This window comes from Neltuma alba, unplaced genomic scaffold (assembly GCF_004799145.2).
Source record: "Neltuma alba isolate B1F8T4 unplaced genomic scaffold, ASM479914v2 tig00013372_pilon, whole genome shotgun sequence".
NCBI lineage: Eukaryota > Viridiplantae > Streptophyta > Magnoliopsida > Fabales > Fabaceae > Neltuma > Neltuma alba.
The window spans coordinates 393761-447171 of NW_021637635.1; the positions used below are offsets into that span (position 1 = coordinate 393761).

A 53411-nucleotide genomic window follows, 5' to 3' on the forward strand; every position below is an offset into this window, starting at 1 on the left:
GTCTTTGTTGTTAACCAGATGTTTTCTCCGAAGGAAAAAAAAAAAAATCGTGTCAGCTATGGCTTCCACACACACACACACAGAGGTGTTCCTCTGAAAAGAGGCCTCTTAATTATACGATAGCATACACCATTATTTGCTAGTCCAAAACTGAGCTATTTGTCTCTACAATAATGGAGGAAATTGGTAAGCATCGCATAACTTCACAAATAATGACCCACATTTCCTCACTAGTGAAACTAGATTCTCTAGGTTATAAATGCATACCCTAGCAATACGTTGCTCTAAAGAAATTCTACGCTTCTCGATTCTCACCTTGGCATTACATTGCTCTTTAGAAATTTTGTGTTTCTCTGCTCATAAGACGGAGTGGTTTTCGCCTGGAAAATTGTATCTTTTAAGATCATTGGCAAATGGGATATCATCAATACTATCATAGAATATTCTACTCAACTCATCATCACCGGATATATGTGGTTGTCGATCCTTTGTGTCTTCCCCATCAGTTTCATCTCCAAATATATTCAAATTCTTTTCCACTAATTCCCTGAAAATTGAAGAACGGAGAAGAAGGCCAAGAGCAGTAGGTGAAGATGACTTGTTGCTTGAGATAAAAGCAGTTTCCTTCTCAAGGACCTCTTGCTTTCGTGAAGACTTCAGGTAATCTGAGTTGCAAAAATTGCCGTCAAGGACCAAGGTCTTGGACTCCTTTACTGAAGTATAATTAGATGGAGATGCCATTGTCTGAAACTCTGGTACGATCTGTGATTCAAGTGTTGGCTCTGTGATATTTCCTCTAGCAGGTCTTAACATTGTTATGTAATTGCTCAAATCAAAGTTGGTTACAGCATGAATCCCCCTGTACTCAATGGCCGCAATGTCATAAGCACGAGCAGCTTCCTCCTGGGTGCCTAATGGGAAACACGCATGGCTTTGATGAGCTCAAAAAGTTTATGCATGAGATCGGATAAGCTGTTCTGGACTTATTTAGTGTACTCTTGTAGTCCTATGATGGGTTGTAAAGATAAAACTTACTGTAAGTGCCAAGGTAGAGATATTTGTTTCCAAAAACCCTCCCTATCCTTGCTTCCCATCTACCATTCTGGTGGTGCCTGCAACAATTTCACTCTGTAACTGTGAATCATCTCCAACAATGACAGTTCACAAGTCATTACACATTCATCAGGATTATCACCTTGCAACACCCCTATATTTTGATATGCCTCTTGAAAAGCCGCTACTCTTCCTGTCAAAGAAAACCCAGTTACTCACTGTGGCAGCGCTCTTAAAACCTACCTTGTGATTTCTAGTTTACTTTTTGTAAGTACTGAATACTATTAACAGTGATGAAGCCTGAAAATACTTTTCCTGGATAATAGGGGAGATACCCTACTAGGATAAGAAATCCAACCTTCTTAAAGTGGCCAAATACTCCTCTTTTGTCATAGTCTGCATTATCTCTATCTCTTTCATGTAATCTGATATCTGTTGGAATGAGATGATCAGCATCCAAGCAAAGGTGAAGATCATTCTTTTCATTGTGATAAATCATAATTATGCCATACCGGAAAGTTGGTGAAAGTTGAAGTTCCCCAGTATTTCAGTGCAGCTAAATCGTATGCTCTGGCTGCAGATTCTTCTTCATCGTAAGCTCCTGCAAACATTGAAAGTTATTTGATCATCTCATGAATATTAACGGAGGGATTAGATCAGTCTTGACTCTACAGTGAAGGTCATTCCGTACTTACCAAGGTAAACTGCTAGTTCCGATCCACGTTCCCGCAGAATGAAATAGATGAAACATGGGTATATTAGAAAGGAAGAACAAATGAACGAGGAAAAGTATGCAATAAAGCAAAAATTCTTGTCAATTTGATAAGACATGAAAAAAATGAAGAACTCTACCTTGCTTCCCTTTCTTCTTCTGTGTTACATTCCAAGAGAGTTTGTCCCACAGGTGAGCCTCATACCGACCAGTCCATTTGTGTCTGTTGAGATGCAGTTTGAAAGAGATTAGCAAATTGACCAGAACAGTCGAAGACCCTGGAACTTAATGTTTATTTGAAATTATAAAGAAAACTCCTTCTTATCACCTGCTAACACCTCGAAATCTTGAACTTCTCTTAGCTGTATGGGTGGTCGAATTTTGATCAACTTGCTCTCTCTTCTGACTTAGATCATCATCACAGTTCAGTGCAGCTGCTCCATGCTCTCTTCTTCGTCTCTTGACAGTGCGAGTTCCTTGGAAATCACATCCTTCCATGAACATCCTCCTCCTTCCTATGCTCTCTTCACCATTTGTTATCATTTCCATTGTTCGTATCATGACGTCCTCCTGCAGGTCTCTTGGTACACTCTTTTCCTCCTGTAATTGCTTGCCTTGGTGAGAGATGTTTGTAAGGTATGTGTTCTTTTTATAATGTTAACTTCTTTTGTCTCTGTTATGTTTTTGTTTCTACTGTTATGAACATGGCTGAAGTTATCACAAGGGGGACGATAATAACAGGGAAACTTGTCTACAATTCATTTTGTCCTGTTTGCCAGCCTTATACCCGAATTACGGACATTTTAAATTCACTCCACACTGTTGGTTGTAATCTTAAATAATTACGATTTTCGACATATATATAATAACAACTAGAGATGTCTAGTTACAACTGTCCAAAGCCAACCTTTAAGTGATAACGATAAAAAGAAAAAACATGAATTTATCTTACTAGTATCATGTGGAGTTAATTGATGTATTCACCGGCAATTGTACAGATCGATGCCAAATGTAAAGGAAGTCAGGATATTATCCTGCAAGATATGTCGCAAATCAAAGTTAACCAACGCTGTGTTTTTCTTGAGGCAATGATTACTTCAATGATAGTAATAATAGCTGAGAAATTAGTTTTAAGCCAAGCCTTCATCATTTTCTTCAATTATCACTCATAAGATATGTGCTAAAGGTAGGACGATATGATGAACCAGACTGTGTATAGCCAAGTTGATAAGCCAAGATGGCTCTCCTCCATGAGAGTTAAATTTTACCGTCTGGTTGTTGCGAGCTTAACCCATTAATATGAATGTTTCGTGGCGATCTTCTCAGAATGAGCAAATATGATATATTGTTGTTATTGTTACGTGTATGTGGAAGAAATTCTGAAAGTGACTTTTTGGCTGATCCATGCTGACAAACTTTGTGTACTTACACAGAACTTGCAGGAACACACCCCCCCCCCCCCAAAAAAAAAAAGAAAGAAAAAGAAACAATGCTTGCTCAGGAGGTAAGCCTTCTTTTGGTCAGGACAAGCAACAAAAGGTTTGATATGTATGATTATAGCTATTGGATTCATCACCTTCTATATTCCACTGTTTGTCTTCTCTTGGCATTGAATTGAATTGGATTATATTCTATTAGTCGGACTTCCCACTTACGATTTGCTTCCTCTGTACTTTAATCAACGGTGCTTACGATGGAATGTAATAATCACTTCACTCGTCTTATATCACTTGACAGCTAAAAAGCTTGACATTTTAATATTAGTTGTGGACCTGAGAGAACCAAAAGAGCTTGGAAGACGATGAAGACCTTTGGCCTTTGGGGATTGAACAGAAAGAAATATTTTATACAACTAAAACAGATAATTTGAATGGTCCTAAATATGTAAACCTGGTTATATTGACTCAATGGTTCAAGAGTATCGAGGACGAATACAAGAAACTGTGACAGCCCATTATCCTAGATGAGCTACTTGCCTGTTTCCCGCACATGTTTTGTGCCCGAGGTTAGATCAAAACGATGGCCTTCGTTGATTCAAGTTCACAAAGGACATTCTTCTCTTTCTCCTCATTGGACAGAAATAGGACGTTGGAATTAATTGGATCTTTAAAGATAGCGGTAATTTTTGAAAATTTTACGAACATGAATAATGTTTAACTAATTTTCCTGACTTGTATGAAGTAGCACAAGAAGAAACATCCGGGCACGAAACTGTTTCCCTCTTTCCAGGGGTGAATCCAAAATTTTATAAGGAGGGGGGTTGTAATTAACAATTATATATAGAATGAAGTCCACATAAATCTTAAGGGGCTCGAAAATATATAACACATATATGTAATACGAAGAAAACTTGAAGGTTTGAAGGGTCAGTTTCCCTCTCTCTCAACCATTGCGCCTTTCCCATCCTTTATTCTTTCATATCACCTCCATGTTCTTGAGGACGCTGAGTGGAGAGAAGTGATTAACAGGTGAGACTAATTTTCACTTGTCCTTGAGCCGCTTCATCTATTTTGTAGTTCTAAACTCAACTGCCCAGGCCAGAGCCATCATGGCCTGCTATTGCTTCTCTAAGCCGAAGTAGTTGGATTAGATTATTTAGTTTTGCATGGACAGGTGGATGATAGTTTTATTTTTTCGGTCTGAGGGTGATAGTTTGATTTATACCAGAACACACTACTAACTCATCACTTCATGTTTTTAACAGTGCTAGTTTTGGTAGAAGAAATAGGAATATAATAATTGCAAGGCAAATATATATTTGATGATTTAACTTTATATAAGATTTTAGTTTGATCTCTTAAGTTTAAAATGTATATTTTTAGTTTTTTAATTCTAAAATTATTAGTTTTTAAATAGTGATTTTTGGGGGTAATAATTATAGTTATTTTTAAAAATTCAACTTAATATGTCAATATTAAAAATATTTTATCAATATTTAATATTTTAATATTATTATTTTTTATTAATGATTTTAAGATAAAATTAAGAATATATTTTTTAAAGTTAAAGAAAGGAATAAAAAGCTTTTACAACGTTAAATGATTAAAAATTAAAAATATACTTTAACCTAATTGTAAACATGTTCAAAGGTCAAGTACGCTGGTTAAAAAAAAAAAACGAAAGGTCAAGTACTAATTATAAATATGTTATGGGGAGGGAATTAAATTAAAAGAATTTAAAGTACATGGACTAATTCAGAAATTGAGGACTTTTTTTTCTGGTAAAAAAAAAAAAAAGAAGAAGAAAGATTGGCGGTTCGCGCCTCGACCCTATATGCGCATTGCGCATCGTTTTGCACATATAAATTCTCCCGCGGAAAACCGGGTCTTGCCCCCAAGCTCAGAGTTTAGCACACTTTCTCAGCCATGACGGACGGTCATCTCTTTAACAACATCGCTCTCGGCGGCCGTGGAGGCACCGTAAGTTCTCTTACTCTGCCCTCATCACTTATCGGTTATTCAGTCTATCGTCTTTAGCTGGAATTTCTCTTCACTTATTTATCTATTTTTACATGGGTTTTGGTTAAGCTGTTGTTTTTTTTTTTTATGCGTTTTTGTTTGGAAACCCTAATATACTTTCGGCTCAATGAACCCTAGAATCTCTTCCCCAATTTTTTTCTGGGGGTTCGATTTTGAGCGCAAAATTCAGTGTTTAAAACTTGTCATCTCGTTGATTTTCTAAAAACCCTAGTAATGTATTTGTCGAATTCGATGAAAATTTGGTGAATTGATATAAAATAATTGTTTTGTTATCTGACGAACTAAAAGTGAAAACAGCCGATAGTAACGTCAAGTCATGGCTCTGTGGGTGTCGTTTTCTTTTTTTTAAAACCCTAGAAGGTTACCCCTCGTTGATAAATTCTGAAGGGGAATGGGGAGGAAATGACGAATGGGTGAGACAAGCCATTTCTCTTTTTTTTTTTTTTTTGGGGTTGGTTTTTTGCCCGACCCCCCTCTGGAATCGAACGGAAGTGGTTGCTTGATTTAATATGGTGTTCTCTTCAACTTATTTATCGTCGACGAGTCTGAGCAGTAGGGCCCCATACATGGGTGGCATCTGCTGGTTCATGTAAAATTTTGCTCTATTGTGCCTGAAATTAAATTTCGAACACTCTTTTTCGTTGTCTTTTTTTTAAGGGAAGCAACAAAGAAAATTTCCCCTAAATTTATTAATAGATAACTGAAAGTACATATGGTAATTCTTTTGATATGTTGGGGTTGCAGAATCCAGGGCAGATGAAAATTTTTTCTGGAGGGATTTTATGGAAAAGACAAGGCGGCGGTAAAGCAATTGAGGTTGATAAAGCTGACATAATGGGAGTGACTTGGATGAAGGTCCCAAGAAGCAATCAGCTTGGTGTTCGAATCAAAGATGGTTTATTCTACAAGTTCACTGGGTTTCGTGACCAGGTTGCTCTCTTCACCTTACAGATTTGTGCTTTTATTATTTGTTTGTTTGATCCAAATATATAAACGCCTCATTCTTCTGCCTAATGAATGTTTATAGTTGCAACTGTCTTTGAAACATTGATCAAGCTACGTACCGTGTTGATATCTGTATTTATCAAATGTTTTCTCCCCTACATGACTAAAATTGGAATGTTTGCATATGCTAACTTCCATTCTTGTTCTTCTTTAATAATTATTTGTAGGATGTGGCAAGTTTAACCAGCTTTTTTCAAAATACATGTGGGATTACGCCAGAGGAAAAGCAGCTCTCTGTTAGTGGGCGTAACTGGGGAGAAGTTGATCTAAATGGTATGTGATAGTTACATATGCAGTTCATGTGCTGTGATTGATATTCTCCAGAGCATGTACTGTGCATTTATCGGACAACTATTTGTCAAATCTTAAATGCAATGCAAGGCTGCCTGAACTTTATATTTTGGCCCATCTTGTGTGATTTAAATGGAAGCATGCATGACTCTGACATGTTTTATGAGCCGTCCTCTCCTTCCATTTATTTGTGGAAATGTGATGCATATTTGGTTTATTGGATTTTGTGTTTAATGTGGAGTCCTTTGAGAAGGATTAGAGGAAGATTGAAGAGAGGGCTCAATGAAGTTATTGAGTGAGATCTTTTGGTTAACAATCAACCAAAAATTTGGTCATTGACAATGGCACAGGGCAATCCATGTAGCCAATCCCACTTGGTGGGATGAGGTTTTGTTGTTGTTGTATTTAATGTGGAGAAAGTGCTATAAACTCATTTGACATTAATTTTATTACTAGTTTCTTGTGATCTAAGTTCCACCACCTAAAATTTATTAATGCATGTGGTGGAAGCTTTACGGGACAACTGTTTTATGTTTTTGCTTTTTTTTTTTTAAATTTTTGGTATCGTGCAAAGTGAAAACTTATCTTATGCTTGGGTCCTGCCTAGTACGAAGAGAAAGGAAAGGAATCTTGTGGGAAGGAAAACTTTCGTTATTTCATATTTAGAATTTCTCCTTCAAACAAATGCTGCTTTTGTCAATTGCTGGGGCTTTTATTGCTGAATTGAGTTGACTACTGTGTGTTTCTTAACCTCCGTCTCCTTTTTAGGAAATATGTTGGCGTTCATGGTTGGCTCAAAGCAAGCTTTTGAGGTATCTTTGGCAGATGTCTCTCAAACACAGCTTGGAGGGAAAAATGATGTGACCTTGGAGTTTCATGTGGATGATACAACTGGAGCTAATGAGGTTTTTATATACCTATTGAAGAATCGTAGTTTACATTGACTTGCAGCAACTTACAAGCTTCCTTTATGAACCAAGCTTAGCATTGAACTATATTGTGGTTTATACATTGTATTATGCTTTGCACTTTAGATGTCTAACACCAGTTTTGTCATGGTTTCAGAAAGATTCTTTGATGGAGATAAGTTTTCACATACCTAATTCCAACACTCAATTTGTTGGTGACGAAAATCGTCCTCCTGCTCAGGTAAGCTTGTTTATTGAATATTAATGATAAATATGTCCTGTGAAAATCATCATAAACATCTTGGTTAACTGTCCAATTTTTAATCAGGTTTTCCGTGATAAAATCATGTCTATGGCAGACGTTGGTGCGGGAGGTGAAGATGCTGTTGTTACATTTGAGGGTATTGCTATTCTAACACCAAGGTAATGCCTTGAAATGCATAAGATGTTTGAAGATGCATGACATAACCATTAATGTATTTCTGGCTGCTTAATATCTTGTATGATGCTTGCATTCATACCCTTGCTTTTAGGAAAAAGAATTATTAATGGTATTTGTTAATAGAAGAATGACCTTTTATGTAGGGGGCGGTACAGTGTTGAATTACATCTGTCATTCTTGCGGCTTCAAGGGCAGGCTAATGATTTCAAAATCCAGTACAGCAGCGTGGTTCGCCTATTTTTACTTCCCAAGGTTTCTTTACTTATCCATTTTCTTCTTACTATGACTGTTGTATCACATCCAGAGAGAGGGGGAGCAGGAGGAGTAGAGGCTGATGCTTCAGGATCTTAATTTTCCTCTTTCCCCCTCTTTATTAGTTTAATAATGGTGAACAAGTCTCATGTCTACTCTCTATGTGTACCTGCAGTCAAATCAGCCGCATACCTTTGTCATTATTAGTCTTGATCCTCCTATTCGTAAAGGACAGACTCTGTACCCACACATTGTGATGCAGGTATTTTTGTTGCTTGCTTGTTGATATTGCTGGGTAATAGGTTAGAGTTCAATTATGCACCTAACATCTTGTCCTCATACTTTTACAGTTTGAAACTGATTATGTAGTTCAAAGCACTTTGTCAATGGGTGAAGATCTTTACAACAGCAAGTACAAGGACAAATTGGAGCTTTCATACAAGGTAATTACCTTTTGCCATTCCTCTTTGCCTTTAAAATTTTCAGTACAAGGAACAATGTTCCTCAACATCCCTGGGGTATACGGGATGATGAAAGTGTTTTGTTAATACAATTAGTGTGGTTTGGACATGGTAGTCGAGCCATTTTATTGATACAAGGGAGGCTTGTCTCATGCGCCTTGCATTTATTGGGTTTTGTTTGATTTAGATTCGCATCAGTTCCACCCTAGACTTATGTTAATTAGAACGAGTATTTTAAGCATATGAAAACTGTGAAACCGTTGAACTTTTGGACATGCGCACTTGATCTTTTGTTAATTTGTTAATGCATGGCTGCTAGCCAGCCTGCAAGATCTCTTTGGATTTTAAGGTAAACCTCGTAATCTGATAGTGGGCTGATGACTTGATTGCTTCTAAATAGTGTGGCTGTGTTTTTTAATATTTTATATTGATCTGAATTTTCAAATTGCCTAAATCATTTTTTGGTGAATAATTGCTAAAAGTAATTAATTTTGGAAGTGTTTGATCTCACCAAAATTGGCCGGGAATTTCCTTCTCTCATCCTTCTCTTTCTGTTTGTTTTCACTGGGGGATTGTTTCTTGTACCTTTACTATTATACACGCACAGCCTTAATTGCTTCGGCACCCTGCATATGTGATGCTATAATTGATGTTTGATTTCCAAATCAATTTTAAGGGTCTCATCCATGAAGTTTTCACGACGATATTGCGGGGATTGTCTGGTGCCAAAGTTACCAAGCCAGGAAAATTCAGGAGCTGTCAAGATGGTTATGCAGTGAAATCGTCTTTGAAAGCTGAAGATGGAATTTTGTATCCCCTTGAGAAGAGTTTCTTCTTTCTGCCTAAACCACCTACCCTCATTCTTCATGAAGAGGTAAAATCAGTTGTTTTACAGATGATCAGTATGGCTATTGGTTGACTTTCATGAGATTATAAAATTGAAGCTGATCATTTGATTTTGTTCCCTCTACTAGATTGACTATGTGGAATTTGAGAGGCATACTGCTGGGGGTTCAAATATGCATTACTTTGACCTTCTTATCAGACTAAAAACTGAGCAAGAACATCTATTTCGTAATATTCAGAGAAATGAATACCATAATCTTTTTGACTTCATCAGGTAAATTTTAGTCTTCCACATCGTGTGGTAGAGAGTAATAAATAAGTTTGTTTTCAGTCTTGGCCTGTCAATACAGCTCGAAGGGCCTGATTTATTCTTTTACTCAAAAATGCAGTTCAAAGGGCTTGAAAATTATGAACCTCGGAGGTGTCCAAGCCACTGATGGTGTTGCTGCTGTTCTCCAAGAAGATGATGATGATGCTGTTGATCCTCATCTTGAACGCATAAGAAATGCAGCTGGTGGTGATGAGAGTGATGAAGAGGTTTGTCCCCTAGTTAATCATTAGTATTTAGTCAATTTACTTCTTATTCTCTGTAATTATGGAAACACCAAATGGTTACTGGTATCTGAAAATGTTTGGGCACCTCAAAGAATATTATTTGTCTTGAAAGTCTATTTGGCACTTCATTCAGCGTGCGTCCATATTCCCTATATTTTATCCTCTTATTCTGTTTTGGTCTTGGTTTGCTTCTATATACAACATCTTATACAGTGATGAATACAGGATGAGGATTTTGTTGCTGATGAGGATGATGGTGGTTCTACAACCGATGATTCTGGAGAAGACGAGTCTGATGCAAGTGAAGGTGGTGGAAAAGAGGTAAAAGATCTGTTTTTATCGGCCTTCCTGGTCTTCTGATAGCCCTTTTTTAGAAGTTACTGATGTGTCTGGCTCCTCAATGCCTATTTTCAGAAGCCGGCCAAAAAGGAATCAAAGAAGGAACTGTCTTCTAAGGCATCTACTTCTAAGAAGAAATCTAAAGATGGGGATGAAGATGGAAAGAAGAAAAAACAGAAGAAGAAAAAGGATCCTAATGCACCGAAGAGGGCATTGTCTGGTTTCATGTTCTTCTCCCAAATGGAGAGAGAGGTGCGTTCTTTATGCATGCATGACCATGGCAGTAGTCGTTTTCTTTCTTTGGATTTGGGAGGTTGTTGGTGGGGGTTGCGGTGCTTCACAATCATGTAGTGCCTAGCCTTCTGGGTTTATGGCTTTTGAATGGTTCTAGTTGTCGTTGATTTTTTATTTTCATATTGATATCTATGACATTGATATATTGATAGTACTATTGCTACTGTAGGCTTATGTTGAACTAAAATATAATGGGGGACAAGGGAACAATAGGGGTGGGGGTAATGTTCTTAGGTCGGGTTCGTGGAGATATTCCTTCTAGGACTCTGTATACTCTTCAGATCATCTGGCAACCTGTCACTGTTTTGATATGTGGGGATTCTTCATGGTCTTGACTATAACAATAAACGACGTATTTTCTAAATTTGTGAGAATATGTTTTGGCAGATATGGAAGTTTATAAATTCATGTGTAATGAATGGCTTCTATATATGGGTGGTCATTGAGCTCTTTCACAGAATTTATGCTCTTCTTTTTCCCCCACAGAATCTGAAGAAGAGTAATCCTGGAATTTCATTTACGGATGTGGGAAGAGTACTTGGTGAGAAGTGGAAGAAGATGTCAGGTACGGTTGATTGCCAGTCAATTATATTCCATGAGCTTCCAACGGCGGCATCACATCTGATAATAATGATCTACTACCTTTGTTCTTTCTTTTAATTTTTTGGCTGAATTTTGCAGCGGAGGAAAAGGAACCATATGAAGCAAAAGCTCGTGCAGATAAAAAACGTTACAAGGATGAGATCAGTGGGTACAAGAATCCGCAGCCTATGAACGTAGACTCGGGAAATGAATCTGATAGTGCTTGATGTGACTGTAAATGTAATTTGAGATCCTGTCAGCTCCTGTTGGACAGCTTTTACTTATTAGCGAAACGCATGCCCTAGGCGTTTCAGTTCAGTTTGTAGCGATCATTTGTATTCTTAAGATCCTATCCTCTGCGCCGCACGGCAATCTCGACCATCTATTTTTTGGTTGGTGGGGGCACCCAAGGCCAGCAAATTCAATGCGGGAAAAGAAGAAAAATCAAATTTTGTTTTCCTACCCGATGGATCCTAGTGACTTGGTGGATCCGACGGCCTGAAGGTCTGAATATGGAGCCCAACAAGGAATTGTAGATGGAATGATGGGGGAGATTTATCGGTCCATGAATTAAATTCATGACTAGTGACTTATGGCAGCCTTTTCAGGAATGAGATTTGTCCTGGTGATGGCAAGGCTGCGTCTTGTGGACGTTTTGTATCTACCATGACGAGAGATTTAACCTAAAATCAGTTTATAAACTAATTTATTTAATTTATAAATTGGTATATAATTTAGTGGTGCATATAAATATTAAAATTAATTTATGAAGTTTTTAAAATCTACTTGAGCAGCTCTTATTGATAACGGGAGGGGCATAAAACAAATGTTTACTTTATATAAAGAAGTTTACTTCGTAATTACAAAATTCATTAAAATGTGGTTCATGAGGTCTGAGGTACATGATTCTGATCCTATGAGCTTTTACCTGATATTGGTAATATGGATTAGCCGGAGAAATGAGGTTTTCTTTTCGATACCCCCGCTTCTGATATGGAGTGATTTGCAAGTTCGTGGTGATTCTTTATTTAAGGCGAAAACGAGTTAATAATCAATAATTAACCGATCCTTACAAATTAGGAAAATCAGTTTAATTAATTATTTACCGTTAATATATCAAAATCTTCCTTTAATTCAATCTATTATCTTGCCATGAAAAATGTATAATACGTAGGGGTAGTTAAAAAAAAAAAAAAAGAAGCAGTGCGGACTGGATTCTTATAAAAAAATTCGAAGATCAGCTTTTGAACTAGCTCTTTGAAAGAGCAGTAATTTTTCACACGATCATCAGGCTCAATGTCTAAAAACCCCATGCGCGAGAGATCCAAGGAATTGCAGGTGGTAAATCCATTCTTGCAGACATAAGGAGATGGACAAAAAGCCATCATGCTAAAATCCCGAGTTGTCAAATTAAGGAGAGCAAACCAATCAACGCATCTATTACGTTCTCTATCAGTGGGCTTAAGGATTTAGCTACTCAAAAGTTACAACTCAGCAGCTGTTATTGCAACAGAAATTGCTGCCTCTTCGGTCTTCCCTCTTCATAGTCTCCTAACGCCTTGAGATCCTGTAATCTTCACTTAATCTTTCTTTTATTGTGTAAATAACCTCCCTATCAAAGTTATTTGCATAGATATAAAAATTAAAGGTTATTGCAGAGAAAGCAGGAAGTTAATTAGCGAAATATTTATTTATTAAAATTATATTTTATCATACTACTAGTAATAATTTTAACTTGCTATAGTTAAACGAATTATAATTACAAATTCACACTGAAGTTTAATTATAATTTAGTAGTAATAGTAGTAGTAATAAGAGTAATGTTTTGCTAATAATCATTTATTCATGAGATAAAATTTGCAATTATTTATTAGTTTTGTGCATTATACTCCCGCCCAGGACTGCTTGCTTCCCTCCCCACGCAACAAGAACTATAACCCGTTATTGAAGTTTCAGCCCCCGTCCTCAAGTCTCTGTCGTCGACTACTGCCGTAAGCAAAGCTTGTTTTGCCTCAGGTGACCTCTCTTGCCATTCACTGCCGTTGTTCCTATTTGCTGATGACAAATGTGGGGATTTGCCACTGTTGATGTCGATAGTGACTTTAGGAATCGCCTGAATGTTGGTGTACTCTATCGTTTGCACCATTCTCGTTTCGGGAGAGATGAGTTGCCTTCTCATATAGCCGTTCTCCTATATTCTGCTATCCCTTGTTACCTTTAATCCATTAAAAAATGCTTCTTGATTGGTGATTTTCACGTAGTGGGTGAATATCAATCTTGATAATAAAATCTTGCTTCTAACACCTCGTACATCTTCTTCTGGACAAGTTGTAATGAAGAACGCATTTCTCATTTCCTGGTTTCGTTTGGAAATGCACTGGCAGCACAAACTATAAGGGTTTGTAAGCAATATTGGGTTCAGACCTTCATCAAAAAGGTACATTTGCTGGGAGTGTTGATGCAATGTTTTCTTTTTTATTTTGAATTTTAATTTCATTTCGGCTTCTGTTGGCTTCCAGGAGAAATAGAAGGAAATGAGATTCCTTACTTGGAATTTTTCCTCCAGTTTAGAATTTTATAGCTTGTTATTGATTTGTATATATAGTTTGATCTTTTTGTGGGGTGCATATGGTGTGAATACGAGCAATATGAATACGAGCAATACTTTTAGGACCTCTAACACGGCTGCCAAGTATGTCCGAGCGAGCTTGTTCTCTCGTCATTCCACAAGTAATGCAAGATTTTGAAGCTATTATCATAAGCTTATTCACATCGGGAAGCATCATTGAACTATCATGTTCTTTTTTCTGGTTTTTGGCAGTCAACCATTGTGTTGTCCAATAATGGCACATTTTGACAAGATATTTGGATGTTATTTTCTTTTAATTATATGGCCGGCGAACTTGAATGAAATCACGAATGCAATTTGATGCACTGGTCACTAGAAGCCTTTGAGTCTGAATTGCAGGTCGTTCTTTAAAATTTGTTGTTTTTACAGATAATTATTTTTCTTTCCAAGAGCTGTAAATGTTTCCTAGTTCAAGGGCACGGAATCTCCCTTTTCCCCTATTTTTCTGAGCCTGTTCAAAATCTTAGCCACATTTAACGTGAGAAAGTGGCATATATAGTCGTTTTTTCTTGTTCAAAATTTGAATGACATATGTATGACTAATGATTGTATTATAACGCCCAAAGCATATTGGATCACTTTATGGCAAACTCAAACAGGTATGATGAAAGTTAGTTCTGCTTTTCAAGTGATTTTGAAAGGATGGATCAAGTTTACTCTGGAGGTGTGGGGGTTGGTTTTGGAAGAAGTATGGTCCCCAAGAAATATAAACGTCAAAAACGTCGAAGAGATCTAGCAGATTACGTGACGTGATGATGTTCCGTTTCAAGTAGTTGAAGGCCACGGTTTTCGACAATTTATTAACCGTTTGGAGCCTCAATTTCCTATCCTTTCCAAAACAATAATTGCCAGCGATTGTTGGAAGCTCTACCTTGAAGAAGTTAAAAAGTTGAAGAAGTATTTGAAAGAATCTTGGGGGCGTGTTTGCCTAAGTATAGACACATGGAAGTCAGTCCAAAACTTTAATTACTTGTGTGTCACTGCTCATTTCATTGACGAGCAATGGAGTTTGCAGAAACGAATTCTAGAAATTTCTATAGTAGAAAACCGTAGGGATGATATAATTGGGAGGATACTGGAAAAGTGTTTTCTGGATTGTCATGTGTTGCATGCAAGGTTATCAAATTAGGATACGAATTGTGAATAGGAAAGTGAATTTTTCGAATCTTGAATTAAAACGTATTGTGAATCATAAATTCATGAACAATTATTGGACTGGTTGGAAGGGCTTAAAAAATCTCCTATAAGCACGATTCACGTAAGTCAAGACAAAACTCTTCTCACATACTTGTCTCGTATTCCATAAATCATTATTAAAAAGTTACTTATAAGTTACTTATAAGCTGTTCCAAATAGATCCATTAAAGATGACATATAAGTAATTTTATAGAAGAGAATATAAAAAATTTGTAGATAGTAGGTTTTATATACCTCCTAAAAAATAAAAAAGCTAATACATATCAAATTTTAATGACAAATAGTCCCCAAAATTGATTAGGAAATAAAAAATTGGGGTTTTTGATTGATATTTAATAAGCTGAAAGTAATAAGTGCATTATGGAGTATTTATATGGCAAATTGCCTCTTATAAGTAGCAAAAATTGCCTCTTATAAATAGCAAAAAAATAATATAAAAAAGGTTTTTTTAATGTGCTAAGTCAAATCTAGTGCAACTCGACATTGTCTGAATTATATGATTTTGGTGTGAATCGTATGATTTTGGCCATAAATAAAAAACAATATAATGAGAAATTCGAATCTTTTATTTTCTTTTTTGTCTCGAATTGCACGATTTGAATTCGCAGGATTCTAACTACAATGGTTGCATGCATCTTTTGAATTCAATAGCTTAGGAAGGATTGAAGGACTTGCATGACAACATTAGTGCCATTCACTATTAGATATGTTCGGTCCTCTCCTACAAAACTTAAAAGATTCAAAAGTTTTGCCAAAGCGGAAAAACTTGAGAATGAAAGCTTTCCGTGCCTAGATGTTTCTACTCATCTACATATGTGATGTTGGAAACTGCCATGAAGTTCCAAAAGGTTTTTGATAGGATGAAAGATGAAGATGAGGCGTATATTTCACATTCTAGGGAGGATGTTATTGGCCCACCTCTGCACCGCGATTGGAGGAATGTGAATGTGTTCCTGAAATTTTTCAAGGTGTTTTATGATAGTACGCAGAAGTTTTTACTTCAAGAAGTTCCGGCGACATCTAATACATATTTCCATGAGATTGCTCACATTCAGGTCATGTTGAATAAGAATATTTTAAATCCTAATCCTCTTATTGTGAAAATGTCTCTGAATATGAAAAGTAAGCATGATAAATATTGGGAAAAGCTAGAAAATTTAAACTTATTGCTGGTGGTGGCGGTGATTTTAGATCCTCGTTATAAGTTGGCCCATGTGAACCATGTGTTTGAAGATATTTATCATGATCCTGAAGTATGTATAGCCATGAAACAAAAGGTCAAAAATACCTTATATCGTTTATTTTATGAGTACTCTGAAGCAAGTAACCAGCCTAGAATCACTATATGGGGGTTTGATTTTGAAGATATTGAGAGATCAGAGGTACCATCATCTCACAACGATGATCCAATTAACAAATGGTCTGCATCAACTTTACAAAAATTCTCATCACATTGGAAAACAGAGTTGGACAGGTATCTTTCAACAGAGTTAGTTGAGTCTGATGCTTTGTTTGATATCTTGTCTTGGTGGAGAGAAAATGCAGAAAGATTTGAAGTGCTGTCACTATGACTTGTGAATCAGCCTTTAGCATTGGTGGGCTTGTGCTTGATTCTTACAGGAGTGTGTTATCTCCTAAGATGACTAGAGCTTTGATATGTGCCCAAAATTGGCTATCATCGGGACAGTCTAACCCCAACACCAGCTCCAGCTCCTGCTATTGTAAATCTGGCTACTTTGAGGAGACTAGTTATTGTTGATGCTGGTAACGTTTTCATACTTTGCATTTCAACTCTGCCAATTACACTTCTTTTTATATGCCTTCTAATTATTTTACGTATTGTTTCAAACGTTTCAGGCATGACTGAAGAGAAAGATGATATGATCATTGATTAACGCAAGTTTATGTGTTTTATTTAGATTTTTGTTATTCTATGATTTTATCCGCAATCTGAAACTGTTAAAACCTCATACCATGGGGCCATAAACTCATGTAGATTTCTTTTTAGCCATTTCTCGAGCGCTTTATTATTAGCATATTGCTAGTTTGCTGCTACATGAAAAGGACAAATGGCTACGTTTGGGGGGAAAAACAGAAAGGAAAAAGCTAGTGGCTCCATGAGGGGAAAGAGAGAAAAGGGGAGGAAAAACTTTTATGAATTTAATATTAAAAAAATAAAGAAGTGGGATTTTAAGGAATATTATGATATTAGATCCATAGAAATTATATATACAATATAAGGACGATAATTATATATTGATGAGTAATATATACAAAGACGAATTTTAAAAAAAAAATTCAATATCTTACGTAACTATACAACAACATATCACATATATGACATCCTACTAAAAATGAGGTGCTTTAATTTAAGTGCTATCACACTAAAAGCAGTAGGTTCCTCTAAAATAAATTTGTTTTGAATATTACATTGGAGAAAAAGGCATATTGCTGCCAAAGGCGTCGTCATCATCTTCAAGTGATAAAAGCGAAACATGCAATCGAAGCTAGCTAGAGGGTTCATATCTAACCATTTTCTTTTTGTTTCACACTTCAAAAACATCAAACAATTAATTAAAGACTAACATGGCTTCCCACGCCTGCAGGCTAGCGCACCCGAATATTTTGCAAGCAATGGAGCTTCAATGCCAGGTCTCGGTGGGATCAAACTTCCTCTGTCGACGGAGGTTATTGGACCTCCCGATTGAATGAAAACGGCTCCGTTATCCAACTGGTCATTCTCCGATTGCCATTGCCAGTCTTTCCACACCGACGGCGGCGTTCCGACCCTATTCGTAATCTCCTTCGTCGCGTCGTTGTTCGGAGCAATGAATCGATTTCCTTGGCTCAGTATGGTCGGGTTCGAGCTTCCTCCAATGGCGTACATTATCCAGTGAGTATAATCGTTGTTCACCACGTGGAAGAACCCATATCTGCACCTCGGCATCCTCTGTATCAATCCGTTCCCGAAGTGGTTGAACGCGACTGTTATCTGCATCACCTTGTCCTGCCGATACACGTCACCACCTCCGAAGAGCATCACCTGCATGTTTTATTTCTCGTCTTGTTAAATATCATGATTAATAATAATAAAGCAATTGATTTGATTATAATCATGCACGTGCGCACATCGTTGTGTCTGGTCAGGTGGCAATTCGAGATGGTAATGCCGGTGGAACCCATGATGACGTCGATGAGGCCGTCCTCGGCGTTGGCGAGGGAGATATGATCGATCCAAATATTGGTGGCACCGAAGAGGCCGATGGCGTCGCCGTCACTTCTGGTTCTAACCGAAATGTGGTCGACGGAGTCCCTTATTGTACCGCCGTTCTTAGGTTTGATGTTGCGAATGCGAAGGTCGTGGATGATGACGTTATTCACGAACTGCAAAGTGATGCCGGCACCGTTTCTGATCTGAACATTGGCTCCACGACCGTCGATGGTCTTGTCCGATGACACCAGCAACTCCTCCTTCAACTTGATCACCATGTTGCGTTCGAATACGATCCACAAAGGCCCCTTCTGGATCACCGCGTGCCTGAGAGTTCCGGGTTTGGGGTTAACCATGTCGATGTCGGAATCATCGGTGACGACGTAGATCGGACCGCCCAAACCTCCTTTGGCCTTGCGGCCGAAACCGATGGCGCATTCGGCTAACCTAAAGCGATTCTTCTCCCAGTTTGGGTCGCATCTCCAGCATCGGTCGATTGGGTTGGTGGCTATGCATCTTTCCTTGCGTCTCTTCTTCTCCCTCAGGTCCCTCCCTCTACTGCTGTTGGCTTCATCCATCGCACTGCACATTAAACAGAGTAATTGATGAGAGTTTTGTCTTGTGAGGAATAATACAAATAACAAATTCTTCACAGAATCATACTTACAGGTGAACATGCATGTTAAGCTCGGACGTAACGTTTAAAGGGTCGGCATCGTAGGTCTCGAGAGCCATTCGGTGGGCCTGCTCTGCTTTCTCTTCCAGATAGTCGTCAATCTCTCCAATGTTAGCCTCGAGGCATGGAATGGTAATGGCCAAGGCGGCTAACAATAGCGTAAATCTAAGTGCCATTTCTTTTTCCATGCCTACTTATTTTTATTATTTTGATCAATAATCTATTGTTCTAAGGACTTCTCTGCTGGGCTTCCTGGATTGCTGTTTCTGCCCCTGCAACTGTAAGGATTAGTCTGTATTTATAGATTTGAGGGACGGAAGGCCTGACTATTTTTTAGTTGGCTTAAAAGCTTGGATGGCTATGGTCCTCACAATTGTTTTGTAAATTCACTCTTCTTTATCAAAGAAGAGGAATCTCTATATATACACATAGACGAAGATGGAAAAAGATGAAAGGCTTGTGTTTATTCGCACAAAGGCAGGAAGAAAGTAGTGGCTATTTCTTTATCAGACTCCAAGATTCTCTCGGCGGTCCAAGACAGTCCAAGTAGAGAGAGATTTATCACCTACAGAGTCCACCTGGACCCACCTTGGTCCATGAGAAAAACGTTACAGATGCTATGGCTTATAAGAAATACCTGTTAAATTAATTTAGAAATTTATTCTATGTATACATGAAATATCGTTCATCATAAGTCTAAAACATGCATGAAAATAGATGAAAGGCATATGAAATGGTCGGCCTAAGCGTTTTGCTGCTGGTCTCTGAGTTCCTTAATAATCAGAATCATCGTTTCCCTACCCTTGAAGGTAGATTCGGGTCCGACGGTGCCTATAATATAATGCAATAATAGAAAACATTTAATCTGTAATCCTGTTATTTTCAGTTGGATATTGATGTAGTTTTTAGTTGTCGGCAACCTGAGAGACTGGTATCGTCTAACTATCTGTTCTACTTTCCAAATTGCCAAGTATACTGGCTGGAATATAGCAAATACGTGCTTCTATCAGGCCCAACTACCACACTCACACACATATTCAATCCGATCTCCCTTTCAAATATACTTTTTGTTCATTCCAGTTCTGAAGTTTTGGTTCATTATATTCCAGTTTTGAAGTTTTGATCAGCGGAGATTGCAGTTTCATGCAATGTCAGAAAAAGTTTTAATATTAATATCATCAAGTGCTTCAAAAATAATAGTAGTGTCCGTTAATTCTGTGCTGTTCGATGTTGAACACACATATATATCCTCTTGTCTTTCTGTCAAACTTGCTGATGGAAGGTCCCTTGATTACAGGAGAGCGTTAATTAGAGAAGTTACAAGGAATATATGTTTAGATATGATGCTACCAACAGGAATGATGATAAGTCTTTGGAGCACGGACTCTAAGGGGATTTAAAAAAAAAAAAAAAAAGGTCACAGCATACGTATGAAAAAATGGACTCCTTAAAATCATTCAACTATATATGCAAATTATGTGATTTTTATCTTCCTTTAGAAAACTCAAACACTACGTAATATGGGAGAGAAAAAAATGCACAGTAAAATTAACTTCATATAATAATTACTCGGCTTCTTGACTTTATAGGGCCAATTTTTCCTGTATATAATTAACCTTCAATTTTTTTACCTATAGGTGGATATGTGTTAGATTTAAAAAAAAAAAAAACATCTCTTCCAATTCACTCCTAATTTTAACGGTCCATATGTACCACTCACACCAACATAAAATGGTAACAAACAATTCTTATATTTGATTTTAATGATGTTGACAATAAAATTCATCTTTTTTGGCCCGTAATAAAATTCATCTTTTTTACATAACAATAAAAATCCATTTTTTTTTACCAACACATAATGACGATATTGATTGAAGAAAGAACTTTTTGGAAAGAATTATCTTCAATCATATAATTTGTAAATACGCTTGAACAATACACACGTAAATATTGTATTTGGTCCCACTCATTAAATTGGATCGAATACGCGCACAACTGGGGGAAATTTTCAAATCAATAAGAAATTTTTACACCAAAAAGAGTCTACAATTAATTTCAAATAAGAATAACGAAGTTGACCTGCAGCGTACAACAAGGGGCGTGGAAATACATGCTAGAATTACAACATGGTTACGTCAATGTAAATAAAATAAATAAATTATTTCATAAATAAATAAAACAGATGGAGCTTTTCAAAATAAAAACTTCAACTACGCAATGAACACTGACGAGTGATGAGTCTAAAGCTCCGATTGGCCCTAGCTAGAGGATTAATCTAATCTGTTTCAATTCATTCTCTTAAAACAAATTAAAGATGCTAACAAGGCTTGCCGACCTTGCACTTGATCTGACCCGAAAAGCGAGCAAGTTCGGGAGCTTCGATCCCTGGTCTGGGTGGTATCAAATCCTCCCTCTGGGTTATAGATGTGGTTATAGGTTTTCCCGATGGTACGAAAAAAGCTCCGTTTACAAACTCGTCATTCTCCGACTGCCACGGCCAGTTTTGCCACTCCGATTCTGGCGCACTCACTCTGTTGGTAACCTGCTTCGCTGCTACGTTGTTCGGAGCACTGAATCGGTTTCCTTGGCTGAGTATGGTCGGATTCGCCGTTCCTCCGATGGCGTACATTATCCAGTTATGGTAGTCGTTGTTCACCACATGGAACCATCCATGTCTGCATCTGGGCATCCTCTGTATCAATCCGTTCCCGAAGTGGTTGAAAGCCACCGTTACCTGCATCACCTGGTCCTGTTTATACACGTCTCCGGCTCCAAACAGCATCACCTGCATTCATTTCTTTTACTTGCTTATGAATTCATTTGCTTAATTTATCATGTCATTGAAGCGAGCAATTAGTTACGTACGTCGTTGTGCCTGGTCATGTGGCAATTTGATATTGTAATGGCGGTAGAACCCATGATGGCGTCGACCAGCCCATCGTCGGCGTTGGACATTGAAATGTGATCGATCCAGACGTTGGTGGAACCGAAGAGGCTGATGGCGTCACCGTCGCTTCTAGTTCTCAGCCCGACATGGTCGGGGGCATCCCTTACCAGACCACCCTTCTTAGCTTTGATATTGCGAATGCGAAGGTTGTGGATGATGACGTTGTTGACGAATTGTAGAGTGAGGCCGCCGCCGCTCTTTATCTGAACATTAGCTCCACGTCCGTCGATTGTCTTGTCGGAATTCACCAGCAACTCCTGTTTCAACTTGATCACCATGCTGTATGCGAATATGATCCACAATGGCTCCTTCTGAATTGCCCCGTACCTCAGAGTTCCGGGTTTCGGGTTAGCTACGTCGTCGTCGGAAGAATCTGTCACGACGTAGATCTTGCCACCCAGCCCGCCCGTGGTCTTGCGGCCGAAACCCATCGCACATTTGGCTAAATTGAAGCGATTTTTCTCCCAGTCTTTGTCGCATCTCCAGCATCGGTCGATTGGGTTGGTAGTCAGGCAATGTCCTTTGCGTTTCCTCTCCCCCAGGTCCCTCCCTCTGGTATTGGTGGACATGTTGGCCTCATTCATCGCTCTGCATCACCCATTTATTACGTGTTATTGTGAAAACTAAAGAAAAACCTAAAGTTTCCTATTCAAAACCAATTACGTACAAGAGCTTACGTACAGATGAACGTGCATATTGAGCTCTGAAGTGACGTTCAAAGGGTTTGGTTCATATGCTTCAAGAGCAACTCTCCGGGCCTCCTTAGCTTTTCCTCGGAGATAATAATCGAATTCTCCGATGTTAGCGTCGACGAGGCATGGAACAGTAATAGCCAAGGTAGCCATTAACAGTAACGTAACTCTAGTTGTACTTTCTACCATTATCTTTCCCATGCCTCCGTTGTTGTTAATTTGAGCATATCTTTTATGAAACTAAGAGGCTCTTTGCTTTCCTTATTAATTGCGCGGTTTTTTTTAATCAATCAAATATAGAAATCCTTATTATAGATGGAGCATTAGAAGCGTGTTGCTATTTTTTTTTGTTGGCTTAAAATTTATCATGGATAAGGTCCCCACATTTGTATTAGTGTACAGTAATCCTTATTTTGCGGGCGTGACTGGTCGGTTCTTAATGGATGTTGCATTTTTACGGGCGCGTCTGCCCAAAGAGAATCACAAAAGAAGGAATTGTCTTCTACTGCTATTTAAGAAGAAAATCTAAAGATGGAAACGAGCAGGGGAAGGAGATACAGATAGAAGAAAAACCATTCATCAAATGCCAAACTAGATTCTGACTTTCCAAAAGTTTATCAAATAGGATTGTCCCCGAAAGGTGATGCATATAAAACTCCAGCGATTGGAGTTCCCAACAAGCGTGATGGTGGCGTTTATTAAACTAATCCGGTTTCATGTGGAAGAACTTTTTGCCAATGTTAAACAAAATTAGAGATATTTCGATTTCGTAATTTTTAGTAATGGACCGATGCATAGATAATTTATGATACGATTTTTGGCAATGTACCCACAATCATCTATTCAAAATCCATCTGTGTGTATCCTCTTTCGTCTTTACAGGTATACAGTATAAACTAAACCAGTAATACGTGGACAAGCAACAAGAAGCTCAAGTAATAACATTGACTCAACCGAACTCATCAAATAATGATGACAAACTACAACATCACCACTGTGGGAAGATGTAACAACAAATTACACTGAAGAGATATTAATAAATAATGACACACAAGAACAGTATAAACCCATTTATTACGTCAGACAATACAAGCTATATAGGGAAGGGAATAAGTAATGTGCTTGTTTAAGAAATAATGGTTTAGTGGGGTTTCGGAATCTCAGGAACTTCTAGCTTTGGCACAGCAGGAAACTCAGGCTTTGGCAATGGTGGCAGCTCCACCTTGGGAAGTTGATGAGGCAACTCCGGCTTTGGAATTTCCGGAACTTTAGGCATCTCTGGCTTAGGAATTTCTGGGAATTTTGGTAACTCAGGCTTTGGAATTTCTGGTACTTTAGACATCTCGGGCTTAGGAACTTCTGGGACTTTAGGTATCTCTGGTTTTGGAATCTCTGGGACTTTTGGTAAGGCAGGCTTAGGAATTTCAGGAACCTTGGGCAATTCTGGTTTAGGAATTTCTGGGATTTTGGGCACTTCTGACTTTGGCATCTCGGGCAACTCTTGTTTAGAAATTTCTGGTACTTTTATCTTGGGCACCGCAGGCAACTCGGGTTTGGGAATTTCAGGAACTTTAGGCATTTCTGGTTTAGGGATTTCAGGAACCTTTGGCTTGGGAATTTCTGGAACTTTAGGTATTTCTGGCTTTGGAAATGGTGGTAACTCAACCTTAGGCACATGGGGTAACTCTGGCTTAGGAAGAGGAGGCAACTCAGGTAAGTTTGGCTTTGGCAAGGATGATTCAAGAAGAATTCTCACCCCTTCAACCTTTACATGGCTGGTTATTGAAGAGAAACTCAAAAGCAGAAGGGTAATAATAGAGTGAATGAAGAAAAACTGTGGGAAGCCATAGTAATCGGTTTTCCAACTTGTTACTCCGATTGGTTTTGGGGATTTGCTATACTTATGATTATGATTTTGGAATGATATATGAGGACCTTTTATAGATGAAGGAGCAGCACGCTTGGATAGCTATGAAGGATGAGTTGGTTCAACGCCACCTCGTGTTAATTTGTTAGCTTAACTTCTCACCTAAATATTATTTGAACAGAGCCAAACTCACAAGCTAGTGTAGCCTTTTAAAATAATTAAATCCTCTCAAATTCTGTATAAATTTATCTTTGCATCTTTTTATTTTTATTTTTTTATATCAAATCAACCTTTCTCCGTTCATATTATTAGGCTTCATATAATTTTTCCCTGATCAATCTTTTGAAAAATATTTTAGTGGGGTTTAAAGTTTAAACATAAAAAAATAGGTATCATTTTAGAAAATTAATTATTAGAGGGAATAACAGTGCAATAAGAGGACAAAGCACGATGAACTTCACCCGGGGGGCAAAAAAGGAATCGACCACCCACACTTGGAAGTTTATATAGAGCTTTTTCGTAATTATGATATAATATGCCATCCGTAAACAACCCCCTGGGGATACGTTGGCAGGACCTACCTACGTTTTGTCTTGTCCACATGCATGAGCCATCCACAAGTGTTTTTTTTTTTTGGGGCATGGAAATCCTCCCCTCGAAGGAAATCCTATGCCATCCACAATTAATATCAATTGAAATGTACTAATTAGAGGATGTTGCTTAACTAATTAGTTAGGATATTTTTTCAGTTAGTTAAAAGTATCCAGGCAAAAGATATTTTAACAAAATAATGCTTGGAATAAATAATATTATATTGGAAAACATAAAAAAAATCTTATAGTAAAGGTTAAAGTAAAGTAATATAAATTATATCGGTTACCCTGCCTCTTATCAAACTCTAATTATGGTTATCACAATTCACAAACCAAGTTCTTTTAGCCCCGGTGTTTGGGTGGGTTCCATTGTCGATCTTATTAAAACGTGACCGGGTTAGTTCAACTCTATATCATCTTTGTATGAGTCATACTGATATTTTAATTTGATTTTACTTATTTAAATTCAAACACATACATGTGTACATGTGTGCATGCATGGTATCTGTCTACATTATTTTATATTGACACAGATATAAATGCATATTCATCTACATAAACCTAGATCAAAAGGGCCACATGATAATTGCAAAGGAATTTTGTACTGGGCCATAAGCAGTTTAAAATTGTCCTTTGATTTGAAGGTATATTATAAAGTAGTTGGCCCAAAAAAAAGAAGGTAATAAAGTTTTTATGGTCAAAAGTCAAAAGATTTATAACTCAACTCTGATTAGTCTCAGGGGCTCATTTAGAAATATTAATATTTATAAATAATTTTTTAATTGTGACTTACAAAATACGACATAAGTATGTCAGAAAAGTTTTATTTCAAACGTGTTTATAAGCACCTAAACAAGTCAACCCAAATAAGAACTCATCAATCTCTTAATCAGTCAATATACTTCTGTTTCAACCCAAGCTTTGATTAAATTTCATTGATTTCGTAATTTCCAAGAGTATTAATAGCTAATTTTATTTTTAAAAAAACAAATATTATTGTTTGTCATATAAATTTGCGGATAAGCTTGCCTAAAAATCTTAAGGAAGTAACAAAAAAATTAATGTCGCCATTATCAGGCAGCAATCGTTTTGAAAAACAATACGGGCATATTTTAACTTTGTTTATTTAGCATGGCTATAGGAGGTGAAATCCACGCTTCAAAATTGTAGGCTTAATTAGGGGAAGTTCAAACTGATCCAGCATTTAACTCTTTGAATTGAACTTGACTATACCAAGGACTGCGGTCTGCTGCATGATGAACCACAAATTCTGAATCAAAAGAGCCAATATTGGCAGAATAAATAAAACAAACGAACAAAACGTGTTATTTAATGACATAGTACAAATAGAGCTCAATAGAGCCAATGAGATTGGCAGAATAATAAATATAATCACATAACTACTACAAACTTATCATATAGTATAAGCTAGCATACAGCTGCTCGATATCACCCCAGCCAACACAATGAAGTAAACCGTGCAAACAGTTTAGTGGGGCTTTGTAATTTCAGGAACTTGAGGCACTTCAGGCTTTGGCAATGGTGGCATCTCAACCTTAGGAAGTTGAGGAAACTCTGGCTTTGGGATTTCTGGAACTTTTGGTAACTCTGGCTTAGGAATTTCTGGAACTTTTGGTAACTCTGGCTTGGGAATTTCCGGGACTTTAGGCATCTCTGGCTTAGGAATTTCTGGAACTTTTGGTAACTCAGGCTTAGGAATTTCAGGAACGTTGGGCAATTCTGGTTTGGGAATTTCTGGGATTTTAGGCACTTCTGGCTTTGGCACCTCTGGCAGCTCTTGTTTAGAAATTTCTGGTACTTTCATCTTTGGCACCTCAGGCATTTCTGGTTTGGGAATTTCGGGAACTTTTGGCATCTCTGGTTTAGGAATTTCTGGAACTTTAGGTAATTCAGGCTTAGGAATTTCAGGAACTTTAGGTATTTCTGGCTTTGGAAATGGTGGCAACTCAACTTTTGGCACGGGGGGTAATTCCGGCTTAGGCAGCTCAGGCACTTGAGGCACCTCGGGCTTAGGAAGTGGAGGCAACTCAGGTAATTTTGGCTCTGGCAAAGAGGATTCGAGAAGAATTCTTGCCCCTTCAACCATCACATGGCTGGTAATTGGAGAGAAACTCAGAAGCAGAAGTGGCAGTAAAAATGAATGATGAAATGCGAGAAGCCATGGTATTGGAGTTTCCAGCAACTGATCTTAATTACTAAGGCTTGCAAATGTTTTCGATGCTCTTGTGATTGTGATTTGAGGTGAGACATGTGAGCCTTTTATAGATGATGCAGCAGCACGTTGATAGGCATACGAAGGAAGGAAACGTGGTGCGACCCTCAGAAGTGGTAGCTCAACTTCTTATCTGAATATTATTGTTGAACAATGATAAACTTTACTTAGAAATGCAGCCTTTTCAGAGTATCATATACTAAAATAATCATATTGTCGATTTGTCTGTTGAACAAAATTTGACTCCTGCACTTTTTACCATTTATTGTATGGAGGAGATGGTTCCAACATTCTCATCTGCTCATTTATTGTGAACAAGGAATAAACTCTTTCAACGTACGCAAGGAGAGGAAAAAAAGGCATATAGTAGGTAACGTAGTTGCACTCAATTTAGAACCCCACGAAAAATCTGTCAGACATATTCATGCGTAAACAAGTCGTCATTCTATTCTTCCTTTGATCCTTATAACAAGCCACAATTTGAAAGGTGTGCTGTAACATTTCACAGTCTTATTTGTAGATAGAATACTTCGCATATCATTAATTATTAGTTATTGATGTTTATTGTAGTATTTGGTATTGAATAAAATAAGTCATGCTTTTGATTTCAATTTACTAGAGATTGAGATTGTAATTTCTTGTGTTAGCCAAACTCATACATCAACAGAGACGCATACACGGGAGCCACAGGAAGGAGTTGAGTTTGTCCCTCACATTTCATTTTTTTTTCTCGGAAATATAAATAACTTTATCCTTAAAAAATTGCAACAACTCCCAGAAATTTTTTCTTAAAGTTACGATAAAAAATCTCCCAAAAATAAACTATTCTATCAAATTATTATATTTTGCTTCTCCTTGATCCATGTCATGAACAAATTTGACTCCTGCACTTTTTACCATTTATTGTATGGAGGAGATGGTTCAACATTCTCATCTGCTCATTTATTGTGAACAAGGAATAAACTCTTTCAACGTACGCAAGGAGAAGGAAAAAAAGGCATATAGTAGGTAACGTAGTTGCACTCAATTTTAGAACCCCACGAAAAATCTGTCAGACATATTCATGCGTAAACAAGTCGTCATTCTATTCTTCCTTTGATCCTAATACAAGCCACAATTTGAAAGTGTGCTGTAACATTTCACAGTCTTATTTGTAGAATACTTCGCATGATTTGGTAGTATTTGGTATTGAATAAAATAATTCATGCTTTTGATTTCAATTTACTAGAGATTGAGATTGTAATTTCTTGTGTTAGCCAAACTCATACATCAACAGAGACGCATACACGGGAGCCACAGGAAGGAGTTTGTCCCTTCACATTTCATTTTTGTTTTTCTCGGAAATATAAATAACTTTATCTTTAAAAAATTGCAACAACTCCCAGAAATTTTTTCTTAAAGTTACGATAAAAAATCTCCCAAAAATAAACTATTCTATCAAATTATTATATCTTTTGCTTCTCCTTGATCCATGTCATTTCTCTTCAGCCAAAACAAACTATTTGCATTGCCCGTGATATATATGCAATAGCATACTATAGTCTTTCTTTGCAGCTTTGATTTCTTGCGCTTTTATAAAAGAACATTGATGAAAAATTTGGCGAAGAATTATTTATACATTCATAACATAAAAGTATACTGACTGAACTTCAATGAATTAATAAAAGATGTCATATATCCGTTTAACATGAGAGTTTTTGTATATATGAATATGTTAATTCATTTTTAATGCCCCTCCAAAAAAAAAGAAGAAGTATACAATGTTTTGAGACCCGTGGTGTATCTTCGTGTCTAGTTATCTCTGCGTAAACCCCATCATTGGTGCACTGCAACTCCTTCATCCCTCAATCTTCCATGCAACGCCAAGCATTCCCAGTATGCTCGGCCATTATTCTTCTTTTTCCCTTCATGCCACCATTCATTTTTGCACTCTAGGAAGCGCTCATCCAATTGCTCAGTTCTTTATCATCTTTTCCACTTCCATTGCTTCTACTTTCATTACAACTTAGTCCTCCTCCTTCACATGTTTCAATAACCAAGAAGAAACACCAGTGTTGGGCTTATCCTGGATATTGTGAATTGCAAAATTATTGTTCTTCTTTGGGTAGTTCTTCTGGAACCATTCAATTACATCTCTGTTTTCTTTGGTCGAGCCTACAACAACGAAGACTCTTTTTTAATACCCTTTAAGAAAATCGCCTGTTAAGTCAGGTAGGTAATTGAACCTCTTCAAGTAGATTTCTCTGAAGCAGGTTTCGGTGGCTCCAGGAGCACATCTTCAAGACCCCTTAACGCCACTTTCTCAGCTTCATCAGCTGATCCCAATTGGAAACGCTTTCTCCTAGTTGAGGATCCAATCATTTGATTATCAGTTTTAGTTTCTTTAACGTAACGATTATATAACTGTATTGTCAAAGATACCCTACTCTGTAATTAGATTGTTGTTTGAAAGAAATTGATGGGTTAAGACGTAACGGAAAAGCCAGAATGCCATCAGTTCTCAGAATGCGATCCACAAATTTCACGTCTCTAGAGCTGGATGCGAACACGAAATCACACGACTCGTCTGAAAATGAGCTTTGTGTCTGTGAATCAGAATCCATAACCTCGTCAAATCCACAGCACCGTGTTTGGTTCAACAGAAGAATGGAAGGGAGGGATTTTAATCAAGAAAAAGAAAAGAAAAGATATAGGGTAACTACAAAAAGGAGGAAAGGGAAAGGGAGAGCAGAGATTTTGATCTCATGTTTGGATTGATTGGAAGAGAGGAGAGGGAGCAATTTTAACAATATCTTATTTTGTTCTAATAAAAAATTGACTATTTTAACCTCATAAAATTTAAATGAATTTTTTTACTTTTTTATTTTATTAAGATGTAATTATATATATAATGCAATTCACTAATTTTGACTTACAAGACACAATCACACACTTATAGGATATCAAGATAAAAAGTCGTAAGTGATAGATTTTAATCAGAAAAAAGATCTTGAAGGTGAGAGAAAATACCGACAGTCTCTTGGAATTAGATAAAGAGAAGAAAAAGTTTAACAATACCCACTAATTTTGGAGACAACTATCTCGACAACCTCTTGCTAGATGTTCAAAAGAATTCTCTTACATAGAAATGTTTACGACTGATCAGGGGTTAACAAATCGAAATGGTATATAAAGAATTAAAGTATTTTAGTTAGGCTAATTTTAAAACTTAAAATTTTATCTCTCATCCCCCTCTAAAAAATCTCATTTTTAGAGGGGAGGCTAGAAGGGAAGAGGAGGGGAGAAGAACTCTTCTCTTTTTTAAAAAATATCTTAACCAAACTTCCCTCCCTTTTTAAAAATTGCACCAGCCAAATAAGGGGAGGAGAACAATTTTCCTCTGCTCCCCTCCGAAAATCCCGTGCCAAACATAGTGTAAAAATAATAACACCCTCAAAGCCGTCGCATGCGTTCATAATAAGAGTCTGTTTGGCTCAATGAGAAGAAGGGGAATGACGGGATTTTAATGGAGGCCAGGAGAGGAGGAGGAAAGTAGAAGAATTTTAATATTACCTTGTTTGAATTTATAAAAAAAAAAGAGAGGGGAGGAGTTTTAATATTACCTTGTTTAGTTCATGAAGAGAAGGAAGGGAAACATATTTTGACATAGATAATTTTACTCTTATTTTATTTAAAATTATTTTTTCAAATTTTATAGAATGTTTAATAAAATAGAATTGTAAATAACATTTAATATATTGAGTAATACTTATATCAAAATTCTAATATACTCTAAAATATGAAATATTATTGGAAAAGAGTTCAAGTAATATTCATCTATTTTTAATTTTTATGGGTATAAAGCTCCAAGGATTTAAATTTTGACATATAATTATATATGTCAAAATTTAAATCCTCAAAATTTTATTCATTGAATTATCCATCTTATCTTTTCAAATTTTATATTTATATATAAAAGAGAGAACAGTGTTTGAAGACAAGAATAAAAAGATTTAGGATAATATAAGGATATTAAAAATAAATATTGACGTAATAGTTACAGACAAAATATTACCCTTCCCTTCAAATCCTTCTAAAAATTTTTTTTCCTCCCCCTTAAAATCTGTGTGTTACTGAACAAGACGAAATGATTAAAATTCTTCTTTGTCCCTCCCTTCCAAATCCCCCGGCACCAAACGCACCCTTATTGTCCTTTCTGAGAAAAGGCCTTCGTCGGCCAAATCATGCGGAAGCGAATTCAGCATTTGGGCATGGACTAAACCAGCTGTGGCGGTCTCAATTCTGGAATAAATTAAATGGTGTGAACTTGATGAAAATCCCTCCTTGAGGATGGACACCAAAAAAGGCACCGCGACGAGAACCATAGCCATAAGATTTGTCCGAGACAAAATGAAGAAGACCAGTGCAGCAGGAATCATAACTCCCACAGCAGTATCGGAATTAAAGCAATTCCACCGCCGTTCAAGTGTTTCACATTACTTTTGTTCGCGGATTCAATAAACCCGCGACCTAAATCCATAGTGCTCCCTTAAACCATTAACCGCCGAGCGAAGCCCTTTCGACAGTGGACCAATACGAGGACAACCGAGATGCAGAAAAGAGATGATGATTGCTATAAGGTGGAAGAAAAGGCCTACAAAAGGATTCGAAAGGGAAACTCAATAGCGAGTGCAAAACCTAGCGGCGGTGTGGTTTCCGCCCACAAACGCTAACCGGGTAGTCCGAATTCTACACCAGAGGAGCATCAATTGGCGATTGCCTCATCCTCAGAAGAGGAATCGCATCCAATCTTCCAAATCAATTGAAGGGATGCGTAGGTCACACCGGTAAATTTTTCCCACTTGCACAGTTCCGATTGTCACTTGCAATATTGTTAATTATTTTTTTTGGCCGACCTGATCCTGTTTACATGATAAAAAGAAAAGAAATTTTTTAATTCTATTTATAGGATACTGAGAAAATTTTTTTTGTATGGATGTATAATTTTATTACTTTATTTATTATTGTGTTAATTTTATTTATATGAAGTATAATACATATTACATAAGTATAAAGTTGAAAAGTTATTGAATTTTAAATGAGAGTTAATAAAATTTAAATTTTTTTAATTTATATAAAACATGTTAGAAGTGACTTATAAATAAAATAAAAAAATACTTTTTTAATTTTTAATGTGAGAATTACTTAATTAATTTGAATTAGAATACGAAAGCTAACTAAATTAATTAATTTTGATAAATATAACACAATCTTTTTAAAATACTTTCATGTGATACTAGGTTTATTATTATCATTTAGGTTTTAATTAAAGATTAAGTAGCACACTAAAATATTTTCGCATGTGCATCCAACCGTCAAAATATTTTGAAATGCATTTAACATTTTTAAATATTTTTTGTCTTAACGTTGAATATATCAAAAAATATTTTTAGGTTATGGACATACCTAAAAATATATTTTAGGATATTAATATATATAAAAAATACTTTACGTGTTACGCACTAAAAAATACTTTGTGCTAGAAATTTCCATATACGCCTTGACCTTTTTAATCAATACTCCTTCCGTTTCTTATTATAAGAGATAAATAACCGAAATACGTTGATAAAAAAAACAGTTAAAATTAGTTAAGAACAATTAATGTGTAAAAAGTATAATTTTTTCCAAAAATACCCTCATTAATAAGGAGAGAGAGCATGAGAGAGAACAATTAAATTATTAAAAGAAAGAGAAGTGGGAGGGAGAGAGAGTGTGAGTTGGAGATAATAAATATGGGTAAAATAGTAAATCACACAAAAAAGTAGAGACAACTTGTAAGTGTCTTTATATATAGGAACATGCCATAAGCATCAAATGTCTCTTATAATAAGGAACGGAGGGAGTAGTATTCTCATCACATTGGGCCTGTGGCACCCGTTCGCACTTGGAAACACTCTTAGTGGGCCATCCTCGAGTTCACATGAAACTTAATTGCCTAGAAGCATCCGGGCAGGTTCTACTGACATCATGCCGCGTGCGTACAGATGAAGCCGAAAGTCTCTGTCTTTCGGAATATAAAATGCAAGAAAATTACTTAAAAGAGCAATTCAATTTCTGGGATGTTTCGATGTTTTGAAGGAAATTGAGAGTAAGTTTCGCTGCAATTTCCAGGCACTTACGGAACCCCAAAGTGACCGCGGTGCTCTTAAAGACAGCCAGAACCCATCCTGAAAGCTCACTGGCACACAAGTTCTGTAGCCAAAACCATCACAACCATCTCTCAGCGTCACTCTCCTAGAGAACAAAGTTGCAGGTTTCAGAGAAAAACAAACAAAAACAATGGGAATCGTTGAGGAAAAGAGCTCATTTCCTCTCCCTATCACCAATTCCGATCCCGAAATCAAAGTTCGCAGTGTGCTCCCAGTTTTTGGTTTGCTCAACATGATTATTAGCTGTTCGACGACCATCTACCGCGCATACATAAACGGCGACATTCCAATGGTAGTGTTCATCGTTTTTGTGTTCTTCGGCACCTTCTTGCTGGAATATTGGTTCCGATTATACAATAAGTTGTCCCCGACTGAGAATTCCTCGCAGCGCCATTACATTAAAATTGGCATATGGCTCTTGATAAGCTCTATCATGTTTGGTTTTGCTTATGAAGTCTCCACTTTTATGAGCCTAGCAGCGTCTGTCTCTTTCTTTTTGGTTGTACTCTGTGGCAACTCTCTCCTTTTCTATGTCTATTTCATTTGGGATGGTGAAGGGAAGAGCACACCCGCTAATAAGGCTGCCAAAGCGGAAGAACAGGAAAAGAAGCCTTTCCTGGAGTCTGTAGATAAAGTGTAAGCCCCTTGGTCCATCTTCTGCTGTTTTCTTTTAGCGGCAACTGGTATCAACTACCCGTGCGAAAGTTTACTTCAAATAATATGTGATCACCAATATTACTATTTCAATCCATGTCATTACAAAAGCATTAATGCGTTATCATGCATCATTATGTATGGATAATAATATTGAAATTGCTTTATACTTTTATGCTTAAAATCAAATTTTATTAGCGAAACCTCTATTCACAAGCAGTACATACAAAAAAAAAAATTTATCATTTTGATTTGAACAATTAGTAGCATTGTCATAAATTAACCAACCATTTGAACTTTAGAAAAATATGTAGAATATAGAAAAAACATCATATACCGGAGATGCCAAGTATGATATCAAGAACATATATGTATATATAAAATGTGCTTGTCACATTTGATAGCAAAAATTACTTGACCAAAATAAAGTAAAAATAAGATAATTCTTTACACATTTCAATTGATCAAGGCCTGTCTCACGAAAATATTAAAAGAAATATATACATGAAACTCCCAAAAAAAATCTCAATCTCTATAAATAAAATTTAAAAAAAAGAAAGGAAAATGCTAAAAGTAGGAAAGTCTTAAAAAAGTATGGAAAATAGGAAGCTATCTGAAATAAATAATCGTATGATACTGGACGTTAAGCCACTCATTTAGCTTTCGCTTCCATTTCAGGTGTTAACTCGATCCGTATGTACCCATCAACCTTCTTCTGTCAGCAGGTTCTATTAGATATTCAGTCTGCATGTACCCATCTACATGAGTTCTCGATTTTTTTTTTTTGGTATTTAAAAATGTTGAGGTTAAAAGCAACATTAGAAGGTTTCGCAATAGCATGAGATTCTTATATCATTCATCTACATGCATGTTAGCATGTTTGGTGCGGGGATTCCAAGAGGCTAATGTTATGTAATACTATCTTAATACTTAGGGCAATAGAATGACATATTAGTGTGTTTCTAAACCTACTAATGCGTGCCTTCACATCATTTGAAACATAATGATCACAATTCTGAATTTATGAATTTATGAACCACCATAGCTTTGACAGAGTTGGAATGTGCAGGCCAAGATCTCACTCAAGATTGAAGATCATTTTCCTGTTAAATTCTATGATCCTTGATGTAACTACATACTGAATTTAAATATCCAATCCTGCTGCAAATCTGTATAAGCATGAAATAAGGAACTAAATAATGTTAGAAATATATATTAGATAATCAAGAACCCAACTACTACCCGTAAAAACAGGAAGAGAAATGACCACAAAGCTTATCACGGTAACATAAATATTTTTTCTCTCTAAAGTTTCTAGAGAAAAGGCTAATATTACAGCTACCAACCTATTAGCAATGCTCATATTTATACGCCAACTTAGTAGGAATTTAGAACTTAAATTTAGAAAGGTAAAAAGAAACAAAACAATACTCAAACACCACAATTGATGTAAACATTATTCATCGAGCATATCTTGGGAAATATAAACATGCGTGAGATATAATATTAAGTTTGACAAAGTAACAATACACCCATAGTGCACAACCAGTTTGAAGAGTTACCTACATATGAGTGAAAGTTAAATTCACATATATATATATATTGTGAAATATAATCCATATAAGTTACCCAAGAAAAGAAATGCACCATTTCTTAGTCAGAATTGCATCATGCGTGTGGATTGTGCATAATTTATCAGAAACATAAAAGATTGCTAGCCAAGAGCAGTTTTTACCATTGTGTAAAAACCAATTCATTGTTCAGCTTGCTTGTTTCTTATTCAATGGCAAAGCTGCTAAGTTGATAGAGTGGGATTTCCAAAAAGTAAAAAGGTCAGTAACCAACTTTATGGAACACATGGACCACAAAATAATGGTGCATATTCACCAACCACAACAACACACATGACCGTGACCATGTACTCCACATATTGCATGGCAGATATTGCCCAAGAGCTTCGTTTGTCCCCTGTATCGTAGATATCAAAACTTTACCCTAACGATACTGTGGATACTTTAAAATTTAACAAACAAAAGAAGCTCCAAAGAAGAGACTTGAATCGCAAGCTAGACCATCAGTGAGTATGCGCACTCTTTTGCTGGGATGCAGGGGAGCTTCAAGCAGCTCTCTCCGCTTAGTTTGAACGTTGTTAAGCTCTGGATCTCAATCTAAGGTTATCACTTGACATCCAATCAACTAATATGTTATTACCATCTAAATATCTTATCATTTCACATCACATATCTACCTCTGAGGAATAATTTTAGATCTCTATGTTCAGGAAAGTCAGTCATTTATCCTGGAGGTCAATGTCTTAACTTGCTAATACATTTATATCAATAATCAACATACACATATATATATTTACTTAAAAAATTATACAGACACGTGTGTACTTGCATTTATATATGCATACAATAAGGATACCTTTTTTCTCAGACACTTGGCGCGCATCTGAAATCTATCTTTTAATTAGTAGCAAGTCAGGCATTAATTAATTATCATCTCATGTGTCCTCCGCTTTACTACAATTGAGTCTCTATTGGTCATTTTCTCAAGCACTTGACGTGCATCTTCAAGCATACATTTTCTTTCCGTGATGACTGGGAAACTGCAAATGCAGAAATAAAAATCAACAATAAGAATTAAATTCCAGTAGTAGCAAGAAGCAAAATAAATGCCTGACTTGCAAAACTTTTGAATTTTAACATTTGTGATGCCTCATTACCTCTTCCAATACAAAAACATAAGCTCTCAAGATGGATGATGAACACCTGACAGTGAAATACATAAACGTTCGGTCTATTTTGTCAAGAATTCCAAAAAAGAAAAATCCATTACAGAACAATAAAATACACTAAAATAAAAGGCAAAATCAAAACTATGAGGAATACTGAAGGGGATATGTAGAAAAGTGAAGGGAAGAATAAGACTTGAATTTACCTGCTAGTTCTGCTTTAGAAGCACTCCTTGGTGTTATGTGAGAGTCTCCGACCAATATCCGTCTCCACGCTCACCTAACGACTGCCGGCGTCATTCTACCCGAAGCATGTGGAAAAAGTGCTAGATACAAAATTTAAAAAAAAAGTATACGCAGCCCAAAAAATGAGCCTGTACTGTTCATAAGCTATTATTGTGAGTGAGAAGGCATTATGAGCATAAAGTTAAGCTGGCTGCAACTTGATTTTTATTTAATATTGTAGGTTTAAAAGTATTTTTTTAATAAATCAAAACAAATTTTTTTATATATTTGTTTTGTATATCATAAAATTACTTTTAAAATTATGATTTTATTTCCGTCTAAACACTCTCTAAATAATAATGGAGAAGACCCTATTTTTAGATTTTTATTTCATTGTTGACAAAAAAAATATTTTTAAAAATGATAAAAAAAACACTGTCAAAATAAAAAAAATTGTAAATAAAATCCTATTTTATCCAAACTGGATCTTATTTCTAAAAATAGTAAAAAAAAAGACCGTTAAAATAAAAAATTATAAATAAAATCCTTTTTTTATTTTTTTTATTTTGACGGTTTTTTTAATTATTTTTTTTAAAATTTTATTCTTTAAATTCTTTAAAGGAAGGGTAAAAAATTAACTTGGAGATGCGGGGTATCGATCCCCGTACCTCTCGCATGCTAAGCGAGCGCTCTACCATCTGAGCTACATCCCCACCTAACAGGTGGTGCTTGTCCATCCTAATTAGAATATAGAGCAATGCATCGCATGACCTTGTCTTCAAGTTTCGGCCATCCCTTCGCGGCTTTGCAGTGGAAGTAACAGTTCAATACGATGCTGGGGAAACTGCTACCTCAATCCTTCGCATTTCATCGTCGACTCTCCAATGCCTACTTGGCTTCGCAACTCGTGGCACCGTCGGTGACTTCGAGGCGTTCGCCTCCCTTTTCTACTCATTCGTCGTCCCAGAATCCTAACGCGCCTTCCATCGAGCAGTTGGACGATGCAGATGAGTCTCAGTCTCCGCCCACTGCCGCTACAATTTCTATCGACCGTTCTGGCTTGTACAACCCACCTGGTTAGCTACTTAAATTTTCTTTTTTTCTTTCTTAAGATCCCTTTTTTTTTTTTTTAATTTAGTCACAATCAGCTCGGGAATTTTCCTCCCATTTTTCATTGTTATGTGTGGCAGAGCATTCTCATGAGCCAACTCTGGATTCCGAGCTTGTCAAACATCTCAAAGGGATCATCAAGGTTCGTTGCCTTTAATTTTTCCAGAACAGTTTTTGAACCCGTCGTTGCTTTTGTAATTTGGAGTCCATTTTTAGTTAGTTTGAACAATCTTTCTATTGCACCTGGCCTTTTAGGTCGATTAAGTGCTGATCAATTTGTTACGAAGCAACTTCAGATATATTACTATGCCTAAAAGGTAGTCTGAGGTCAGTGGATGATATGTATATGTTCAGAAGATGCTTATTTTATTCAATTCTCAGTTTCGTGGAGGTCCAATCTCAGTAGCTGAGTATATGGAAGAAGTTTTAACTAATCCTAGAGCTGGTTTCTACATCAATCGGGATGTTTTTGGAGCTGAAGGCGATTTTATAACATCTCCTGAAGTAAGCCAGATGTTTGGTGAGGTAAATTAGCTATAATACTTTTAATTTCTCACATTTGAGTCATGAACCAGGACGAGTTGAATTTCTGTGTCTGCGTCTATTCATAAAGTTTGCTAATGGAAGGATTCTGAAAGCTCGTTTATGTGAATTTAGATGATTGGTGTATGGGTGATGTGTCTATGGGAGCAAATGGGACAACCACAAAGAGTGAATCTAATTGAGCTAGGCCCAGGGCGAGGAACTCTTATGGCTGACCTTCTTCGTGTATGATACCACAATCATTTGTTTCTTTTGAAGTTCTGCAATTTCTGGCCAAAGTTTTGATTCTAGACGATTTCTTTACCTTGTCAATTAAGTATTCACAAAGCAACTCCAGTATTATGATGAATGAAAAAAAATTAAAACTTCACATAGGGTGCTTCCAAATTCAAGAAGTTCATCCAGTCATTGCATGTACACCTGGTGGAGTGCAGTCCAACACTGCAGAAGCTTCAGCACCAAAACTTGAAATGCATTGATCAAGATAATGAAGCTGAAAGTGCTGAGAAAAGAACTGTAAGCTCTTTGGCTGGTTCCCCTGTATCATGGCATGCTACACTGGAGCAGGTTCCTTCAGGAAGTACGTATTGTTTACCCAATGAACATTGGCATTTTAGACACTGTTGTTCAAGTAGTGTAGCATTATTTTTGTCTTCTTGCCCCTCTATGCCTTGATGAATACTGAAACCATGCTATAAAACAGAAAAACAAGTCTGAGAAAACAAATAAGGACCTCAATCTCATGTTTTGAATTGGTAGTCAGTCACCATATTGTATGCCCCACCTCTCTCTCAGCAATTTATTTTCTTGTTCTGTGCATGCATTTGTAAGAAATCTCTTCTCTCTTTTCTTCCTTTGATTTCTCTGAATATAGTTTTCACGTCCCAGTGGGCATTAGTGAGACAAACATTCTGCATATTCACAGTGTTTTTTTTTTTTGGGGGGGGGGGGGGGACTTCACAGTGTTATTTTAATAGTTATTAATCTATTTACATGCTATGAGATGAAAACAGAGAATATTTACAGCCAGTTGTTACTTACCTTTTAAAGAGGTGAAGGGGAAGTTATATACTAGAGAATTTTCTACTGAATTGTTTTCAGCTGAAGATACATTCATATGAAGTTTCTAATTTCATGCTTGAAAAACAATTACTAGGAAGCTGTTTTCTACTGAAAATCCTTTCCAGATTCAAGTATCAATTATTTTCTGTAAATCCGAATGGACTGTGTGAGATGATTGAATTTGTTGTTTTTTTTTTGGTTGGATTATTGACGGCTGTACGATTATCCTTTAGGTTAACTACACCGTTGCAGTATGCTGGGCAAAGAAAATTGAATATTAGGCTGCTACAGGTTTTGTTAAGATGTGTTCTGTACTTCTGTTTGGACCTTAGGAATTATTACGATAATGTTCCAAACTTTCAATGAAATCAGTCATCTGCTGTCTATTGTTTATCTTGATGGCATAAACTGACCAATCAGTCTGTGCTAGGGGTTAAGTTTGTTATCATTGTAAATTTGGAATTTAAGCTTTTTTTATCTTATTTAGTATGATGTAAGCAACTATGACTGTATGGTGTAGAGTGTAGACAGAAGAAATCTATTACCAGAGCAACCGCCTGATTAAGTTCTCTGTTTTTACTCTCCAGTGCCCACAATCATCATAGCGCATGAATTCTTTGATGCTCTACCCATTCATCAATTTCAGGTTTGTCTGCTTGATTTTGTCTCATGGCGGATCACTTTACCCGGGTGCTTCAATATTGTTGTTGTGAACAATTGAACCATAAATGATAGCATGTTTGTGCTGCTTTGCAGAATTGAATTTTGAGACATCCATTAAGCTGCTAATTCAGTGATATCATGAGATGTATAATTTTTCCTACAATATATGCAGTGCCTTGGCTGTTTGTCCTTTAGCTTTCTTTCATTCATTATTCTTTCCATGATTTATGATAGTTTGTCTTTTCTTGTCTTTTTCGGTGCTAAGATGATCGTTTGCCTTTTTTATGACAGGAGAAAAACAAAAAATTACAGAGCAATCTTGTAACTATAATTAGAATAGCAGTGATTCTTTTCCATGTGATAAAGTCATGCTAGACTGGTACTCTGTCTCATAATTTCAGTCTGTTTGAATTATGACCATATTATGTGAGAGATGTTCAGAACATCAATATTGGCGTATTGTAAGCCCATAAGGTTGTTTGTCATCTTGCTTTGAATGAGTTCGAGATGACACTTTGCAAACACTTTATTAGTTCCTAAATAAGTTTAGTTGCGTTACATCATGCATTATTTGTCACAGAAAATAAAATCTGTGTTGACTTTTTTTCCCGCACCATTATTGGTATGCTAAATTTATGTAAACTTGTGCGATTTCCTGTCTGAAGAAAGCATCTCGTGGCTGGTGTGAGAAAATGGTTGATGTCGCAGAGGATTCATCGTAAGTATTACATGCATTCTACATTTCTGCTTGAAACTGTATTTTTGCATGGCTTAGTTAATATTTACTTGTATTATTACACAGGTTTCGCTTTGTTCTATCTTCGCAGCCTACACCTGCAACTCTTTATCTATTTAAGAGGTTTAAGTGGGCTGCAAATGAGGAGATAGCAAAACTTAATCAAATCGAAGTTTGCCCCAAAGCTATGGAGTTGACTCAAACTATTGCAGAAAGAATAAGTTCTGATGGAGGTGGGGCTCTAATTATTGACTATGGCTTGAATGGAGTTGTCTCGGACAGTCTCCAGGTCTGTAGCTAAACCTTGAAGCATCTCTCTCTCTCTCTCTCAAGAATGTGTTTGGTATATGGATTTTGAGGAAAGGGAAAATGGTAGTGTTTTTACTGTGTCGGGTAGATGGCGAAATGTCTTCTTGAGAGTTTTCCATGTCTATGAAAGAAAGCTTGTCATTCCCATTTTGTACTAAACAGGCCCTTAGTGTCTCCTGGCTTTGGGCTGGTCATGGCCACATGTCTAGTTTTTCAACTGACACACTCACGAAAAAAAAAAAAAAATCCTTTTGCTCAGGTCCTCTGTGTCCAGTTTCCCAATAAAATAATGCCACATGGAGTTAACATCTCAGCATTTGACTTGCTTATACTTTTCAACATATCAGCACTTGGGTTGCTTACTCTGATGAATCCTCTGTTAACTATTAACCTATCTTTCAGCCTCCTTAAATTATTTGTCTGCAAGTCCTTTTTGACATCAGTGTTCTTAAATACCCCTTGTGTAAAATTGGTCAAATGGCATAATGAGCCCTGCTGTTTTTTAGCTTCCACGTTGATGGCTAGTGGATTCGATTGCTGTTTGCTGCAGATGATCTTGGAGACAAGGGTTCACCAGGTCTTCAAGTGTTTAGTCTACAATATCAGGCCTATTAGGCCCAAAAAAATAGTTACCTTAATTACACAATCCAGATATTAAATATCAGATTATTGTTTTGAGAAATCTTGGTGGTTTTATGACTATCTCACTTGTACAGGCAATCAGAAAACACAAGTTTGTCGACCTTCTTGATAATCCAGGATCAGCTGATCTTAGTGCATACGTTGATTTTGCTTCCATCAGACACTCTGCTGAGGAAGCTTCAGGTGCTTTTCCTTTTGCTGCAGACAATAATACTGTATCATAGACTGGTGGAATATAAACAGGGATTGAGAGGAGGTCAAACTGATATAACATTTATGCAGGAGATGTGTCTGTCCATGGGCCAATTACTCAATCTCGATTCCTTGGTTCTCTCGGGATAAATTTCCGTGTAGAAGCGCTGCTTCAGAACTGCACAGATGAACAAGCTGAATCGTTGAAATCAGGATATTGGCGTCTTGTGGGTGATGGCGAAGCCCCCTTCTGGGAAGGACCTGATGATTCTGTTCCAATTGGCATGGGTACCCGTTATTTGGCCATGGCTATTGTGAATAAGAAGCAGGGGGTTCCGGTTCCATTTCAGTAAAATGGGACATGACTGTGTGTATATGCTCTGCTCTTGAATTACGCCATTATCAAGCCAAGAGTTAGCATTCATTCTGGTCGGAGTGGATCTCTGTACCTTGCGAAGTGGCATCTTGATGGCCCTTTTAATTTCTATGCATTGCCTGAGTTGCCAGTAGTTTTTCTTCTCGTAATAGTGTCTCAGAGAGAGAGAGAGAGAGAGAGAGAGATTTGTTTGTCTTCTGTTTGACTCGGGAAAATGTTAGTATTTATGTTATAAACGATTTTTTTGTCCAACATGTAATAAACTCTTGTAAGCCGCGCCAGCGGACGCCTTGGAGGAAGTTTGGCTATTCTATCAAACATCACTACATTTAATTTAAATACTCTTAATATGCAATGCATCATGCATAGAGCTTACATGTTCAATAAATGCAAAGTATACTTATTATATTACGAAAACATTAATTGGGTGAAAAAACTAAGATTTTTCAATACAAGTATACGTATTCTAAGAAACAGAAACGTATATTTTACGGTATGTATGTTTGTATTGCCGTTAACATTTTAATAGAGACTAATGAATAGTATTCCGAATTCCGCTGAACTCACGCAATTGGGTCTCCAACACCTATAGCTTGTTGGGACTGGGAAACAGCATTTCCTGTAACCCGCCATCGTGCCGTCGTCATCGACGTTGACGGAGAATTTCGGGTAGCATGTTTCACTCGTCGCTTCATCGGTGCAGTGGGAGCTTGATTTCAATGAAGTCAATGATTCCTTTCGGCTGGCATTGGTTCTTGATTCAGCTCCATGTCTTTCGTTCTCTCATCCTTTTCTTCTGTTGTGTCTCTGAATTTCCTTTAGTTTCCTTTCCCTGAATGGATTATCAGTAGAGACATCGACGTCAATGAGTTGTAATCTTCATGTTTGAATCCATTGTTTCAATCTCTGTTTTTTATTGCGCATTGTCTTCCATTGAGCCGCAGACTTGCCCTTTCGATCTTCCCCCCTTCTTTGTCTGGGGAGACACGTAAGGATGTGGCTCAGAAATTCCAGATAGAAGCGATGCCGACCTTTGTGTTGAGAAGCAACGAAAGGAGATGGATAACATGGTTGGGGCGAGGAAGGAGAAGATTGCAAAACCCAGATGAACACAAGCCACCGCCTTCCAAATTCTACTCACTTCGCTTCTCTAATAAGAATAATATCTTTGATAGGTTGATCGGGTTGCTCTGTAGTGACCTGATGATATTGGACTACTACAAGTCCCCTTAAATTTCATTTATTGAAAAAAGAGTCAATACAAGTGGATGACCCAAGATCAAATAATTTTCTAGAATGTTTTATGTGAAAAAAAAATTAAAAATCATGAACAATCATCCAAGTTATTAATAACCCTAATAACGGAAAAGAACAATCTTACATCCCTGCAATACGCTAATATTATTATTTGAACGCATAACTGCTGACAAATGAACTAATAAAAAGTAAAAACAACCCTTCAATTTTTTATTTTAAAATAAAATATCTACAACAGTAAGTAGATTGTCCACCAAAACTGGGAGTAACCAATAATCATTCATTTTTTAAGTAAAATTACGTTACAAGTCATTACTCCGTTCTCTGCCCACAACACAGCAACCTTCAAGCACGAAAGAACGGCGTGATCTTAGACAGTGTATGCTTGCTGAATGGTATTGATGTCAAGGCCCTTCAGTCTAACCACAGACTCTACGTGGCCTTTCAGTGTATGGAGCTCTCTAAGTCTGAAACAACCAAATACCAAGACAACATTAGCATTTTCGCATCCTCTATCCTCCTATGATTCCATGATTGATTCAGTAGTTTTTAGCCATGCAAGTTATCAGTAAAGAAGAACTTGCGATAATAACATGTCATATTGAAGATACCTAGCAATCTCAGCTCGTCTCTTAGCTTCTTCAGCCATCTGATTGAGTTCTGCATGACTCGTACGCTCACTGAACATCTTGGTGTCTGGTGGGTGAAGCCCATGGAGGGTCCTCTGTGCATGGGCCCATCTAAGTTCACGTTCTTCCTTTCCAAAATCCTTCTTCCTTGTAAAGGCAATCTGCCAAACGCATTTCATTGGAGAAAGTAAGCAACACGAGCCAGCTCAGATACTGAATTGCCTAAGTTTCCATTATAAGAAAAGTTCATACCTTTCTTTCAATAAGCAGATCCCAAGCCTTGCCACTTAAGGCGTATCGAATCACAAACTTAATAAAATCAAGTGGGAAATAAAAGATGAGGTTATACAACCAAACAACACCAGCCCAACCCCATCCAATCCCTTCAATCGCAGCAAAACTCCAATTTGCATAGACAGCAATCAGTGTAGCAATCTGCAGATGAAAAGTGACAAGTCTCTTAACTTCATGTTCATGAGGTGAGAGTGCTAAAAGAGGAAGGATGATACTACTCACCAGCTGAGCTACAACAAAAGCTGTTGCAAGTAACAAACCCGGACGCTCAACGAAAGACCAGCTCCGAGCTCGGGTAACAAATATGAGAGCCTGACTTATTATACTGACTTGTAGGTATATCGCTGAGGCAAGCTTTCTGAAGTCATCCTCATCCTTCATCTGAAGGCTTGAAACCCCGAATGTACGCTGAAAGTAGCACAGCAAGCGTCAATGGTGGAAGGAAGAAGAAAAGTGCAACACATTTCTCAAGCTTACAGATCTTCAACGCTCTTACAGGGAAGAAATCTGTTTTATATGCAGCCCAAAAGAAGATAACAGTCATCATAGCCAAATAACCGCCAAGAATAATTCCAGTAGTAAATATCTCTGCGAGTTTCCAGCTATCTGGATGTGGCGATGGCTTCACCCTATCCTTTGATATCGTCATAATGGTGCCTGGCATTTGCAATAAGCCATATAAACATATCATCAAGAGAATCTTTTGAGGCATTATTAGTTGATAGAGAATACAGATATGAAACAGCACAGCGTAGTGCATGGCGAAGAAAAAGAAAGATGACAAACCATCATTGAGGATAGCAATAATCAGCACCATGAATGGTGGGAAATCAAATTGCCATATAAGGGCCAATAACATGAAGCCCAGCTGTCATAAAATGGACTCTAAATTAGTAGTCAGGATAATAGTGTCTGTTGGGAATAAAAGCAAATATCCAGGTTATAGACAACTTACCACAATACGGATTGTGATGGAGACTGCATAGATCTGTGCATGAAAAAAAAAAAGGGAAAAGAAAAAAGAAAAGGTCAATTAATTTAAAATTGAAAAAATACAGTATAATGAATATCATAAATTTAACTGTAGCAGTCATAGTGGTTAATAGGAACGATGACATAACTTGAGAAGAAAATACAAACATTCCGATTTCTTATAAAAAGTAATCATGTGGTAAAATAAGCCCCGGTGTCATCACATTGTAGAATGACTCATAGTTCAATCAGAATGCCCGAGTTAAATTGATACTTACCGTGTAATTCTTCATCCTCTGGAATATGGCTCGACTGGTCAAGACAGCACTTATGATAACGCTCAGACCTGGTTCTGTCAGAACAATATCAGAAGCACTGCGAGCTGCATCAGTGGCATCAGCAACAGCTATTCCAATATCTGCTTTCTTAAGAGCCGGGGCATCATTAACCCCATCGCCAGTCATTCCACATATGTGATTCCTGGCTTGTAAGCGCTTCACGATCTCATACTTGTGCTCTGTGTCCAATGAAATCATATAGTCAATCAAAATAATCCTTCGTTATCATTCTATCCAAATATCTTTGCCACAATAAGAAGTCATGGTTCATGGCATTTTATTGGTTCCAAATAGTTGCCTCTAATAGGAAGATGAAGGAATCCAGATTGCTGCTACTATCAAAGCAATATGTCATGCTTCTAGGAATAGAAGTATTCTGTACCAGGGAAGACACCAGCAAAACCATCTGCTTTTTCAATCAGTTCGTCAACTGGCAAAGTATCAACTGCTGGATCCTTGTTTTGTCCCAGTAAAGCTGATGAAGGGTACATGTTGATTCCCATCCCCAGACGGCGTCCTGTTTCTTTTGCTATTGCTAGTTGATCACCTAAAACAAATCGGTATGCATACAGATATCATTAGCCAAAAAATGAAAATTAAAAAAGAAAAATCAAACTGACTCGTGTAGCGAAGATGGACCTGTTATCATTTTAACGTTGACTCCAAGATTCAATGCCCTTCGGATCGTCTCTGCACTATCATGCCTAGGTGGATCAAACAGAGGCATAAGGCCAACAAATTGCCAAGCCCTTCCTGGGCTCTCTTTCCTTCCATCAGGAACTTCCTGGAACATAATGACAGAAACACTATACAATGTGACTTCACCTCAATATATTTTCCTTCTCTACAACCTTAAAAAAATCATAAACCACACTTACCTGGAAGGCCACTGCAAGAGATCGTAGTCCTCTTTCCGCAAATTTGTCAATGACAGTATGAACTCTACGTTCTATCTCTGATTTATTGGGTGCAAGATTCAAAATCTAACAAAGATATTGAAGGTATGAATCACTTCAACTTTCAAAAAGAGGGAGTTTTCAGGTGTGGCTCATGATTATACCTGTTCTGGTGCACCTTTACTGACACGATACATTTTACCATCACCATCTATGTAAGTCAGAGCTGTCCGCTTATCAGTTGGATTGAATGGAAGGAAATGAACCTCTTGAATACCAGCCCTTGCCTTTTTTCGTACACAAACTAAGATACGTGAGTTTGTGGTAAATGAACAAAAGAAAACCAACCATGTAAAACTATATTAAGGGTGTGTTTGGATGAAACCAAACCGTGGTTTGGAAAAGTGATTCTGGAGAATAGATTCTGGGGAGAATAGATTCTGTGAAGAATAGATTTTGTAAAAAAGTGATTCTGAGAAGTGAGAGTGTTTGGATAGTTGTTATCAGAAGCACTTTTTATATATACAAATTACTAAAAAAAAGACATAAGTTAATATGATAATTACAGAAAAAATAGATTTTATGATATATTTTAATTTGAAGGAATAAAATTGTTAATAATATATTTTTTACCAACATAATTAATAATACATAAGATAATATAATTAATAAATAATTAATGTGTATATATATTTATAAAATATAAGATTAAATATGTTTATAAAAAAATATGTTTATAAAAAACATAACAAGATATATATCCTATAGGCTCTCACACTCTCCCTTTTTTCTCCAAAAGCAAAAAATTTTTGCTTTTTCCAAAACCATGGTTTTGACCCAAAACCATGGTTTTGGTTTTTAGAGGGGGTGTTTGGGTGATTGACACCTCAAACCATGGTTTGAGGTGTCACCCAAACACACCCTAAGTCAGAAACATGAATCAAAGCTTGCATTTTTAAAAATGAACATAAGATATTTCACAAATCAATTTGATATACCTCTTTTGGATCACCCAGCATCCCTACAATAGCAGCATCTATTGCATCTTGGTTTTCCACTCTAGAGGCACGAGCTGCCATGAGAACAACAGCATCTGCGTCAACTCCCTTTGCAAAAACCTGCAGAAAAAAGCTTGGAATAAAACGCTTGTGCTAGTCTTGAATTGATAGAAATCAAAACCGTACAGAGCCGAACACCAGACACCTCAATAAGATTTCTGTCAACTGATAGCTTGTTCAATGTCAAAGTTCCTGTTTTATCACTGCACAATACATCCATGCCTGCCATTTCTTCTATTGCTGTCATTCTTTTAGTAATAGCGCCCTGAAGTAATTGTGCAGAACACGGCCCCAAGGATATTATATTACCACTGAGCAGCTGGCAACTTAAAAGGTTTAAACTTTGAACAACAAATTTGCAGGACTACTCAAAGCTACCTGCTGAGCTAAACGATGGGATCCAATAGCCATTGTCACAGATAAAACAGTAGGCATGGCTATGGGAATTCCTCCAATGAGAAGCACCAACAGATTGTCAATTCCAGGACGATACTTCCGATGTTGAATTGGGTACATGACAATGATCTCTATTGTCATTCCCACCGCAATTGAACATATACAGAAATTCCCAATAGCGGTCAAGACCTGTTGTTGATGGACTCCAAACAACAATCAGTAATAAGAAAACAGGGAAGCAAGGAAGGACAGACAGTTATAAGCAATCAAAAGTTCCTCATCAACTCATCAACTCTTCATTTGCAAACAAAACAGATGTTCCTGCAAACGTTGAAGATTATCTATTTCAATTATTTTTCCTGAGTACCTTTTGAAAATGTCCCACTTGATTTGTTGAGTCTACAAGATGAGCAGCCTTGCCAAAGAAGGTATGAACTCCTGTAGCAATGACAACTGCTTCTATCTCCCCCTGTTTGCATGTAGAGCCTGAATAAACACTATCGCCGGGTCCTTTCGTCACAGGAAGGGACTCGCCTGTAAGTGCGGACTGCAACCCAAGTTTTGTGCATAATAACAACTCAGTTCATCCATATGATAATCTGATTTCAACTTCTCAACAAAAATTTAAAAAAAACACAGAGGTTGCAAAATGTACTTGATCAATCTTCAATGGATCGCCATCAAGGAGACGAGCATCAGCTGGAATGATATCTCCTAGCTTCACACTAATTATGTCACCAGGAACAAGAATGCTTGCATCCTCCTCAACCCATGCCCCATCTCGAAGGACCTAAATAATTTTGTCACGAATCATATCAAAAGTACATGAGAACAGAGAAATATTAAATTGTTTCAACCAGATACAAGCTAATTCTGATACATAAAACCTGCACTTAATATACAAGCAGGGAAGTGCTGGTGCCAATTGCCAGATATAAGTTCTTTGTAATTAAATTAATACCTTAGCTTTGGGTGCTAGTCGAGCCATGAGAGCTGCAGCAGCATTACCTGCATTGTTCTCCTCTATGAAACTTATTGTGGAATTGATAAATAGGAGTGTGATGATTCCGACAAAGTCTTGCCAATCGGGAGGTTTCCCCTGAGTTTACAATCAGGAATTATGCAACACATGAATAATTAGAACCATGTCTGAAGACTCTTCTAGAATCACTTAGATATAATATTAATAACAATTTCCTTCACGGAAAGAGTGAGAAACTGAGGGAGAAGGAGCTTACTCCTCCGTTGGCCAACGCAATGGCCATGATTGCCGCAGCTTCCATGACCCACGAAAGAGGATTCCACATAAATCCTAAGAATTTCAGAACCTTGCTTTCCTGCACAATCCAATATGAGGGGGAAAAAATAAATCCCAGAAACAGAAATGACAGGAATTTGGCCACCAACTCTATTTCTAAGCTAGGCTTAGCTTTCTCAAAGTTCCTCTGACAAAGAAACAATCTTTGTTTCATCAAGAATCAAGAACAAAGGAAGATAATTCCCTCTGGTCGATTTTTTTTCCGGCTGAAGAGATATGGTAGTGGTAACTAATATGGAGAAAACGAGACAATAAATTAAAGAGAGAATCTAAGACCTGCTTCTCCTCAAGTTTGTTGTGTCCAAAAATGGCCAGCCTCTCTTGAGAAGCTGCCGCTGTGAGCCCATTTCGATCACACCTCAGTGTCAGAAAAACCTCCTCAAGCGGTACGTTTTCCTGCAACGAAATCCCAACCAATGAAAATCTCGGAAGCAGAGCCTCACAACAAATAGGAAAACAGAGAAAAAAAGATGAAAAACTCGAGGGAACAGAACTTGAAAAATCCCAACACCAAGAACAACAAAATAGAATCCAAGAACCCTCACCAGAAAACACAAGCATGATACAAGCACAAAAAGAAAAACCATACACAAGCATCAAACATATCTTTGAATGAATTCACGTAAACATGGGTTAAAGACAGAGAAGTGAATTGCTCTGTTTTTGTGTTACCAGGTCCACAGCTTCCTTCAGCACCGCCTTCAAGGATTCGTCTTTGTCCTCCATCTCAACAAGAATTTAGCGTCTGCGTTTAGCTACTCTACGATAGCCAAGAAGCTCACTTCATATGATCATCAAAACACCCCAAATAAAATAAACGTGCTCTCTCTCCGGCTCTGTTTCGTCTTTTCTCACTTCTTGCTTTTGCCAGCGTCTTTTCTCACTTCTAGATCCTCAAAAGTTATTTTCTTTTATCATATTACAGACTTGCCCGTAAGCTCCACGAAGTTTGAAGTAAATGCTTTTTCTTGTACGTCAATGACTACATAAAAAAACGCATATACTTCATAAAATTTATTTAGAATAAATATTATAAATAAAAATATGAGACTTATCCAACATTTCGTATTACAAACGAAAAGTGTTACTCCGGTAGGGGGAGTATAAATTAATTTATTGAATCTGCGGAAAAAAGGAATTAAAAATAGGTTTTACGTCTTTATTTTTCACAAAAGAAAAAGGACAGAAATTATCCACGGAGATCTAGAGGGTCCGTTGTCTCGTTTTCTTTCCTGCGATTTACTTGTAATTCTGAAAGTGGCAGCTTTTCGGTAAGCTTTCTGCTCACTCAGATCCACTGTACTTGTCTGGTACGATACGGTTGTTTCGGCTAAATTATTTATACAAACTACAGTTTCACTTGAGTCAATGAGAATTTAAAGTTATAGTAGTATTAAAGTATAAGCATATAATTTTACAATATTCAATATGACAAAACATGTAACAAGTCACACAATTTACAAAACATAAATAGCACTATATAACTTAATTTTGTGTATTTGTAGAGTTTAATTTTTGTGTGCAATGCGTAAAAAAAGGGAAATGATAAATAAAGAACTTGAAAAATGTAATATTCTAAATCAAGCATTTCACACTTCAAAATCTCAAAAGAGGGAGTAACATCTGATTTAGTATTTTACAAATATAGTTAAATAATTAAAATGATTTTTATATCAAAAAGTTTATTAACAAGCATAAACTAACAACGACAAGCATAAAATAACAAATGATAAAAAATATATTGACAATAACAAACTATTTATTAACAAATTATGTACTGTGAGGATAAGTAATTAACAACTAATAATAAGAAATATATTTGTAACAACAAATTTAATAGTTTTTTTTCAAATATGATACAAAGATATTTTAGCTATTTAATTATATTTATAAAATATTAATATGCTGCTAATAACAAGGATTTTTTTAAAAAAAATTCCCCAAAAAGTCTCCTATTTGGCCTTCTACCTACGGTCTTACACTCTTAGTCCCAAAGACCAAGGTGCCACTAAGTGTACGGATAAAATTCTCCCTGTCGCCACCGTACATTATTTGGCGGCAGCATCGATGCTTTTTTGTGTCTGGAACTATAAATATGTTTTTCTCCATTGTCGCGCCTTTTTTTAATTTTTTTAACTGGATAAATCATTAAGAAAATGACCAGTCCAGACCGGTTTCCCTGTTGCCTATTATGGTGCAACAATTTTTTAGGCTAAAATATATGCGCCTAGATGATATTTATATTTTATACAGCAATTATATTTTCAATCCCAGTTGCCTTCTAAGCGTGTTAATTTTTGGATATGGATGAAAATTTACTCTTAATTTTATTTATCAGGTACACTTAATATCCTGATTTTTTTAATAATGCAATTTTTTTATGATCTTTTATTAAGGTGCTATGTGCCCTTAAAAAATAAGATTGTGGTAAATGTGGACCTTTACCCTTAATTTTTTAAATAAGTATTCAATATGTCTAAAAATTTGTATAAGACTTGTAATTAGAATCAACAATAACAATGTAAAAATTAGGACATATATTTAAAGGTTGGAAGAAGTCCAACACATTCTTGTGATTCTAATATTAGAGAACGTCGTCACAAATATTGTGGAGTTTATAAATTTAAGAAGTTTCTCTTCTTAATAGACTAGTATTTTAGGATTAAGTTTTTTTTTAAAGCTTGTTAGATAAAGTGTAATTGCATCATAAAAATGATTTGGGTGTCCAATAGCAGTGAGGATTAATTATGAGGAGGCTTGATTATTATCATTATTGCGGTATATAGCGCAACTAATTGAAGAGTGGACTTGAATGGCTGATCCGTCTAAAACACAAGTATGCCATAATCAAATAATATCCTCGCTAGGTTGATATGTATATACTTGTGTGTGGGCGTAGAGGGTTCCAGGTGGGGGAAGCTCAGCCCAAGTAATTAATAATGAAGATTGCTATCGGCTTGTTTGTGCGTCACTGCAGGATCCAAGAAGGCTCTCGAATAAATCAACATGTGTTGGTTCAAGTAAAAAGGACCTGGATATCTTAAACATTATGTATTTGATTTAATATTTGGATTAGTGTGTATAGAAAAAACATTATTAGAAGAAATCCTTGCTACGGTGCCTAACAGTATCTGATAGATTAGTCTCTTACTGTCTGGGTTGAAAGATACTCTGAACAACTACAAAAAATGGCTCTCGAATATGCATGCATCCTCATTCTCAGCTATATTCATTGTTGTCCCTTGCGCGCGAAAAGTCATTCAAAATAAATGATTACTTTAGTACACTTGCCGCGTATTATTCTACGAAAAATAAAAATCTTGCAAATTATTAAATATCATGATTTTTTTAATCATTTTTTCTTAAATCTATTTCTTCCTCATGCTTATTATTTTTTAAATTAATCTATATAATTTATAAACTCATATTACTATCTTCAATTCTTAATATAAGAGGTACTTAACTAATTTGAGTATATTAAAAAATTTTGTTAGGTTAGTTATTTATAATAAATAAATATTATTTTTCTAAAATATTGTTGTTAATCATATA

General features: G+C 36.7%; 8 protein-coding genes, 1 non-coding gene and 2 pseudogenes across 10 annotated transcripts; 3 read left to right on the forward strand and 8 right to left on the reverse strand.

Moving 5' to 3' along the window:
* Nucleotides 1–225: 225 nt before the first annotated feature.
* LOC114736785 (AP2-like ethylene-responsive transcription factor At1g16060) lies at nt 226–2314 on the reverse strand. The gene is made up of 8 exons (XM_028924653.1): nt 2094–2314; nt 1906–1988; nt 1749–1757; nt 1566–1654; nt 1412–1485; nt 1196–1246; nt 1036–1112; nt 226–911 (listed from the first exon to the last, which is right to left on the reverse strand). The coding sequence occupies exons 1-8, from the start codon at nt 2312–2314 to the stop codon at nt 358–360; spliced, it is 1158 nt and encodes a 385-aa protein (XP_028780486.1). The 3' UTR covers nt 226–357.
* Nucleotides 2315–5097: 2783 nt separating this feature from the next.
* On the forward strand, nt 5098–11941 carry LOC114736827 (FACT complex subunit SSRP1). Its single transcript, XM_028924710.1, has 16 exons — nt 5098–5184; nt 5989–6174; nt 6417–6522; nt 7309–7445; nt 7606–7689; nt 7777–7871; nt 8034–8142; nt 8318–8404; nt 8493–8585; nt 9280–9477; nt 9578–9723; nt 9839–9986; nt 10230–10325; nt 10419–10595; nt 11124–11202; nt 11319–11941. The coding sequence occupies exons 1-16, from the start codon at nt 5131–5133 to the stop codon at nt 11444–11446; spliced, it is 1923 nt and encodes a 640-aa protein (XP_028780543.1). The 5' UTR covers nt 5098–5130; the 3' UTR covers nt 11447–11941.
* Nucleotides 11942–17626: 5685 nt separating this feature from the next.
* LOC114736761 (probable pectate lyase 3) lies at nt 17627–19108 on the reverse strand. Its single transcript, XM_028924626.1, has 3 exons — nt 18924–19108; nt 18175–18838; nt 17627–18088 (listed from the first exon to the last, which is right to left on the reverse strand). Exons 1-3 carry the CDS (start codon nt 19106–19108, stop codon nt 17627–17629), a joined length of 1311 nt encoding a protein of 436 aa, XP_028780459.1.
* Nucleotides 19109–21249: 2141 nt separating this feature from the next.
* Nucleotides 21250–22772, reverse strand: LOC114736786 (pectate lyase-like). Its single transcript, XM_028924654.1, has 3 exons — nt 22547–22772; nt 21798–22465; nt 21250–21717 (listed from the first exon to the last, which is right to left on the reverse strand). The coding sequence occupies exons 1-3, from the start codon at nt 22770–22772 to the stop codon at nt 21250–21252; spliced, it is 1362 nt and encodes a 453-aa protein (XP_028780487.1).
* Nucleotides 22773–23385: 613 nt separating this feature from the next.
* On the reverse strand, nt 23386–24452 carry LOC114736773 (protein PELPK1-like; annotated as a pseudogene).
* Nucleotides 24453–26330: 1878 nt separating this feature from the next.
* Nucleotides 26331–27280, reverse strand: LOC114736774 (protein PELPK1-like). 2 transcript variants are annotated; one of them, XM_028924645.1, is made up of 2 exons: nt 26667–27280; nt 26331–26633 (listed from the first exon to the last, which is right to left on the reverse strand). In XM_028924645.1, exons 1-2 carry the CDS (start codon nt 27136–27138, stop codon nt 26521–26523), a joined length of 585 nt encoding a protein of 194 aa, XP_028780478.1. In that variant the 5' UTR covers nt 27139–27280; the 3' UTR covers nt 26331–26520. The 2 variants fall into 2 exon arrangements, with proteins under 2 accessions (XP_028780478.1, XP_028780477.1); XM_028924644.1 differs by having other exon boundaries at nt 26331–27280.
* Nucleotides 27281–29055: 1775 nt separating this feature from the next.
* Nucleotides 29056–29625, reverse strand: LOC114736787 (uncharacterized; annotated as a pseudogene).
* Nucleotides 29626–31509: 1884 nt separating this feature from the next.
* Nucleotides 31510–35118, forward strand: LOC114736776 (uncharacterized). Its single transcript, XM_028924646.1, has 3 exons — nt 31510–32090; nt 33415–34088; nt 34785–35118. The coding sequence occupies exons 2-3, from the start codon at nt 33583–33585 to the stop codon at nt 34789–34791; spliced, it is 513 nt and encodes a 170-aa protein (XP_028780479.1). The 5' UTR covers nt 31510–32090; nt 33415–33582; the 3' UTR covers nt 34792–35118.
* A 2590-nt stretch (nt 35119–37708) lies between these two features.
* TRNAA-AGC (transfer RNA alanine (anticodon AGC)) lies at nt 37709–37781 on the reverse strand. The gene has a single exon. It is a non-coding gene; the product is annotated as a tRNA-Ala (tRNA).
* An 82-nt stretch (nt 37782–37863) lies between these two features.
* On the forward strand, nt 37864–43019 carry LOC114736772 (protein arginine methyltransferase NDUFAF7, mitochondrial). Its single transcript, XM_028924643.1, has 10 exons — nt 37864–38144; nt 38259–38320; nt 38560–38703; nt 38836–38946; nt 39097–39301; nt 40371–40429; nt 41112–41164; nt 41249–41471; nt 42208–42316; nt 42416–43019. The coding sequence occupies exons 1-10, from the start codon at nt 37901–37903 to the stop codon at nt 42676–42678; spliced, it is 1473 nt and encodes a 490-aa protein (XP_028780476.1). The 5' UTR covers nt 37864–37900; the 3' UTR covers nt 42679–43019.
* Nucleotides 43020–43925: 906 nt separating this feature from the next.
* On the reverse strand, nt 43926–50617 carry LOC114736820 (plasma membrane ATPase 1-like). The gene is made up of 21 exons (XM_028924701.1): nt 50532–50617; nt 50136–50255; nt 49780–49878; nt 49503–49640; nt 49197–49331; nt 48909–49088; nt 48524–48730; nt 48291–48410; nt 48086–48205; nt 47252–47374; nt 47070–47174; nt 46831–46975; nt 46574–46738; nt 46132–46370; nt 45837–45869; nt 45668–45749; nt 45378–45538; nt 45104–45289; nt 44840–45022; nt 44570–44748; nt 43926–44425 (listed from the first exon to the last, which is right to left on the reverse strand). The coding sequence occupies exons 1-21, from the start codon at nt 50583–50585 to the stop codon at nt 44329–44331; spliced, it is 2871 nt and encodes a 956-aa protein (XP_028780534.1). The 5' UTR covers nt 50586–50617; the 3' UTR covers nt 43926–44328.
* Nucleotides 50618–53411: the final 2794 nt, after the last annotated feature.

Bases quoted from the DNA above. Each gene is read 5' to 3' on its own strand.
- LOC114736827 (XM_028924710.1), top strand. From the start codon at position 5,131: ATGACGGACGGTCATCTCTTTAACAACATCGCTCTCGGCGGCCGTGGA. The intron at 9,478-9,577 runs GTAAAATCAGTT...TCCCTCTACTAG, and splicing joins CCCTCATTCTTCATGAAGAG to ATTGACTATGTGGAATTTGA. The intron at 9,724-9,838 runs GTAAATTTTAGT...TCAAAAATGCAG, and splicing joins AATCTTTTTGACTTCATCAG to TTCAAAGGGCTTGAAAATTA.
- LOC114736774 (XM_028924644.1), bottom strand. From the start codon at position 27,138: ATGGTTGAAGGGGCAAGAATTCTTCTCGAATCCTCTTTGCCAGAGCCA.
- LOC114736776 (XM_028924646.1), top strand. From the start codon at position 33,583: ATGGGAATCGTTGAGGAAAAGAGCTCATTTCCTCTCCCTATCACCAAT.
- LOC114736820 (XM_028924701.1), bottom strand. From the start codon at position 50,585: ATGGAGGACAAAGACGAATCCTTGAAGGCGGTGCTGAAGGAAGCTGTG. The intron at 46,976-47,069 runs GTAAGTGTGGTT...ATTATGTTCCAG, and splicing joins CTCTTGCAGTGGCCTTCCAG to GAAGTTCCTGATGGAAGGAA. The intron at 46,739-46,830 runs GTCCATCTTCGC...GATTTGTTTTAG, and splicing joins CAACGTTAAAATGATAACAG to GTGATCAACTAGCAATAGCA.
- LOC114736785 (XM_028924653.1), bottom strand. From the start codon at position 2,314: ATGGAAATGATAACAAATGGTGAAGAGAGCATAGGAAGGAGGAGGATG. The intron at 1,247-1,411 runs GTTGGATTTCTT...TTTCTTTGACAG, and splicing joins TATTTGGCCACTTTAAGAAG to GAAGAGTAGCGGCTTTTCAA. The intron at 912-1,035 runs GTAAGTTTTATC...GTTTCCCATTAG, and splicing joins TCTCTACCTTGGCACTTACA to GCACCCAGGAGGAAGCTGCT.
- LOC114736761 (XM_028924626.1), bottom strand. From the start codon at position 19,108: ATGGCACTTAGATTTACGCTATTGTTAGCCGCCTTGGCCATTACCATT. The intron at 18,839-18,923 runs GTAAGTATGATT...TTTAATGTGCAG, and splicing joins CTTAACATGCATGTTCACCT to TGCGATGGATGAAGCCAACA. The intron at 18,089-18,174 runs GTGCGCACGTGC...TAAAACATGCAG, and splicing joins ACCTGACCAGACACAACGAT to GTGATGCTCTTCGGAGGTGG.
- LOC114736772 (XM_028924643.1), top strand. From the start codon at position 37,901: ATGCTGGGGAAACTGCTACCTCAATCCTTCGCATTTCATCGTCGACTC. The intron at 38,321-38,559 runs GTTCGTTGCCTT...TTCAATTCTCAG, and splicing joins ATCTCAAAGGGATCATCAAG to TTTCGTGGAGGTCCAATCTC. The intron at 40,430-41,111 runs GTTTGTCTGCTT...TCCTGTCTGAAG, and splicing joins TACCCATTCATCAATTTCAG to AAAGCATCTCGTGGCTGGTG.
- LOC114736786 (XM_028924654.1), bottom strand. From the start codon at position 22,772: ATGGGAAAGATAATGGTAGAAAGTACAACTAGAGTTACGTTACTGTTA. The intron at 22,466-22,546 runs GTACGTAATTGG...GGTGATGCAGAG, and splicing joins TCATCTGTACGTAAGCTCTT to CGATGAATGAGGCCAACATG. The intron at 21,718-21,797 runs GTACGTAACTAA...AAATGAATGCAG, and splicing joins ACATGACCAGGCACAACGAC to GTGATGCTGTTTGGAGCCGG.